This window comes from Panthera uncia (genome assembly GCF_023721935.1).
Source record: "Panthera uncia isolate 11264 chromosome B2 unlocalized genomic scaffold, Puncia_PCG_1.0 HiC_scaffold_24, whole genome shotgun sequence".
Taxonomy (NCBI): Eukaryota; Metazoa; Chordata; class Mammalia; order Carnivora; family Felidae; genus Panthera; species Panthera uncia.
Genome location: NW_026057580.1, coordinates 92,051,289 through 92,123,209, shown reverse-complemented (window position 1 = coordinate 92,123,209; position 71,921 = coordinate 92,051,289). Strand labels below are relative to the sequence as shown.

The 71,921-nt window shown below is 41.5% G+C and overlaps 1 protein-coding gene and 3 long non-coding RNA genes across 6 annotated transcripts; 3 read left to right on the top strand and 1 right to left on the bottom strand.

Moving 5' to 3' along the window:
* The first annotated feature begins 2,335 nt into the window (after positions 1-2,335).
* LOC125938946 (uncharacterized) lies at positions 2,336-5,749 on the top strand. Its single transcript, XR_007462868.1, has 3 exons — positions 2,336-2,505; positions 3,875-4,004; positions 5,498-5,749. It is a non-coding gene; the product is annotated as an uncharacterized LOC125938946 (long non-coding RNA).
* A 1,013-nt stretch (positions 5,750-6,762) lies between these two features.
* Positions 6,763-12,470, top strand: LOC125938945 (uncharacterized). The gene is made up of 4 exons (XR_007462867.1): positions 6,763-8,065; positions 9,115-9,311; positions 11,015-11,050; positions 12,183-12,470. It is a non-coding gene; the product is annotated as an uncharacterized LOC125938945 (long non-coding RNA).
* A 7,639-nt stretch (positions 12,471-20,109) lies between these two features.
* IL20RA (interleukin 20 receptor subunit alpha) lies at positions 20,110-56,204 on the top strand. Of its 3 annotated transcripts, XM_049654432.1 has the most exons (8): positions 20,272-20,344; positions 24,922-25,107; positions 41,313-41,448; positions 47,452-47,630; positions 49,076-49,251; positions 49,812-49,956; positions 52,957-53,096; positions 55,314-56,204. In XM_049654432.1, the coding sequence occupies exons 2-8, from the start codon at positions 25,083-25,085 to the stop codon at positions 56,106-56,108; spliced, it is 1,596 nt and encodes a 531-aa protein (XP_049510389.1). In that variant the 5' UTR covers positions 20,272-20,344; positions 24,922-25,082; the 3' UTR covers positions 56,109-56,204. The 3 variants fall into 3 exon arrangements, with proteins under 3 accessions (XP_049510391.1, XP_049510390.1, XP_049510389.1); XM_049654434.1 differs by lacking the exon at positions 24,922-25,107 and having other exon boundaries at positions 20,110-20,344; XM_049654433.1 differs by lacking the exons at positions 24,922-25,107; positions 49,076-49,251; positions 49,812-49,956 and having other exon boundaries at positions 20,146-20,344.
* Positions 56,205-61,324: 5,120 nt separating this feature from the next.
* LOC125938143 (uncharacterized) lies at positions 61,325-62,671 on the bottom strand. The gene is made up of 2 exons (XR_007462623.1): positions 62,404-62,671; positions 61,325-62,009 (listed from the first exon to the last, which is right to left on the bottom strand). It is a non-coding gene; the product is annotated as an uncharacterized LOC125938143 (long non-coding RNA).
* Between the last annotated feature and the right edge of the window lie 9,250 nt (positions 62,672-71,921).

Sequence of the window (71,921 nt, the reverse complement as noted above, 5' to 3'; positions counted from 1 at the left end):
TAGGAAAGGAGGAGGAAGTGAGGAGCGAAGAAGAGAAGAGAGGGATCGTTCTGAGGTTTGATGATCCCAGAGTGATCACAGATTTACACTATTTTGTCTGGTTCTTCCAGTGGCCCCATAGGTTAAGTGTATAATCTTTGGCGATGGATAGGAGATAACTAACCCACATAGGCATTAAGTCATGACATCACTTTCACATGCACGTGTGTTCTGATGATCAGTCTTTGCCATAGTAGAAAAAAATGATAATAGAATAACGGGAAAAATGTAGTTCTCACACTAAATGGATTCCATCCGGATTTTGTACCCAGATAGCCATGTGATCATATGAGATCAAGTGAAGAAAGGAACGGATGAGGGGAGTTGAAATTTAGTATTTTTATCTTGTTTGCATGCAACTAAGAAATGAATATTTGATCATCATGATTTTCACAGAAATCTCATTGTAGTCTTTTTTTTAAAACTTTTTTCAATGTTTATTCATTTTTGAGAGAGAGAGAGAGAGAGAGAGCACAAGCCATGAGCAGAGGAAGGGCAGAAAGAGAGGGAGGCACAGAATCCGAAGCAGGCTCCAGGCTCCAAGCTGTCAGCACAGAGCCCAATGCGGGGCTCAAACCCACAAACCGTGAGATCATGACCTGAGCCGAAGTCGGATGCTTGGCTGACTGAGCCACCCAGGCGCCCCTCATCAGCCGATTGAGCCATCCAGGCACCCCTCATTATAGTCTTAATAACCATGACATTCTTCAGGTCCTACCAACTCTTTGCTGGAGTATGCTGAGTTTTTCCTGTCAGTTACTTAGCTATCTAAGTAACTATCTGATAGTTATTTAGCTATCAAAGTGCATAAAAAATTAATATTTCATTATCAGAGGTAAAGGAAATAAAGAGAATCTGCTCATTCCGCTTCACATTTTTCCTTTCTTCCACTAAAACCATGCCTAGGTGACCCAATAGAGCTGCTGTAAATTTTTTCCCTGTGATTTAGCTAAATCTGCAAATGGAAATTAGGTAGACACCTTTGTAGAATACAAGGCAACAAGCATTTAAATATCACTAATTTACAGGCATGCTGCATGAGATCGTTGATACATTCTCATAAAAAAAAAAAAAAAAAAAAAAAAAAAAAAAAAAAAAAAAAAAAAAAACAAGAGGAGGAGAAAGAACTTTACGGTCCTAGTCTAATCAATTTGAAGCAAGAAAAAATCCCAAGTTAACATACTTTTTATTATTATGCTGGGCAGGGTGTACAAAAATAGTGCTGTTTCGACAAAACAAAAAGACTCAGGTATTCTCATATTTCTTTTCTGAGCCTAGATTTGAGCGGGGCCATTCTATCTGATTGTAATTCCTGTAGGTAAGCAGATGGTCAGGCAGCATACCAAGAATTATAATAATCTATGTGGGATGTTCCTAAGACATGAGTTAATGCTTTCAAACCCATAAAGCTTAGGATTTTATGGAGATGAACCACATTATAGACCCGCATGCAAGCATGTGCTCATCAGAATTACTTCAGCTGAATCAACAGCTCAGCTCATTTGCACCTCCTGACCTTCTGGAACTGACCTGTGAGATGCATCCTCAAACCAATTTCTTCCCTCCAAGGACTGAAATTAGATATAGAAAGGTACACATGACTAGCAGTGGTAATACGCATTCTCGAGTTCAGATTTCTTGAGCTAAAACAAATATGAGACAAGGTAAACCGCAACGCCCAAAGCAAGAGATTTTACATCGTAACCCACTGCCTCCGTGAGATTTCAAGGAGCACTACTGGAGATGACTAAGGAAAGAGATGGGTGGGAGAAGGGATGGAAAAACTTACAGTAGTAAACCGATCTGCACAGATTATACACAATTAATTGGAAACCAACTTTGGTGAAGTGAACGAAAGGCGGGGCTTGGAATCCTAAACTAAGCGTTAATCATGGCTCATACACTTACTAGTCAGTGGCCTTAAGAGGTTATTTAAGCTCTTTCTGCCTCAGTGTTCTCATCCTTAAAATGGGGATGATAATACCTGCCCCTTAGCATAGTTGTGAAATAATCTGTATAAAGTACCTGGTACACAGTACACAGTCAATTAGTGTATTTTACATTTCTTTCTCCTTATATGTTTCTTTTTAGTAATAATGGTTTCATTTTAAAATCTCACTGTTTTCAAAGCTCTTCTACATAGGTTTTCTTAACTGATCTCACAGCACTATCTGATATAAATATTAGCTCTTTTTCACATAAGAGAACACAGAGGTTCATTCTAGAACCCACACTAGATTCTGGTCACCAAGGCTACTTCTCATCCTGTGCTAATCCCACTAGACTGACTATTGGAATAACTGATGCATATGGAAACACAGCTAAAAATAGTGAACAGACTCTAAGATCACCATATAACGATCTAGGGGCACCCAGGTGGCTCAGTCGGTTGGGTGTCTGACTCTTGATTTTGGCTCAGGTCATGATCTCAGGATCATGGGATCATGTCACAGGATCAAGCCCCGGGTAGGTCTCCGCACTGAGTCTGGAGCCTGTTTAGATTCTCTCTCTCTCCCTCTGCCCCTCCTTTCTGCTTGCATGTGCTTTCTCTTTCTAAAAATGAAAAAGAAAAAATATATATAATGATCCAAAGTTTTTAAAAATATTAGGTCAATAGACAAAAGAATATCATGGCAATCCAGGTGATATACATTTCAATTTTCACTACGCAGTTGGGACTACAAGGGGCTAGAAATAAATATCCCATTCAGAATTATAGAATGCACGGTATAGGATTTAGCATGCTTCTGGAGAGCTGTGAAATCATTTAAAAATCCATTCCTGTTTGCGATTATTGTTTGCAGAAATCTGCAGATAATATACATACAAAAACGTATAAGGCAGATATTAAAAGTTCTTGCGAAGGCAAAGTTCATGTTAAATAGTAAGGATGCATCAGTTTTAGCAACTTAAAAACTAATGAAGTAATTCATCATATATTAAATATAATGATAAAATACCTTTTGTCACTTTTTGGCTAGTTTTCATCTTATTACTGCATCTAGCATATACACTACCACTAGAAGTTTTCATTTCAAAGTGAAATTTTAGAACACCTTTATGAAAATCTCAGAAATAAAATGGGGAAACAAAGAGGTAGTTAAGGGTCCAACAGAGTTTGGGAGAAAGCACTAATAAAGCTTAGTGTTTGAAAAGAGGACATACCTAGAGTACCCAGCTCTGTGTCTGGTATATAGAAAGCTTTCTAGTCAAGTTTTCCTTTTCTACCAGGGAAACTTGTGCTCTAAGTTCAAAACAATAAAAGGCAGAGATAATATGTGAACAAAGATGGACTCTAAAAGCAAAGAGAGTAACAAAGTAGGATCAGTTCAGGGAAACAGGTTTGTGTCTCACAGAGATGAAAGAGCCCATCAATGATTTCTTAAAGCCCCATGTGTGAAAAGCCTGGTTATGTTGCCGGAATGGACATTACACTGTACCAACCAGATCTACACTTCAGACTGAGATATTCCTTTTTCTGCTGCCAGAGGTGTTGGCTGTCATAGGTGTGTCCTTCCCAGGGAACTGTTCTTGGCTGAAAGAAGCTGCCTTACCCAAGTTTATGCTTCCCTCTGGAGCAGCTACCCCCCCCCCCCCCCCCCCCCAGTGACTCACGGAGGTAGAGTTACAAAGCCCAGCAGCCCCTTGCTTCAATTGCGACAACCGTCAAGGGCCCTCCCGGCTCCAGAGCCCCTGATGGGGCTGGCTGAAGCTTCTGTTACAACTACATCATACCTCAGCCCCACTTTACCCAGACTGCTTTCCTCAGTCCATCACCAGTGTTGATCCTTGGTGCATTCACCAATAAACAACCAACCATAAGTCTCCATTTCAGAGCTCTTTCCAGAGGACCCGACTAAAGACACTTGGTTACAGCAATGGTTTCCGGGAAGTAGACTCTGACATGGGATCTTGGAGATAGATTGTCCACTGGCCGGCTGGCAATGAGGACCCCACCAAGGGTGGTAAGTAGAAAACTGATACCCTGGTACATTGTATGGGTCAACCGTCAAAGGGTTCAGCAACGGTGAACTGGGATAGGATGACGGGAAAGGCAGTGCACGGGCTCAGGCATCTGAGAGGTGCAGTGGGCATCACGGTTATCAGGACTACGGAATAGGGGAAACCTGATTCATCGAGGGAGACAGACTTCATTGCAGAAGTGACTGGAGTTCAAGCCAACCCTAAGGGGTATGTGTGTGAGGGGGAAGATGGTTACAAAAGAGCCATCCAGACAAAGGAAATAGCATCTACAGAACCTTTGGTACAGAAACGTGCCTGGCACTGAGGGGAACTGAGAGTGGCCGATAAATCTCTAGAGAGTGGAAATGAAATAGGGGAAGAAAGGAACCAGATGAGGCTGGAGGCAAAGGCAGGGGCCAAGTCACAGCACAGCAGAGACTGTTGTTATCTTAAGAGTGATGATAAACCACTGAAGGGTTTGAAGCAAGAAAGCTACAAGCAGAGATTTGCCTTAAAAAAAGAAAAATCTCTTCTGCTATTTGTGAACCGACTGGAGAGAAAGAAAATGTACAGGAGGAAAGGTTGTCTGCACTGCTCAAGAACCCAAAGTCAATTTTGTGCAGGAACAGTAAGTGATCCCACATTGTGAAGAGGCCTGTGCAGTGAGTCCGTGCACTAATGAAGGTAGATGGAGTGGCCCATGCTGGGATGCGGTGATTCTCTCTAGAGCCTTCTTCACTCACGGAGCTGTCAAACCACCCTCTCGGGTGATGGGAAGGCCAACGCATCTCCACTTACTGGTTGACGTCAACAGAAACAACCTGGGCCATTTCCCTTTAGTTTAAGATTTTAATCTCTGTTTAGACACTAGAAGGTGGGCTCCACTGTTAACAGAGACTTAATGTCCTTTGTCACTGCTGTGTCCCCAGCTCTTAAAACAGTGCTCAGTCTTAGAAGGTGGTACTCAATAAATAGTTGTTGAAAAATTGAATAAGTGAGTTTTAAAGGAAATACTCCTAATGGGGGCGTAGCAAATGCCTATATTTATACCTTGATATGAAGGATAAATATGAGTATAGGCTTAAAGGGGCAGGAGGGAAGCAGTGGGTAAGAAGGCTGTAGCAACTTGCCTACTTTATTGTTTATATGTGGGGGTAAGCATGGGAGGCAAACAGGTAACGTCTTCGGTTGAACAGCTTAATGGGACTGGCTGAAGATACACTTTTGAGTCAAGCTGTAACCTCGAGCTGTTAAGTTCTTTCAAAGTGAGAGCAACTGTCGTGTTCTGACATAACCTACTCATTAAGCCCCACTTGTCATTTCCTGTTTTGTTTTGTTTTGTTTTAATGGAAGGATCTTAGAGTTATCTTCCAATGTAATCTAAACCAGTTGTGAAACCCAAATAACTCCTTGTCCTTGCTTCCAAGTCTGGGCCTGTAGAAGAGTCAGTCACTCTTGAATGAAAGATAAATGGCACTTCTGTTCCTCCTGGCAGCTGCGTTCCTGCTCCTGAGCCTGGCTGTAAGGCTGAGACCCGAGTGGAGAGCCGCCCTCGAGATCCCTCATGTCTTCTACACCTTTCTGTGCCCCTCAGAACCGAACATCAATTTTATGGAGGAACAGTAAGTGGTCCCATATTGAGGCAGCCTGCACAGGTGAGTCTGTGCCCTCTGTCACGGTTGTAAACTAACACATTACATATTCATGCACAGAGGGACTGGGGAGGACACCCCACTCCAGAGCGTGAGCGAACAGTGACATCCAGTGGCAAGCGGGGTGCATTTCTGACGTGCGTGCGGTGCACAAGAGGATGAGGCTCACTCTTCTCCCTAGATGCTCACTTCTGCTTTGTCCTTCCAACCTCGGAACCCTCCGAAACTCCAGGAAGATTCCCATTTCAGACCAACCGGGTTCTACCAATCATATTTATCTTTCCTCATCTCTGGGTTTTTCTTTCAGCATAATCATTCATCTCTCTCCAGAGTTGCAATGTTTTAAATTGCATCAAAAATTTAAGAGATGTTAATGTTCAACAGATGAGAAAATGTAAAATTCCAAAATTATATTTGTTCTTGGTTTTGAGACCAAGCTTTGTCATTCCTTCAACAGATGGTCATCATGCACCTACTAGGTGCCAAGCAGTGAGCAACAGAAGAATTCTTACCCTCTTGGAGGTTACATTCTTACCGGAGAAGACAAGACAGTAATATACATACATATATAGACATGTCAAGTCATCGTAAGTGCTGAAAGAAAGAAAGAAAGAAAGAAAGAAAGAAAGAGAAGGAGGGAGGGACGGAGGGAGGGAGGAAGGAAGGAAGGAAGGAAGAAAAGAAACAAGAGAAACAAGGTAAGAACATAGAATCTGACAAGGGGATTGGTGTTATTTGGCATGGTGATCATACAAGGTCTCTCTGAGCACATTTGAGCAACACCCTGAAATTAAGGGTCAGATAATGTGTATGTCAGAGGAGGAACATTCCAAACATAGAAAAAAAGCAAGTGATAAAAATAACTGTCATATGAAATCAAGATTCTAGAGAAAATTAAAAATGGGATCATCACGGGGCGCCTGGGTGGCTCAGTTGGCTAAGCATCTGACCTCAGCTCAGGTCATGATCTCCTGGTTCATGAGTTCAAGCCCCTCGTTGGGCTCTGTGCTGACAGTTCAGAGCCTGCTTGGGATTCTCTGTCTCCCTCTCTCTCTGCCCCTTCCCCACTCATGCTCTCTCTCTCTCAAGTATAAATAAATAAACATTAAAAAATTTTTTTCTAATGTTTATTTTTGAGAGAGGGAGAGAGAGAGTACAAGCTGGGGAGGGGCAGAGAGAGAGAGGAAGACACAGAATCTGAAGCAGGACCCAGGCTCTGAGCTGTCTGCACAGAGCCTGACTCGGGGCTGGAACTCACCAACCGTGAGATCATGACCTGAGACGAAGTCGGACGCTCAACCGACTGAGCCACGCAGGCACCCCATAAATAAACTTTTTAAAGAAAATGAGATCATCAGTATTGAAATAAAAATAATTATACAGGAAAGCAATTATACATGAACACCTAAGCTATGCGCCTAAACTCAACTTGCACACTTTAGACAGAAGAGTGCAAAAGTTAATTACAGGCGATCTTCGAATTAGGAATTCAGACCTAAAATAAAATAGTGCCCTATAATAACAAAATGCCACTACTTACAAACAGTTTATGTCAATGAAAAGGCGAACAGTCGGGAATGTAGACAGATACATGCTTCCTTAGGTTTCTTACCCAAGTGCACTCAACAGGAACAGGAACAATAGGCCACCCAGTGGTAGCTAAGGGCATTACCTCTGTCTCTCTGTCTCTCTGTATCTCTCTTTCTCACACACACACAATGCAGAAAGTTTCACAATTATCATGGTATATAATAAGGACACAATTTTGAGAAAGATAATTTATTCCTTTCCCTCTTTTTGAGGCGTGACTTACACATATCTTTAAGGGTTCAACTGGCTTAATTTTTACATATGTTACATACGCATAAATTTAACTACCACCCAGGTTAACCTATAAAACATTCCCAGCTCCTCAGAAGTCTCTCTTTTACCCTCCCTCTCACAACCCCCAAAAGGTAATCATTATTCTACCTGTCATTATGCATGTATTTAGTTTAGTCTGTTTTTTGAACTCATACATGAAATCACAGAGTATATATTCTTTTTACGTCTGACTTCTTTTGTTTAACATCACATCTGTCAGATTCACTCATATTGCTGTTTGTTGCAATAATCTGTTCTCATTGCTATTATTATTGCCAATATTGTTAGTATGCTAGTATTCTAGTATAGATATATACATATACGGTTGATATGTTCTACTGTTGGTAAACTTTTGGGTTATTTTTTAGTTGGGGTTATTATGAATAAATCTGTTACTAACATTTTCATACGTGTCTTTTGGCAAAAGTAAGCATTCATTTTTGTTGAGTACGTCTCCAGGATTAAAATCACTGATTCATAAACTGGGCCAGCTACATAATCTGCAGGGCTCAGTGCAAAATGAAAATGCAAGGCTTCTTGCTTAAAAGGTAAGGGGAAAGTCCCATCCGAGGTACTAAAACATAAAACTCTTTCCTCTTTTCCACGATCTCTCTCAACTTGTGTTCTTTTATTTGCCGTTTAATGTCACTTTAAGCAAAGAAAAATTAAAACGTTCAGATATTAGCATGGATTTCACCATTCCCCGTTATACTGTTCATTGGCAGTTTTAAATGCAAATGTAAAAGCATTTCATCTGTATGAGAATCACCGCAATTACACAGTTTGTATTTCGTAGCTGTACGTGCATATGGATCCCATTCTTAACAGAACACTGAAAATGCTGCATTGAACTAAATCAGATATATATATTTTTAAATTTACATCCAAGTTAGTTAACAAATAGTGCAATAATGATTTCAGGAGTAGATTCCAGTGATTCATCCCCTACATATAACACCCAGTGCTCATCCCAACAAGTGCCTTCCTTAATGCCCCTTGCCCATTTAGCCCATCCCCCTACTCACGAACCCTCCAGAAACTCTCAGTTTGTTATCTATATTATGTTTTGTCCCTGTTTTTATATTATTTTTGTTTTCCTTACCTTATGTTCTTCCATTTTGTGAATCAGATTTTTTTAATGTTTATTTATTTTCAAGCTAGAGAGAATGAGATAGAGCGTGAGCAAGGGAGGGGCAGAGAGAAGGGGAGACACAGAATCCAAAGCAGGCTCCAGGTTCTGAGCAGTCAGCACAGAACCTGACACTGGGGCTCGAACCCACGAACCATGACCTGAGCCGAAGTCAGAAGCTTAACCGACTGAGCCACTCAGGCACCTCCTAAATCAGATATTTTTATTTTGTTTCTTGGTATGTGCACATTATACCAACACTTCCTACCCTCCGCCTACTGGTGAGAAAGAAGGACTAAAAAGATAAAGAACTGTAGGTTGCCCTATCTTTTCCTTTCCTTCCATGTTCTTATTTCTAGCATATGTGTTTGGCTAATGCAGGGAAGTGACATCAGTAAGAAAGGATATGACAGGATTCTTTGGTTTTTCATGTTTCTGAAAACAGCACTGCCTTCTTTCTACATTCAGGGCAAGTTCTGGTTCTGGTGGAAACGAGGCTCCTTGGGGAAGTCAGCAGCACCCATACACCCTGTACTCCTTTGAGTGACCGCTCAGGCGTGGGCTGCGCAGAATTTGGTGCTCGCGGGCATGGTGTTATGCTGTAGGTGACTGAGGCAGCAAAGAACAATGGCAGACCCACAGGCTATAGCTACCTCCCTGCTCAGGTGCATGGTCCCTACTCGCGACAAGAATTCACTTACCAAAAACAAAGCAAAACAAAACACAAACAGACAAACAAAAACACATTTAAAGAGAAAATCATTCAGAATTTCAAGATGTGGCCAGCAGGGCATTAAACCATGCAATAGAGCTCTGCTGAGCTTCAGGCCCCGTGCGACTACACAGATCATCTATCCCTGAACCCGGTCCTTTTTAGAAGCAGTTTTGCTAAACAGTTTTCCAAGGTAGCTGTACCAATTTAACACTTCACCAACAATATATGAGAGTCCTGGTTGCTCTAACTTTTCACCAACACTGGGTATCATTTAACCATCATATTGGGAAGGTATTAGTATCCCTTTGCACTTTTAGTTTGTGTTGCCCTGATGACTGATGAGGCTGATGTTCAAAGGCCTGTTGTCATTTTACTCGCTTTTTTTTGTTAAAGTACCTGTTAAAACTTTTGCCCCTTTTTATATTGGGTAGTCTACCTTTTTCTCATCGGTCTGTAGGGGTTATTCATATTTTCTGCATTCTTTCCACATACGTATACGTTGCAAATATCTTCTGCTTCTCTTTCACTCTCTAACAGTATTTTTGATGAACAGCAGTTGTTAGTTTTAATGAATTCTAAGTTACTAATTTAGAGCTTTGCAGTAAGCTTTGATATCTTGGTGTAACTTGCCCAGTTTCATTCTTCTTCAGTATTATCTTGGTCTTTCCTTTTGAAATAAAAACTCTGCAATGAGCTATGTGCCAACCTAAAAAAGTCTTCAGATCTGAATTCCCTAAATTACCCAGCAGAGGGAACTATGCTACTACCAAGTAAAGCCAGACTACCTCTGGATTTGGACTAAAGCAAATTATTAGTGTTGTGCTTTGTCTTTCCATACCAGAAAAGAGGAGTCTTTGGTTTCTTTTAACATACTCTAGCTAATTAGCATTCCCAGCAGGTGCAACCACCGGCTGGACTTATTATACCAACAGTTGTTGCATTGAGAACTTTCTGGTGATCATAAATGCCAAGGTCATTCAATATTTTCAAGAATTTTCATCTTCTTTATTGCCACCATTCGTTATGGTACTGATGAACATAACTTCTGTGGGTGTTTATAAACCCTACCGGAAGCCATTGTTTCTTCTAGGACTAGTGTTCCATTTTCCACAGTAATTCTGAACCTCAGAATAGAAAAGAAATGACCAAAACAACATCACAAATCTCTTAGTGAAAAGTGTTCTTTGAAATTAAATGAAAATTGTTTAGTATCCAGAAATATATATACGTATATTCTGTATACATACATGTATATTATATATAATATGTATATGTATTATATATGTATATAATATATGTATCTGTATATATGAATATATGTATATGTATATATGTATATATATGTATATAATATGTATATGTATTATATATGTATACAGAATATATGTATATATAATATATATTCTATATAATATATATGATACATTATGCTACATATGGTGCAGATATAGTCTTACAATTTGTAGCTTGTCTCTTAACTCTCTTTCATTGCCTTTTGATGAGCAGAAATTCTTAATTTTAATGTAGTCAAACATCAATTTTTTTGTTTATAGTTAATGCTTTCTATGCTAAAGAAATGCTTTCCTCCTCTAAGTTGATATAGATACTCTACTATACTGTCTTCTAAAATCTTTTTTGGCTTTGCCTTCACAGCTCTTGGATTGGTTTGTTAGTGCTGCCGTCACAAAGGTGGGTTAAATGACATCAATTTATTATCTCTTGGTTCCAGAAGCTAGAAGTCTAAAATCAAGGTATCAGCAGGTTTGTTTCTTCTGAGAGGGGGAATGAGGGGGAATCTCTTCCAGGCATCTCCCCTAAACTTCTGGTGGTTTACTGGTAATCTCTGGTGTTCTATGGCTTGTAGATGCATGACCCCAATCTGTGCCTTTATGTTCATATGGCTTCTCCCTGTGTGCATGTTTGCATCCAAATTTCTCCTTTTTACAAGGACGCCAGTTATATTGGATTAAAGACACATCCTCCTCCCGTATGACCTCATCTGAACCTAACTAATTCACATCTGCAACAACCTTATTTCCAACTTAGTTCATTTTCTGAGAACTGGGGAGGGGACATCATTTAACCTATAACAGCTCTTTCTTTAATCCACCTCAAATTATTTTTGTAGGTGATGTGGCACAAGGTTAACAGATTAGGGTCATGTATCTACAAGCCATGGAACACCAAAGATTACCAGCAAACCACCAGAAGCTTAGGGGAGATGCCTGGAACAGATTCCCCCTTACACCCCCTCTCAGAAGAAACAAACCTGCTAACACCAATTTTCCCAGAACCATTCACCGAAAATCCCATTCTTTCCCCACTCATCTAAAATATTCTCTTTTATCAAATGTGTGTAAATGCTGGACTCCATAGACTGTTTCATTGATCCTTTATTCTACCACATGATCTTACTGTACCTTTATAATAGCTCTTCACACGTGAAAGGGGAAGTCCTCCCATCTGAACTTTTGGAAAGATGTCTTTATTAATTCTGGACCTTTGAGATTTGACATGAATTTTATAATCACCTTGTCAAGACTTTTATAATCACCTTTCACAAAAATCTGTTAAAATTTTCATTGGTATTGCATTGTATCTATGACCTAATTTTAACAGATATTGATTTCTCAACCCATAACCACAATCTACATTTCTCTGTCCAGAAAAATATCCTTCTATGTCACTCATTAGAATTTAATACATTCTACTAGTTGGTGTGTAGACATGCAATTGTTTTTTTGGAAATTGAATTCATGTCTAGAAACCCTGATAAACTCTCACATTAATATTTACCCATAGATATTTTTTCACTCTACAGGATACGTGGCCAGTACTCCTTAAGACCGCCATGGTCATGCAAAACACAGAAAAATTGAGAAAATATCACAGACCAGAGGAGACTGAGGAAACATGTCAACATGGTACCCTACATTGGATCCTGGAACAGCAATGGAAAGAAAATCAGAGAAATCCAAATACAGTCTGAAGTTTACTGAACAGTAATATGCCAGTGTGACTTGCTTAGTTTAGAAAATTTACTGTGGTAATGTAACTGGGTGAGAAGTATGCAAATTCCTTGTACTGCCTTTGCAAATTTTCTGTACAAAAGTCCATAAATAAAAACAAAAAAAAGTTTATTTTTTTTAATGTGGTATTCGTCTCAAAATAAACAAATAGACCAATGAGAAGAATAGAGATCCAGAAATAGACGCATACACATATGGTCAACAGATTTCCAAAAAAAAAAAGTGACCAAAGCAATTTCACGTGGACTGAAAATCTTTTCAACAAATAGAACAGAAATAAAGGACAGCTGCCTGAGATAAAGAATTAATCTCAGGGCGCCTGGGTGGCGCAGTCACTTGGGCGTCCGACTTCAGCCAGGTCACGATCTCGCGGTCTGTGTGTTCGAGCCCCGCGTCAGGCTCTGGGCTGATGGCTCAGAGCCTGGAGCCTGTTTCCGATTCTGTGTCTCCCTCTCTCTCTGCCCCTCCCCCGTTCATGCTCTGTCTCTCTCTGTCCCAAAAATAAATAAACGTTGAAAAAAAAATTTTTTTTTTAAAAATTAAAAAAAAAAGAATTAATCTCTACTTTTTCCTGATACAATCCATAAAAACTAACTTACAGTGTATTGTGGATTTAATTGTAAAAGGTAAAACTACAGAATTTCTAGAAAACATTTTCAACTTTGGAATACACAAAGATTTCTGAAGATGAGACACCAAAACACAACCATAAAGGAAAAGATTGAAAAAATAGCCTTTCTCAAAATTACAAATTTTGCTCTTGCAGACATGATTGTAAAAACTAAAAGGCAAGCCACGAACTGGGAGAAAATATTTGCAACATACATATCTGATATCCACAATACATAAAGGACTCTTACAGCCCAATAACAAGCAATAACCCAAAGGCCCATCAACAGAAGAATGGACAAATCAAATGTGGTAAATTCATATAACGGAATGTCAGGGAAACAGTGATCCATGAATATTTTCAACTTCTGGACAGTCTGTCTTCTTAAGCAAAGGAAAAAGGCACACCATAGAATGTCTCCTCTTCCTTGACTCATCTGCTCCTTACAATTGCAAGGGGGTTAGACCTGCAGCCATATGTTCTCATTCAGAAGATGATAAGACTTACCTCCTCCAGAGCCAAATGTTTGCGGTCCAAGGTAGGGACTTTCCCCTTTGCCTTCCTGAAAGAATCCATTTACTCTCCAAAGTATTTGTTAACCTTAGAGACAAAGAGTTTCTCTCCCTCTCTCAGAAAGACAGGACAGCAGCTAAGCAGTGTGTCGTCAATCTAAGCTTCCAGATTATAATAATATTGGGTTTCCTCTCCTGTAGTGCATGCACAGAACCCACCTAGCTCTCACCACGTCTCCCCAGAAGAGAGAGAGAGGAATGGAGCGAGGGAAGAGACACAGTTATTGCTGTAGGTAATACTAATAACTCTGATCTCTGCCCTGGAAACCTGGTATTTGCTTTTGGCATAAAAATGAACAGACATTAACAACTTATCACGGAACACTCCTAGCAATTAAAAACAAAACAAAACAAAACAAAACAAAACAAAACTACTCATACATGGGACAACATGAATGAATCTCAAAGACATTATGTTGAACAAAAAAAGCCAGACACAGAAGAATACATACTGTATGGTTCTCCTAATAACAAGGTCAAGAACAGTCAAAACTAATCAGATGGTAATGAGAGTCAAAACAGTGAGTTCCTGTTGGGAGGTATATGAGAAGCAGCAGGAGGGAATCTTCTGGAGTGCTGAAAATACTCTAGATTTTGATCTCTGGTTAGTAACATGGTTGTGCATGTATGAAAAGTAAAGATTAGTGTGCTTTAAGCACCTTATTTTATGTGTGTTATGATTTTAATTTTTAAAAAAAACTTTAAAAAACAAACCCTCATCCAGTTGTGGGAATTAACAAGTGATTCTAAAATTTCCATGGAAATACAAAGGGCAAAAAATAGGCAAGGTACTCAAATAAGAACAAAGTAGAGGGACTGAAAGGGAAAAAAATAAAATAATTAAAGTAGTGTAGGATTTGGCAAAATAATAGACAAAGAGACCAACTGAACAGAGTCTATAAACAGATGCATTAATGAATGACATTTAGTTTATGAAGAAGATGATGCTTTAGGGAAAGGATGATTTTTCAGTAAATGGTGCTGGGACAGTCAGACTCATATAAAAAATAAAATTTGAACCCCTAGTTTAAATCATATATAAAAATCAATTCGAGGCAGATCATAATTTTACATGTGAAAAATAAAACAATAAAGCTTTCAGAAAAGAACTCAGAAGAATATCTTCATGATCTTAGGGCAGAATAACATTTTTTAAACAGGACACAAAAAACAATGACCATAAGAGAAATCATTGGTAAATTATACCATATTACATTTAAGGACTTTTATTACTCTATTGAGAGAGTAAAAAAGCAAACCACAATAAGGGGAGAAATATTTATATAATATATAACTGCCAAAGGCTTAATATTCAGAATATGTAACAAATGTCTCCAAAAAAAAAAAAATAACATAAAAGAGATGATATAAAAAAATAGGTAAGAAACAGGAGCAGATCCTTGACACAGAGTATATCCAAAATGGCTAATAAACTTATGAAAAAGTTCTCAATGTCATTTGCTGCTGATGGCAGTGTAAATTGTTATAACCACTTTGGAAAACAGGCTTGGCATTATTTACTTAAGCAGAAATTATGTCTGTCTTATGATTTGGTAATTACACTTCTGGGTATGTACCTGCCAGAAATATGTACACGTAGGCAAGAGACACAAATAAGAATGTTCCAGAAAAAAAAATGTTCCAAGAAGCACTATTGCCAATAGCTGCAAACTGGAAACAATTTAAATGTCATCAAAATAAAATGCATAAATAAATTATAGTATAGTTACATAATGGATAACTTTATAGTGTTGCACTAAAGCTACAGGCAGTAACAGATAATTCTCAGCATAATGTTGAGTAAGAGAAGCCAGATACAATGGAATGCACACTGAATTATTTTGGGGAGAAGAGAAGGGGTAAGAGGACAGCCCATGTAGAGTTACCATTGTTCTATTTCTTGACTTGGGTGATGCTTACCAACGTATTCCCTTAGTGATAACTCATTGAACTGTAACATCTATCTTGGTGCATTTTTCTGTATGTGTATTATACTTAACAACTACAAAAAATCTTAATGCGTGGACCACTTCTCAAAAATTTTTTTGAAAGAATTGGAGGAAGATCTGATGAGATAGGATTCCATAAGATTTTAACTATTTGATATTATTTAGATTTGAGCAGACAGCATAATGTAAACATTGTCAGGGGTCCCAAATATCCACAGAGAACAGCAGAGTAGACTAAAAGGATTTCAGAAATCTCCTTAGTCCTGGATGCTTACTGTCTCCCCCGGACTCTCTCCTTTCCTCCTTTCCCCCCAAAATGGCCTGCCCTCTAACCTTCAGGTTTACTTTTGGATTCTTAGTACGTTCTGGACCTGCCCCTGGCCATACTTGAGTGTTCAAAAAACGGGCATCTGTTTCCATTCACAACGTAGTTTACAATATGGAAATCATACCAATGCTGCATTTTCCATAAATTAGTAAGTATACATCTTCGTATGTGTGTTATTTTGCAGTTCACCTGGTAAATGTATTTGCTTTATTTTCTTAAGTGCAGAGGCATATAAGGAAGTCATTACAAACACAGACTTTGAAATTAGATTAACCAGGCTTCAGATCCCAGTTCTGTCATTTATTAAGTGAACAACCTGTCCAAGCATGTTTCCTCATTTTGTGATTCAGGGTAATGTGACTAACTCATAGCATTGTTGTAAGGTGGTAAGTGTAAAATTCTTAGCATACTACCTAGCTCAAGGTAAGAATTCAATAACTTCACCTAATGGTGCTGATAGAGCTGATGATGTATCATCCCTGGAAACTATTTAGGAGTTCAACTGGAATAGAAAAAGCTTGTATTTTTGTTTGTGGTATTAGCACTAGGGTTGAGGGTGCAGGGTATTGATTTATAGCTGTGCTGATCAGAAAGCCTAAAATCCCGTACATCAGGCTCCACAAAATTAAGATCTCGGTAGGTGGTAAATCATGGCAAGAAGGATTGTCATCTAGATATTTCTCCAGAGAAGACACACAGGTGGCCAACAGACACATGAAGAGATGCTCAACATCATGCAACAGCAGAGAAATGCAAATCAAAACTACAGTGAGCTATCACCTCACACTGCCAGAGAGGCTAAAATCAAAAACACAGGAAGCAACAAGTGTTGGCGAGGACGTGGAGTAAAAGGAACCCTTGTGCACTGTTGGTGGGAATGCAAACTGGTGCAGCCACCGTGGAAGACAGTATGGAGCTTCCTCAAAAAAGTTAAAAATAGAACTACCCTACGATCCAGTAATCACACTACTGGGTATTTGTCCCCAAAATACAAAAACACTAATTCAAAGGGATACAAGCAGGGGCACCTGGGTGAGTCAGTCGATTAAGCGTCCGACTTCGGCTCAGGTCATGATCTCATGGTTCATGAGTTCAAGCCCCACATCAGGCTCTGTTCTGACAGCGCAGAGCCTGGAGCCTGCTTCTGATTCTGTGTGTCCCTCTCTCTCTGCCCCTCTCCTGCTTACGCTCTGTCTCTGTTTCTCTCGTGTGCTCTCTCTCTCAAAAATAAACATTAAAAAAATTGAATTAAAAAAAGTATACATGGGCCTCTATGTTTATTAGCATTATTTACAATAGCCAAATTATGGAAGCAGTCCAAGTGTCCACTGATAGATTAATGGATGAAAAAAATGTGGCATACACACACACACACACACACACACACACACACACACACTGGAATATTATTCAGCCATAAAAAAAAGAATGAAATCTTGCCATTTGCAACAACATGAATGGATCTAGAGGGTATAATGCTAAGCAAAATAAGTCAGTCAAAGACAAATGACATATGATTTCACCCATATGTGTAATTTAAGAAACAAGACAAATGAGTAAAGGAGAAAAGAAAGAGACAAACCAAGAAACAGACTCTTAACTATAGAGAACAAACTGATGGTTGCCAAAGGGGAGGTGGGGGGGGGGGGGGGGGGGGGGGGTGGGGATTAAAAGCACACCTACCATGATGAGCACTGAGTAATGCAATGAATTGTTGAATTACTATATTGTACACCTGAAACTAATATAACACTATATTAACTATACTGGGATTAAAATAAAAAACTTAATAAAAGAAATAAAGCACCAAAGGGAAAAAAAAAACCAGAAAGGTTGTAATCTTCATGCGTAGAAGAAAATACCAGTTTGGATGTGTTGAGTCATTTCAAAAATCATCTGAAGGATGTACTAGGATTTATTTTGACTGGGAAGATTTCGACTGGGAGGGTACTGGACGGTCTCTTCCTGATTTTCACAGGGTGGGTAAGAGGGTAAGAATTTGAAGGTACAAAGGAAACTCCCTAAGTTGAGTTCCAGGTCATGGGTAAAAACAAAAGGAGTCATGACTACACTCTTTAATTTAATGCATGGGAAACATCGACTGAACACTCAGCGATTTTTTAGGTCACACTCATCATACAAAAACCACAGGCATCAACTGAGTGGTGAATTTGATAACAGGTAGGAAGCCAGTGAGATTCTGACATGCTGCTAAGTGCAAAGGGGAACCTGAGAAGGGCCAGAGGGAAGGCAGATGTACAGAAGGCTGTTGGTTCACAAACAAAGAGTAGCCCACTTATGAGGGGGAAGGACCCCTACCCATTTCCACTTCCTAGTGGAGAAACAATGAAGTGTTACTGCTCAAGATAAGAAGGGAAGGGCTAGTACCTTTCTGCATTAGCCCCTTTAGGGCCACAAATGATTCATATTTGAACAGAAATGCATACAAGTCCTAAACCTTAGATACCAAAAATCATTTGGCCCAAAATACTTTTGTGGCAAATATATGTCACATTAACTCACAAGACTTAAAATAAGGATGAAGCTATACTAATATAATTTGTGGATAATAAGAACAACAGCAACTCACAACAATGCTGATGATGTCCTTACATGGAGTCCTTCCTAAAGTGTTCAGTCCTTCCTAAATCTTACTGAATCAGTAAGACCCAAGCCAGGAGATTAGAAACCATACCAGTTATTTTAACAGAAAAAAAAAACAAAAAAAAAAACAAAAAAACAAAAAACAAATGTGCTCTGTAGAATTGATGAAACAGATATTGGAGAACTGAAAATGTAAAAGGGGGGATTCTCAGACTGAGGCAGTGAAAGTAACTACAAAAGCAACTTCAGCACCCAGGGCAGAAAGAACAAAGGGAAGATGTGGGGGTTACATCCTGGAAAAGGAACCCCGGAAACTGGAGCTGTGGCTTCTGAGAATGGGCACCATCAGCCCATTGCTGGAATCTCTGTGGGGGCAGAACGAGGCTGATTCTGGGAGTGTGGAACCAGAAGCTCCTGCTGGGGTGAAGGGACATGGTGGGGCAGTGTGGACAAGAACAGCCAATAGGAAGCCCGGCCCCTTGGCTCCTCCCCTGGCTGCCAAGCATGCCTCCAGCGCCCTCTATTGGTGGAGCCTAAAGGACCTGGCTGACAAACGTTTATGTGGAGTCCCAGCTTCTGCACCACATGGCCGAAGTCCCAGCCAAAGGGACGATGTGACCTGGATTTTGTTAGCCTCTGTTTCCAAGTCTTTCGGGGAGAAGGAAGTAACATATTTAGAGAACTCTGAAAATCCTGGCCGACCTCTCACTTCCTCCCAGCAAAAAGACTTCTTTCTTTTCAATTACTTTAGATTCTTTTGTCTAGGATGGAGGTAGTTGATCTAAATTTAGGGATCTAATTTGGTACATCTGGGTACATCTCCCAGCCTTTACAACTTCCTCTTAAGGACCAGAGCTGAGACTGGCTCTCAGGTTTTCTTTATACTACTTCAACTATTTTAACGCATTCTTTTTTTTTTTTTTTTAATGTTTTATTTATTTATTTTCCAAGAGCGAGAGCAGGGGAAGGGTGGGGGTCGGGGTGCGGGTGCAGAGAGAGAATCCCAAGCAGGCCCCGCACTGTCAGCAGACTCCGCAGGGTGTTCCATGTCACCAACCCTGAGATCAGGACCTGAGTGAAACTCCAGATTGTGAGGCTTAACGGACTGAGCCATCCCCGGCGCCCCTGCACACGTTTCTTAATTTCAACCCCCCACCATCCCGTTATGAAGAGCCTGGAACCTAGAACCCGGCCTGTGTGGACATCTGCAGGCCACTGCTGACAAGCCTGGAGACTTCATTCAAGCAGATACGTCGTCCTTCCCTTTCCTCTTCTGTACAATGGGACAGTACCTAGTTGCGGGTGGTGGGGAATGCGTGAAATCAAATACAGTGCATGGCAGAGTGCCTGGCGGGATGTTGAGAGATGAACGTCCATCTCATTCTTCCGGTACTGAACTCCGACAGTTCACATTCAGAGGAGGGATGGTCAGGCCCGAACAGCAGAACCCCTCTTCCCTGCGCCGCCCTCTCTCTCCTCCCCGGAGTGAGGTCCTCCCTGCACCAGTGCCCTCGCTGGTTGGGGCCCTGGATGCTCGGTCAGGCTCTCGGCGCTGCGTGCCTGGGGACTGGAGATCGCGCTGGCGGCTGGGCTGGGGCGGGACGCGGGTGGGGCGCGGCCGCGGCACCGCCTCCCTGGGCGCCGGGCCACCGTGAGCGCCGCGCGCAGCCCGAGCGGTGGGTGCCGGGCGCCGACGGAGGCCGCGGCTCGAGGGGGCCGCGGGAGGCTGCGGGACGCCCGCGGGGATGTGACCCAGCTCCGCCGCCCATGTGGGCCCGCCGACCCCCGGCGAGGGCGGCGGCCAGAGGGGTCCAGGCGCCCGGGCGCGCGGCCCTGAGGCTGCTGCTGCCGCCGCTGCTGCTGTTCGCGGCCGCGCCGTCGGGATGCGCAGGTAGGTCGGTGGCGGCGGGGCCAGCCCCTTGCGGGACCCGGACGTTCCCGGGCCGGTTCCGTAGACGGCGCAGCGCCGACCGGCTCGTCCGCCGGCCGGGTGTCGCGCTGGCTCGGCCTGGGGGTCTGCGCCGCGAGCCCCCGGAGAAACTCGCCGCAGCCCGCCGCGCGCCTGCTTCTGAGTCAAGTTTGCAGGACCGAGCGTTTCACACTTTCCATTGCGCGGGTGGCAGGGAGGCGGAGGAAGTGTGACAGTGGTGGCTCTGAGTGGAACCCACAGCTCGGAGCCTGCACTGGGCGCCAGTGACCCCGCGCAGCGCCCTCGCCCGCACGGACCTGCCGCCCTTTAACAGGGGCCAACCCCGGGGCCGGCGGTGACCACGGCGCTTTATACCGGACTCCCCGGAAGGGTCTGATCGGAAAGAACAGGGTCTAGAAAGCGGCAGTGTTTCTAAAATAAGATCACTTCTCCTAAGCACGTCATTTTTTTTCCCGCTTTGTGGTTAGGACCTTGTACAGGTAAGTGCTCTTTGATGTTTCGGAAATCACAAAACTTCTATGGTTGACATAAGGTAACTGAAATGTGTTTTGCTGTGTTTTTAAGTTTAAATTCTACCAAGTGGGATCCAGTAAGCCAGGATGATTCATTAACCTGATTTCTTTCTTTCTTCTGCTTTTCTGATATATAAGAAAAAGATGTTTTTTTAAAGCAAGATATGTGGGATTTTTTTTTTTTTTTTGATTAAAACCAGCAAAGCTTCCCAGAATACTGTACTTTGTAGACGTGGTTCAGGCTTTTAACTTTTACTGTTAACCCAGAGCTGAACAACAGTGAATGCAGAAAGTTGTCCGTGAAAAGTGCAGTGTTCTTAGTAGTCAAAGAAAAAGTTATGTGCAATACAGTTATTATGGAAGCAACCCAAGTGTCCATGGTAGATGAATGGATAAAGGTGTGATGCACACATACATACACCACACATGGGAATATTACTCAGACATTAAAAAGAATAGGATCTAGGGGCTCCTGGGTGGGTCAGCAGGTTAAGCGTTGGACTTCAGCTCAGGTCCTAATCTTGTGGGTCACGAGTTCAAGTCCCTCATTGGGCTCTGTGCTGACAGCTCAGAGCCTGGAGCCTGCTTCTGATTCTGTGTCTCCCTCTCTCTCTGCCCCTCACCCACTTTTGCTCTCTCTCACTCTCTCTCATGCTCTCTCTCTCTCACACACACACACACTCAAAAAAAATGAAGAATTTTATTTATTTATTTTATTTCTCAAAAATAAATAAAAACATAGAAAATTTTAAAAAATAGGATCTTGCCCTTTGCAACAACATGAGTGGACCTAGAGAGTATTACACTAAGTGAAAGAAGTCAGGCAGAGAAAGACACATACCGTAGGATTTAACTATGTGTGGAATCTAAAAAATAAAACAAATGAGGAAACAAACGAAAAGCAGAAACAGACTCATAAATAGTGAGACCAAACTGATGGTTGCCAGAGGGAGGGGGGCTGGGAAATGGGCAAAATGGGTGAAGGGGAGGGGGAGATACAGTCTTCCAGTTATGGAATGAATACATCACAGGGATAAAAGGTACCACACAGGGAATAGAGTCAGTGGTATTATAATAACACTGTAGAGTGATAGCGGCTATACATGTGAGCATAACATAACTATAGACTTGTGGGGTCACTATGTCTACACCTGCAACTAATGTAACATTGTGTGTCAACTGCGCTTCAGTAAACATGCAAGAAGTTCAATACAGTTCCAAAACGTAATATTTTTCAACAACAGATTTTATACCCCCAAGCGTTTCTCGTCTAAATCCTAAATTTATCAAAAATTATGGTTATTTTTTAAAATTATGGTTAGTTTATTTTGTGTTTATAAATTTATTTATAATATATTATCATATGATTTTGTATTGTATCATTTTCTAGTTATTTCCTACATAGGCTCAACGGGATGAGACTGCTCCTGACTTACGCCAATATTGAGGCTCAAACTAACAGATAGGAATTTGTTTGTTTCTGTAATCAAAGACGGACATAAAGTGTGCTCCATAATTGGGTTGGGGACTTACAACAGAAGGCAGTAATATTCTCGGCTTGACAAAGCCCAGATGAAACTCTTCTCTGATCCACGAGACCCAGGTGCTATTTTCTTCTGGGTCCTCAGGTACCCTAAGGACCGCTGGAAAAAGCAGGTTAGAAGCTCCTTAGATACTATACCTACCTCTTAATAGCAAGTGACCTCTATCCTGATGGATCAATCACAATATCCACCAAACAATGTGAGCTTTCTAAGGGTTGGATGACATTGCCACTCTTGGGCAGGTGAATACTTTAAGTTTTTGAACTTTTTAGCACAAAAATTCATTCACCCAACTCAGGCTTTGGGTCAGACTGTATAATCCCAAACACTCAGAGTGAGAGAAAAAAACATCAACACTCTGGGAAAATAGTTATATTTAATTTCAGGTAAGCTTTTAATGGAATTCAGAACATCTGTGATGCAAGCGTGACACATGCTCAGTTTCACTCTCTAAACTCTCCAGGGACAGAAGTTTCACCAGGAAGTTTATTCCTGTACGTTTCAAACTCTGCCCTGGCAGCCATTCCCATACTTATTCTTTAGTGAACATAAAGAACTGTAGTCAGCATTATATAAAAAGCATTCAAAGCCAGTAAGAGAGAGCAGGAGAAAATAACTTCCCAAGGTCCCGTATCCCTTCTCCTCAAGCCCTTCGGGGGCATCCATTGCTGTAGAATGATTTGGGGTTTTGTTTTTTTTTTTTAATTTTTTAATGTTTATTTATTTTTGAGATAGTGGGTGAGCAGGGGAGAGGCCAAGAGAGAGAGACACAGAATCCAAAGCAAGCTCCAGGCTCCAAGCTGTCAACACAGAGCCTGACACGGGGCTCAAACCCATGAACCCGGAGATCATGACCTGAGCCACAGTTGGATGCTTAACCAACTGAGCCACCCAGGTGCCCTGATTGCTGTAGAATAATTCTGACCTCCCCCACAATGTTTTTTGTGGACCACTCCTCCCAGATTCTCAGCCTTACCTCACACCGCTTACTTACTGCTCTGCTGGCCTTTTTCCAGTTTCTAGAACAAAGCCAAACCACTTTTCATCTCAGAGAAATGAGATACTTGTAGTTCCCTCTGCTAGAGTGCTCCTACCCACTCTAGCCCCAGCTAACTGCTTGCTCACACTTGGCATCTCACCTCCAATATGCCTTCATCAAGGAGATCTCCCCAAAATCCCTGAAGAAAGAAAAAAATATGGAGTTTATTATGTCTGTGAACAAATGAGCCTAACTTTAGTTTTGGAGCTTTTGGATTACAGTCTAAATATTACTACTACGCCTATCTATGCTTATTAGACTAATATACTATAATTAGCACGGTGAAGGTATTTGTTGAAGTGTCTCTTCTCTGATATCAACACAGCAGCATTTGGGTATTCTGTTTCATGAGAAGTTATTTGTACACACACAGACGATTCCGGTGAACTAACAAAATTCCCTTCATTATTTTTTTTAGCTTTTCCTTTTGAAATAATTTGAGGCTTACAAAAAAAGTTCCAGAAACAGAAGGGTTTCCATAAATCCCTTACCCAGTTTCTCCCGAGTTTAGCATCTTACATAACCATTGTACAATGTTCGGAACCCGGACATTAACTTTGGTATAATACATTCACTGAACCGTAGACCATGCTCACGTTTCAACAATGTTTCCATTGAGGCTCTTTTTCTGTTCCAGAATCCCGCTTTACATTTAGCTGTCATTGTCCCCTTTGTGTCCTCCAATCTATAACAGTTCCTCATGCCCGTGACACTTTGGAGTGCCATCTTTTCCTTAACGTGTCCCTCCATTTGGGTTCATCGGATGTCTCTTCATGTTTAGAGTGAGGTTATTCCTCTGGAGCAAATTGTGTTGTCTTTCTCAGCGCGTCATAGCCAAGGATTTATGATATCAATGTCTTCTTGGTGGTGGTGTTGACCTTGATCACTTGGTTAAGGTGGTGTCTGCAGGGATTCTCACTGCAGTTACTGTTACGTTGGAGCAGACATGAGGTAATTTCTTGTATCTTTGCATGGCTTCCACACTTATCAGCTGAGGCTCATCCCCAGCCTGTCTGGAGAAAATCATGTGCCTCAGATCCAAGCATGTAGCTGTAGACATCATCAGCCTCAGTCTTCAAAATGTGTGCACCCAGTGCCTATAACTATGTATTGATCTTCCTGTAGAATAAATTCAAGAAAGGCAGTATTCACACTCCAGAGAATAAGTAAAGAGATTTGTTACCTCTGGCAGGTGGTGTGGTATAGGAACAAGGGGGTAGGGATGAGGGGGGAGTGACAGTTCTGAGTGTAACTTTTCGTATAGCTCTGGCTGTCAGAGCCATGGGTAGGACATACATTTTCCATTGAAACATAAACTCTGGACAAAGGAATAGGTAGATGGGATTATTAGTATTATAAAGTAAATACGTTAGCATAAGCATTTCAACATAAAACATTATGCTATTTTTATAACATTTTATTTTATTTATTTTTAATTTTAAGGTTTCTTTATTTTGAGAGAGAGAGCATGCACAAGCAGATGAGGGGCAGAGAGAAGGAGAGACAGAATCCCAAGCAGGCTCCACACCATCAGCACAGAGCCCAGTGTGGGGTTCAAACTCACAAACTATGAGATTGTGACCTGAGCTGAGATCAAGAGTCCGATGCTTAGCCAACTACGCCACCCAGGTGCCCCTATTTTAATATTTTAAATAAATAAAACTGCATATTTGTGTGTTGCCTTTGCTAGTGCTTGGCATAGTACTTTTCATAAAATACTACTCAGTAAATTTGCCTTTTTTGCTTAAAAGCACCTTTCGTTACATACATGTTATTTTTAAAATGATTTTCTATTTGCATCTTTTTCTTCTTTGCACAGCTTTACCAGGTATTACTGACATATTCACTTCCATGATTATTTTAAAAAAAGAAAAAGACATCTTAGAATCAGCTGCAGCTTAATGTAGCATGTATTTTAACGAGTCAAAGCATTTTATCCATCTTATTAACATAACACTCATGCTATGATTGTGATATTCTGACAGCACTGTTACTTGTTCTCGGTCCACATTTATGATTATCTGACACAAATGCTGATACCAGAAAAATGAATTAAATCACTATAACCAATTCCAGGATGTGTCAATTACTTATAAAATTGGAGGACAAGAAAACTTTAGGAAAAAATTGCTGGCTGGAGACATTAAAATTAAATCCTTCCTCTGCTTTAGCTTCAGAATTCCTTTGGGTATAGAAACCTGGGGGTGACAGGCCGTTCAAGTCCCATCCAGCTGCTTCTCCAGTGAATCTCCTTGGTGGCATTACTTCCAGGTCATTGCCTGTCTGCTATTTGAGTACCTGTCATTATGGGCAACTCACTGCATGGCACCCAAGACGGGATGTGCTGTCATCGCAGACTTCCTACCGTGAAAATGTTCTTCCATATAATGAGCTAAGTTCTTAATCTCTTTGACCTTCACCCATTCCTGGTGCTCGCTGTATGCTGCTAAGGCCATGCGGGACGAGCTGTGCAGGTAACAGGATGTAGCCATCTGTGTCTTCTTTCCTCTCCGCTAACCACCTTCCCCGTTATGTCATGCCAGCCTCTCTCTCCTGGTCTTTCTAGTATGTGTGTGTTCCAGTTTGTCTGCAAGCTCCCAGGCTGCCTCCGCGTAGATCGTGATGACATGGCTGGTCTACTATATTCAAAGCCCTACACCTGGCGTGTTTGTTCTTAAATAACTCAGCTTCAGGTTCTTGGTGAACACAGGGTTCCTGATGCCTATAAGGTGCCCTCGTTTTCTCTGTTCTCCTCTCCTAGGAGACACAGACTCTGACCCCTCATGTAAACTCAGACTTTCATATGAAGACAATCTCACTTTGCGAAAGTGGTTTCCTTTCTGTTGGCTTCTCAGAGTATAGAGGATGGAAATATGGCGTAACGTTTCATCTAGAGCTTGTGAGGTCTGTGATGGGGGTCTTTGGATACCTTTTCCCGGAGAAAATTTTTGCTGATTATCTATTCGACTCTGGTTCTGTTTTTTTGCCTGTGATGGTCACCGCGTTACACATTGAGCCACAAAACAGCTTCCACACAGATACACGCTGCTTTCCCAAATGCCAGCTTTACGTCCAGTCACAGAGAAAGAACATAATTTTTCATGTACAGATTTGTCAGTAAATTGTCCTTATACTTCCAGATTGTCAACATGTATACTATTCATTCAGCCTTCTCAAAGTTCCAGCCCATACAGTTACATTTGTATTTTGGTGATATGAGGGTTTTTTTGGTAACTGCGTCGTCCTAGTTAAAGCATTTGTTTCCATCATTTCCCCCATTTAAATTATCTCCTACGTCAGTCCCCTCATCTTTACTTTCTAGAGGTTCGGCAGCCCTTAAGGAATTTATCATTCTCTTCAATAAGCATCGTGTTCATTTTTGAGGAACGATAGAAGTGAGCAAATGACACCTCCTAGATTAGTTTTCTAAGGCCGCCATAACAAAATACTACCAATTGGTGGCCTAAAATAATGTAAATTTATTATCTCATGTTTCTGGAAGTTAGAAGTCTGAAATCAAGATATGGGCAGCTCTCCTTCTGAGAGCCGTGAGGGAACATCTGTTCCAGACCCCTCTCCTAGCCTCTGGTGGTTGCTGGCCATCTTTGGCCTTCCTTGGCTTGTTGAACATCCTTCCAATTCTCTGCCTTCATATGGCACTCTCCCTGTCTCTTCACATAATCTTCTCTCTTTGTGTCCAAACTTCCCCTTTTTATAAGGATGCCAGCCATATTGGATTAGGGCCGACCCTAATGACCTCTTTCTAACTGATCATCTCTACAAGGACCCTATACCTAATTACAGTTACTTTATGAGGTACTGGGGGTTAGGATTTCAGCATACTTCTTTTGGGAGGCACAATTGAATTCATACCCTCACAGGCTCACAGGGCAGTGAGCACAGGCTCATAGGGCAGGATCCATGAGCTTGGCTTCTAAGGTGGAGAAAAGCGACCTTTTCATCCCCATGCATCGGCTCTCCTCTTCAACATGGCCACTGCCGAAGGACAACTTTCCTGGGAGCGTCATGCCTGGAAGCCTCCCCTGAGAATGTTGAAGGCAGAGACGAGGTCTTCTCTTGTATGTTCCATAACATGAACATAAGAGAGAGCCACTATCTTGTAATATACACAAATGTTGAATTTTTATTTTGTAAACCTAAAACGAAGATAATGTTATAGGTCAATTATACCTCAATAAAAATAAAAAGGGAAAGCCATCAATAGGTATGTAATAAAGACAGTGAAGTTTAAATTTCTTCAGCAGAGGGGCTCACTCTCCTGAGATCTCTACCTCCGGCTTCTCTGAGGGGCACTTCAACTACAAAATCCTCACCCTTGATCCAACAAGGACCATTTTCATATTTCAGGTTAACTATCCATCTAATTCCAAGCCAGCCCTCCTCCTCCAATTTTGATTAAAATATATGTGTTTCAAAAGGCCCACTAAATTATCTACTAAATGCTCTACTTTGTTATTAAAAATTAGCTCCTAATTTCTAAGTGCAAAATAGAATATTGCATTCAGCTCAGGAGCAAATAACTTAGGGGGATAAGGTAGCTGAGGTGATCAGATTTAATGAAGAAGAATTACCTTAACAGCCCATGCATCCATTTGGAGTTTCCAGGAGTTAATATATAACTTAACACACTGTGATTTTTAAATAATTTTCTTTTGAACACTTGTTATTCATGCAATGTCATTCATTCATATATATCGGGAAGAGGTCTAGACACTGAGGTGAGCAAGAAAACAAGGTCTCTTTCTTCACAGAGCTTTCGGTCTCAGACAGGTAATCACATCAAGGTATAAATGCCAGGGGCATCTGGGTGGCTCAGTCTGTTAAGCATCCAACTCTCGGTTTTGGCGCAGGTCACGATCTTGAGGTTTGTGAGTTTGAGCCCTGCATCAGGCTCTGTGCTGACGGTGCAGAGCCTGCTGGGGATTCTCTCTCTCCCTCTCTCTCTGCCCCTCCTGTTCCCTCTCTCTTTCAAAATAAATAAATAAGCCTAAAGAAAATAAAGTATAAATGCCAGAATTGAGAAGACCAAGCTCTTTACAAGCACAGGGGTGCCTGGGTGGCTCAATGGGTTAAGCGTCTGACTCTTGATTTCGGCCTAGGCAGTGATCTCACGGTTTGTGAGTTCAAGCCCCTCTTCAGGCTCTGTGCCAACAGCATGGAGCCTGATTGGGATTCATTCTCTCTCTCTCTCTCTCTCTCTCTCTCTCTCTCTCCCTCTCTCTGTCTCTGTCTCTGTCTCTGTCTCTGTCTCTCTCTCAAAAAAAAAAAAACAACTTTAAAAAAAAAGCACAGAACAAGGTAACCAATTGAGTCTAGAAGTCAGGCAGGGCTTCCAATAAAAAGGGTCCTTTAAACTGAGATTTACAAGAGTTGCTGGTGTGTGTATATATACATACATATATATGTATGTATACATACATATGTATGTATACATACATATATATGTATGTATGTATACATACATATATATGTATGTATATGTGTACATAAAATTTTATATATATCAATTCACATTTGCCCTACTTGAGAAAAGATACATTAGAAAAGCAATGAGATTTCAAAGTAAATGTCTTAGTATGAACAAATACTTCAAACACTTTTAGGGGCCCTTGGGTGGCTGTGAGTTGGGCATCTGACTTTGGCTCAGGTCATGATCTCACAGTTCATGAGTTCAAGCCCCGCATCAGACTCTGTGCTGATGGCTCAGAGCCTGGAGACTGCTTCAAATTCTATATCTCCTGCTCTGTCTGCCTCCCCCACTCATGCTGTGTCTCTGTCTCTCTCAAAAATAAATAAACATTTAAAAAAAATTTTTTTTAATGCTTTTAGGAAAAACAAAATTCAATAAATAGTTCTAGGTAGGCTGGCATCCATATTATATAAAATAATATCATTCAATATAAATTAAGGTCTTTTTCATTTAAAATTTTAGCAGGAAAATACAGGCATATCTAATTTTATTGCACTTTGTAGATAGTCCAGTTTTTACAAATTGAAGATTTGTGTCAACCCTGTGTCGAGCAGGTAAGTCTATCAGTGCATTTTCCCAGCCACGTTTGTTCATTTTGTGTCTCTGTATCACATTTTGATAATTCTTGCAATATTTCAAGCTTTTCAGTTATTGTTATATTTCTTATAGTTCTCAGTGATCTGTGATCAGTGGTTGTGACTTGCTGAAAGCTTAGAGGATGGTTAGCATTTTTTAGCAATAAAATATTTTTAATTAAGTTGTGTACATTTCTATTTCTATTGAACACTTAATAGACAACAGTATAGTGTTAACATAACTTTTATATCCACTGGGAAACCAAAAAAGCTAAATCCTGCTCTAAGCATAGACAGTCTATAAATTACTAGATAGTTAATATTCTTTTTTCACACCTATAGTTCTTTCTTATATACTTTTCAGTTCTTTTTTTTTTTTTTTTTTTTTTTTTTTATAAAACTACACATCAACAAACAAGAAGTGGGCAGGAGTAGGAAGCTTCATAGCTGTAGGACGGCCTGACTTCAAGGTCATTGGCAACCTCAAGTCACTGTGGTCTGTGGGGCTCTTTGCAATACTGAATCAAACCACAAACAATTATCAAAAGGCACAATTGTTACAGCTGTGGTTTTGCAAGCTAGGGCTTCTGTCCTCGGTGCTATTTCCCACTTCCTTAATCAACACAGTCCTTTGAAGGCCCTGTTAGCTTTAGTGAGCAAAGGCAGTGTCTTAATTGATCCACTCAGTTGTTCATGGACAAGTTCCAAGGCCGTGAGTGCAACAGTGCCTTTGATTCTTCCTTGTGCGTGGACTCTTCGTGGTTGCTCTGCTTTTCTCATCACCAGTGTTCTTTTTTTTTTTTTTACATCTTGTGGCCGTTAAGGACCTAAAAGAGCTGATCTTCAGTGTGGCCTAAGCAGCACGTGCAACGTCTGTTCATTTTATTGCATATAGTTACACAACTTCAAGGCGTAATTCAACCCTACTCTAGTCATTCTCGAAAATATCAAAGCATCTACCTGTCACTAGAGAGGAGAGCTAGCCTAGTGAAAAAAATTTACCTGATTGTTTTTGATGGCTACTGTCTGCTTCCATCCTTGTCTTGTTCAGCAGGAAAATCTGAGATCGCAATTGCGACCACACTCATCAACCTCATTTCCCTCAAAATTCCAGTCTACAGTGAACAGAAGCAAATACTAATAACTACTTCCAAATTTCCACTAATTATTTTTGAAACTCTCTTACTTTTTACATGTTTTTCCCCCATTTTTAGGTTGGTGATTTTCCCTCTGAAAATTTCAAGTGATGAAGGTATTGACAAAAGAATGGCTTCTGTGAGAATATAAAGAAATACTAGTTGTGAAAATGATTTGAACAATAAAGTCGATGATAGTTAATGAATACCTGCTGATTCAACTTGGAATTCCCAGTAGCTATTCTTTCTAATACCTTAGTGGTCCCAAATGGTTTGCCTTTGACTCTGTTCTTACTTTCATTTCCTTTCTGAGGCAAGTTATCAATAGTATAGACTCCAACCCACATTTGAATCTACCTTACTTTTCCAGATACTATGATGTTCATCATTACAAATCCAGCTACTTTAGAGAGATCACAAAATGTGGAGAAAATCAAGTTCCTGTCCTTAAAAGGCTGATTTCTAAAAACGAAAGGAAGACATTTATATGAGAGATGATATAAGGTAGTGTGACTGGTTTTCTAACAGCAGGGCTGACATATTCAAGTTAATGGTGTCTTCAAAATAGGCATTTTAGAAGGCAATGTACAAAATATCTCACAACAATGTATTTCGTAAGCTCCTCTTTTCAGAGTTCCGGGTAGAGCCTGCATACTTTGGTCAGAATAACCCATTAAGTGGCAAACCTTCATCTTGGAGATGGGATTTAATTTTCAAATGCATTCCAAGCCATTTCCAACAAACTTGGGTAATCAAGATGAGAAGTCAGGTTATGGTTTTGCAAAAACAAGGTGTGATTATAAAAAAAAAAAAATGAGATGGAAATATTTGTATGTTTTTAAGTTGCCTTTGAAAACAATTATAGCTGAAAGGAAGTGTGCCCTAAATGCCACGAGCTGAGCAGTGCCCTAGCAATAATTATAAACCCTCCCACAGGAACTACATGGAAGATGCACACTGTCTTTGATGGGTCAACTCCAATCTCCTTATTTTAGGAAGTCATCTCGACCTTAAAGGCCTCCTTGCTATCGAGAACCGACAGCAATAGTCAAAAACATGTTTAAGCACATAAATTTATTTACTGAGGTGTGGCTATAAAGAAATAACACCGCTTTTTCTGTATGACTTATGCATCACTCATCCACATAAATGTTCACATACCTGGCAGGGAAAGCATATATTGATGGATCATGTCCCAGATTCAGATCCTATCTGCTCCTTGAGAGCAGGGCCTTCTGTGTGTTTCCCTCCTCTACTGCCCTAGCGCCTGTCAGCACTCTTTCTAGCACACGGTAGGTACCTAGTAAACATGTTGAATGAATGATATGACTATGTACAGTTCCACCAGGAAAAGCTTCAATGAAGAAGAGATACTTGGGTTTTCCTCATTGGATTTCTTATATCTCTCCTTAGAAGCAATCATCTATGACATGCAAAATCTATAATGATCATACAATCCCTTCTTCCTGCAACTGTGTTCTCAGGATCATTTCTGAAAGGCAGTAGGCAAGTGGCCTACTATAGGAGCCCAGTCATGGTCAGAACACTTGAACTCAACCAAGGATCCCTCCAAATGGCTGAATAACCATGGACAAATCATTCAGCCTCTCTGGGGCTCTGTCTATTCATCTGTAAAGTGAGAATAGTTAACTATCGAGGACAACACTGAGCTAATAATGATTGAGCTCTTTCTTTGTGCCGGGCACTGTTCCAAGAGGTCTATGGAAAGAATCTTATTTTTTTTTTAGCGTTTATTTATTTTTGAGAAAGAGAGACAGAATGTGAGCAGGGAGGGGCAGAGAGAGAGGGAGACACAGAATCTGAAGCAGGCTCCAGGCTCTGAGCTGTCAGCACAGAGCCCGACCTGGGGTTTGAACTTATGAACCGTGAGATCATGCCCTGAGCTGAAGTCGGACGCTTAACTGACTGAGCCAACCAGGCGCCCTGGAAAGAATCTTATTTAATCATCCCATCAAACCTATGAAGCAGATAGTATTATTTTGTTTTATAAAGAGGAAATTGAGGTGCAGACATAAATAACTAACGTGGGGATGCACGACTGGTAAGTGGTAGAGAAGGGAGTGGACCCCAGTGTAGCTCTAGAACTCTTGCCCTTAGAACTTCTCTCTGACCAACTCACATAATCAATTACTAGAAGCCAGAGAGAGAGGGCCAGCGACCACCCTATATAATGTACACTATTATTAGAGAGAAAAGTGAGGGAGCACACACATCTGGCAGAGAGTGGGCAAAGATACAGTAGAGAAATAACAGTGGAGATGGTGGTTAAGGGAAAATCATCAAGTTTACAGGAACTAATGTTAACACCAAACCATGCTCTTGCCTTTATAGACAGCTGCATATCTTTTCTTAGGTACATAGTTCCTGACTCACATTTTAAGGGCTGTTGTTAGATGACTGATTTTTAAGAACACTTGATATATAATTAAGGAGGGGAAGAGAGAGGAGTTAACAATTTTCAGGAGAGATGATTTACAACTTGAGACAAAAGAAAATCTGCTTTTCCTTTCGGCATGGTGACGTTAGAACAATATGTAAGGGATTGCATCAATGCATAAAAGCAGCAATGCTGTTTGGCTCTCACTTGGTGTGTTCAGGATGAGTTATTTACAGCTTTTGCTTCCCGAAATTAGTTAATCACCCTCTGGTGCTTTTTCTTACCTCTTTTAACCTCACTCCCCACAGAAAGGATAGATACAAACATGTTAAGGTATTTTCCTATTTCAAAAGATACAATAGGTAGCAGCCACTTGTCATGCATGGGCTACTGTTCCTTCATTCAAAAGGATCTGTTGAAGGGCTTCTGAGTGGCTCGGTCAGTTAAACATCCGACTTGGGCTCAGCATGATCTCACGGTCCGTGAGTTCGAGCCCCGCGTCAGGCTCTGCGCTGACAGCTCAGAGCCTGGAGCCTGCTTCGGATTCTGTGTCTCCCCCTCTCTCTGCCCCTCCCCTGCTCTCTTGCTCTCGCTCTCTCTCAAAAATAAAGCTAAACATTAAGAAAAATCGTCTGTGGAGTGTCTGCTGCTGGTGATGATTCCCTGGGTACAATGTAGGTTTACCAAGGCGGTTTCAAGGTACCACCACCAAGATTTGGCAGTTCAGGGTGTTCCATCCCCATTCAGTGCACATGTGCTTCTGGGTCCTGCCCCGTCTCCAGGATTTATGTGAGTCCCACCAGCCCCTGCTTAGTTCAGTTCAAAAACATTCATTCACCAGGCACTGGGGCTACGAAGACTGTAAGTCATGGAGTCCAGTGTCCAACAGCTCAGAGCGTGGTGATTCCTTCGCCCTGCTCCAGCTTCAGAAGGAGAGAGGGGACTGGGAACTGGAGACTGTCTCTGGGCAAGGCTGGGCCGGGTGTCCTCTGTGCTGAGGTCCCCTAGTTAGTCATAGGCTTGAGAAACTTGAATGGCCCCAAAGGGGAACCCACCAGAGGTGGATGCCTTTGACTGTTGAGCCTCTTACAGCCTGGTTGTTTGCCTCACTGCTGAATGAACATACAGTCTATGATAGGAAAGTCATAATGCCTCAGCCCCCAAAGACAGAGGTTTGGGTAACCCTGAGCCTGAGTACCCTGACCCTTCGTGAGTTCGCTCTGAAAACCTCCCCACTTTTGGTGGGTGTTCATCAGGCACTAATTTATGCATAGGCTTTTCCCACAGTGCAGCAAAATGGAAATATCTTTTACTGTCAGGCATATAGTTAAAACTGCAGCATTCTTGCAGGGATGTAGTATTAGCTTTGAGGCCACTAGAAAATGTTACATACCACTGCGCTACACCTGAGACCTGTATCTATACAAGGTATTGGAAAACTCCGTGTGCCAGTCCAACAGCTTTATGATTTAGGATGTGAAATGGACGGAATGTCAGGGAATCGGACCTGTACTTACAGGCCATAAATCTATGTGGAAAAAAAATGCTTTTGTCACCCATAAGCTGGCACATGACTCCTGATATTAATGTGGGTGTGACATATTTTCACTTCAGTGTTGAATAAATTATCTTATCAGTACTGGCAGAGTAGAAAAATGACTTATGGCAATTTAAATGCTTACTCAGGGGTGTCTTCTTTATGTTTTCCAAACTTGAAACAAACATAGTACCTAAAACCTTCACAAAGATTTTAAAACCCCAAAAAAACACTAGTTATCGATCATTTTCATTAAAGTGTGCCATTTCTTCTTTAAAAAATGCTGATTCTAGGGGCTCCTGGGTGGCTCTGTCGGTTAAGCATCCGACTTCGGCTCAGGTCATGATCTCGCAGTTCATGGGTTCGAGCCCCGCGTCGGGCTCTGGGCTGACAGCTCAGAGCCTGGAGCCTGCTTTGGATTCTATGTCTCCCTCTCTGTCTGCCCCTCCCCCGCTCATGCTCTGTCTCTCTCTCTCAATAATAAATAAATGTTAAAAAAAAATTTTAATGCTACTTCTATTCTATTCTATTCTATTCTATTCTATTCTATTCTATACTTTGCATCATCAAAACAGATAAAAGGCAAGTATTCCTTGATAAATCCTCATTTGTTAACTTAGCTTTCATAACATAGTAATGCTGTTGCTGATGAGACTCTTGTAGCTCTGCTTCATCAGGAGGTCCTGTTGTTTCTACTTTGAAAACAGGGCTGCGAGCTGCCCCCTCCCCCCCCATCTCCATATCTACAGCCAGCATCTGGGGGCAAGCCCATCCTTCCTCACTAAGACTGCTGTAATGATGGTCTTGCTGGTCTCTCCAGTTCTGTTCTTGCCCCCATCAGATCTTTTTTCCCCCCAGTAATGAAGTAATCTATTTGAAAGGTAAATAGGCTCAGGGCATCCCCGACTGAAAAGGCTTTAATGCTTTCCCACTGAATTTCAAATGTAATCCAGACTCCTTCCCAGGGCTCGCAGAGATGGGGACTCTAGCCCCTTTGTACTTCAGTTTCATCTTGGCCACTCTCCTCTTCCTCACTTTTTTCCCAAACACACCGGTCTTTTTCTTTTTAGTGTTTATTTATTTATTTTTGAGAGACTATGAGCAGGGGGAGAGGCAAAAAGAAAGAGACACGGAAGATCCCAAGCAGGGTTGCGCTGTCAGTGCAGAGCCCGTCGCGGGGCTCAAACTCACGAACCATGAGATCAGTAGCTTAACCGACTGAGCTACTCAGGCGCCCCTCAAACACACTGGTCTTTCGATCTCGGTCCAAGGAGCTGTCTTTTGGGATGACATTTTTCCTATCTCAGGGACCTTTGCCTGCCCTCCCAGCCCAAGCTGGCTCCTAAGACCCTATCTGAGTAGGTTCTGTGACCCACTGCTCCAACCTTGTTCCCTTTCATAGCCTGATCACCAAATTTATGAGTACATGTTTGTTCATTCGGCGACGAGTACATTGTTAACATTGTCCCTCTTCTTTCTAGTCTGGGAACTCTAGTCAGGAGCACATCTGTATTCACCACGAGATATCTACATAGTAGCCCCTGTATTCATTTCCTGGGGCTTCCTTAACAGAGTACCGTAGCATGGGTGGCTTAAAACGTTTATTCTTACGGTTCTGGAGGTAGAATTACAAAACCAAGGTGTTGGCAGGGTTGTGCTCCCTCAGAAGCCTCTAGAGGACATTGCTTCTTTGCTTCTTTCAACTCCTGGTAGTCCCAGGCGTTGCTTGGCTGGTAGAGCATCACTCCAGTCCTCCATTTGCAAAGAGCGTTCTCCCTGTGTCGCTGTGTCTTCATATGCTCTTGTAAGGACACCAGTCATATTGGATTAGGAGACCTCTCTACTCCAGTATGATCTCATCTTAACTACTTAACTGCTTAAGTTAACTACTTAACTACTAAGGACTTCAGTATATCTTTTTTGGGGAGAACACAATTCAACTTGTAATAGCACCTAACAAATATTAGTTGAATGAATAAATAAAATGACGACTGAACCGAAATTTCTCATCAGTATAAGGGGGATTGACTACAGTGTATTCTGTATAGGAGACAAAGAGCTAAAGCCCAAGGCCAAAGGAAGATACACATATTTCTACATCTTTAAGTGTTACTGTGGTTTCAAATTGATAGACGGGATGTACTCAACAACTAAAAAGACACCAGAATAGACTCAAACACAGCCTTCTAAAAATCTGTTTTTCTGGTCACCATCGTTGTCCGGGGATTGTGTCAAAGCAGAAATAGAGTTCCTGGGGCGCCTGGGTGGCTCAGTCGGTTAAGCATCCGACTTTGGCTCAGGTCATGATATTCTTGTTCATGAGTTCAAGCCCTGTGTCGGGCTCTGTGCTGACAGCTCAGAGCCTGGAGCCGGCTTCGGATTCTGTGTCTCCCTCTCTCTCGGCCCCTACCCCACTTTCACACTGTCTCTCTCTCTCTCTCTCTCTCTCTCGCAAAAATAAATAAACATTAAAAAAATAGAATTCCTATTTGCATTCTGCAGGATCAGATATGGGCAGAAATAAAAGGAAATACTCTGAAAGGAAAAGGAACAGGGTTTCCTACTACAAGGTGTGGTGGGACCTAAAGAAATTTACTGACCACGTAAATATCAAATATTTATTAAAACTTAAATTATTTTATATATGAACATAAGATAATATGTGTTTTCTCATCAGTCTTCTCTTTGTTTAAATTCAGATAAGGATTAATTTGCAAAGAGGTAGCAGGTGAGTGAGGGGGTTAAGAGTAGGGGTTCTAAACCCAACTCCTCCACTTACTAGCTAGGTGAACTTGCACAACTTAATTTCTCTGTGCCTCAGTTTCCTCATCTGTATTATGGAGATGATAATAAGGGTACCTTCCATAGAGCTATTATGAGAATTGGATGATTTGGTTGTACAAAGCACATAGAATTGTGTCGGCTACATGGTAAGGATTCAATAAATGTTAGCTACTATTTTCATTATATGCTAGCCATTTGCTCACTTCAACTAAATACTATGGCATATAAAGGCTTTCATATTTATTATATTTTTTAGTCTTATGCAGAGCCACCTGGGTCACTCAGTCGGTTGAGTGCCCGACTTTGGCTCAGGTCATGATCTCACGGTTCATGGGTCCGAGCCCCGGGTCAGGCTCTATGCTGACAGCTCAGAGCCTGGAGCCTGCTTCAGATTCTGTGTCTCCCTCTCTCCCTGCTCCTCTCCTGCTCACACTCTGTCTCTCTCTCTCTCAAAAATAAACATTAAAAAATTTTTAAAGTCTTATGCAAATTGAGTTTTATTCACATACTATATCTACTATTAAAATAAAATCTCTTAGCCTGTCATGAATGGATCTCACTATCAACATAATTGTTAATCGTGCCTAAAGACCTCTCCTTACAACTCTTCTTTGCGGAAAGGTCAAACCTCACCATAGCAAGAAATATCTGTTTCCATTGATCAAAGATAACTCATTAAAATTCCATAATTAACAAATATTATAAATGATACAGGTAAATAAATCACTATCAACCCTCCCCCCACAACTGATAAATATCCATTTCTGGAAATAAAGGCAGACAGTCAAGATGTTAAGAAAGATGATTACATGGCTTAATTTACTCTGATAAAAAATGGTTCAGAAACTTGCAGACCATGTCATAACAAGGAATATTTTGTGTCCCGGTGTGACAGAGATGGGGGGTATACCAGAACGTGACCTCCTTTTTCATGCTTTGTTTCCCCCATGACAGTGACCGAGAAAATTAAGTTACATTAATTGGAATGAACAATCCATTTTTTTTATTCCAGCTTATTTCTTAAAAACTTTTAAAGTAGGTCTTAGAAATCTTGAGAATTCTGTCAATTGTTTATTTTCACTTCAGGATGAACAACTGAACATGACTCAGCCGGTTGTGTCCAACTTCGGTTCAGGGCATGATCTCACGGTTCATGAGTTTGAGCCCCACGTCAGGCTCTGTGCTGAGCCTGCTTCGCATTCTGTGTCTCCCTCTCTCTCTGCCCCTCCCCTGTTTGCACTCTGTGTGTGTGTCTCTCTGTCAAAAATAAATAAGCATTAAAAAAAAAAACTTAAAAATAAATTTAAAAATAAAGATGAACAGAAATCAGTGTTGTTGAAGATAAAGATTTGTATAGATTAAACACGGAGACATGTGCCTAGACTATAATATCTAGTATAACTTGTGTTTTATATCTCCAAACTCAAGTTGCCACAAACCAAATACTGTAGTTTCTTATCAGTTAGTTCTGTGAAGTCACGTTTTGGTAATATTTTCCATCTGTGATATTATAACACACGGTCTATTTTAATTTTAGTTCTTACAAGATGCTAACCACTCTTCACATGTATGTGTCATATAAACATATAGAACTACAGGTTTTAGATCTGAAAAGACCCTTTGGAGCTTTTTATGTTAAAAGTGTTCCTCACTTCTGAAGGGTTGAAAAGTACTATATTTCCTGGTACTGCCTCTCCATGTTCTCTGTTTCATCCTCCAAAATCTGATTAAAAATCAGAACCTATTGATAGCACAGAGCAGTACGAAATCACTGATAATTATTCACGGCCTATAATCTCCAGGAAAAAAAAAAAAGCCAATACCAGTTGAAACACAGTGGTTCCAAAGAGTTAAAAGGTTAGAAATCAAAGACGACATTGAGTAGGCTGTGTTTTTTGAGATCCTCTCTACTCCTACCAGACTCAAACCCACACAGTAATCAGCTGATAGGGCTTCTCTTTGAGTATTTAACTTTCTTCTTAAAAATAAAACAGATATTTTAAAAAATGATCAGGGTTAAAAGTAGGAGCCATTGTGCATATATGTGTATATAGCATATGCACATACACCCAAACACGTACTCAACCACCTATATTTTGGTTACTCTGCTATACGTTTAAAGAGCTTATTTTGGCTTAGAAACCGGGTTCTATGACAAAATTTAACTCTGAAGAATTTTTTTTCCTTTTCATTTGGTTTGTGGAGTTATAATATGTTGCATAGTCCTAATCTTAACCAATGATTACCCTCAGGATAAAGCTAATTTCCTTCTCCAAATTAGTCCCAGCAAATTTACACAAGAATTGTGAGACTTTAGCTAAGAATTGACCAGTCTTCGGTGAGTAGGCTAACTTTCATTTCCTAAGGTTGGATTGAAGGGTCAAAATTTGTTACTCTCCAAGTTCCATGACTAAAATGTGTATTTCTAATAAGATATGTTGTTTATAAAATCTGACTGTTTATTACCCAGGACTTTGTGATCTCTTCAATATCTTATTTTATTGAATTTTTAAAATTTGTTTATTTATTTTGAGAGAGTGAGAGAGAACGAGAGAGAGCGAGAGAGTGCATACAAACGGGAGGGGCAGAGAAAGAGAGGGAGACGGAGAATCCCAAGCAGGTTCTGCAGGGTCAGTGCGGAGCCCAGCTCGAAGCTCAATCTCTCGAAACGTGAGGTCATGATCTGAGTCGAAATCAAGACTCAGACGCTTAACTTACTGAGCCACCCAGGAGCCTCTCCAATATTTTAAATTAATATTTCGATTCTTACCTGTTACCAGTGATCTTTTTAATTTATTTTAATTCCAGGATCATCCTCGTTTTATTTGTCCTATGGAAGACTATCCTTTTATAAGAAACTACCCTCCACTTGCCTTTCGTCCTTTTCTAACTTGTTGGGAGTGACTCAATTCTTTATAATTTCTCTACAAAGAACTTCTAAAGGGAATCCTCTAGCATAGTTTTCGTTTTTTTTTTTTTTTTTTTTTTTTTTTGAGACAGAGAGAGACAGAGCATGAACGAGGGAGGGTCAGAGAGAGGGAGACACAGAATCGGAAACAGGCTCCAGGCTCTGAGCTGTCAGCACAGAGCCCGATGCGGGGCTCGAACCCACGGACTGCGAGATCATGACCTGAGCCGAAGTCGGACACTTAACTGACTGAGCCACCCAGGCGCCCCTAGCATAGTTTTCTTAGAGCACAGTTATGTGAAAATACCAGCATTTAATTAAATGCATTGTCTTCTTTCACTGCTTTATTTTCTAATTATGGCTTTATTCCATACTTCAGCAAAGCTGCCCCTAACGCCAACCTCCAAAACTCAAACCTGTCAGGGCCATCCATCCTAAGTTTTCTTTCTGTATCTAACAAATGAATTGTTTCAGTTATCTGCTGGTGCACAACAAACCACCGCAAAATTCAGTAGTTTAAAACAATCAGTTTATTATTTCTCACAAATCTGAGGGTTAACTGGTTCTTTTGCTGGTCTTATTTGGAGTCTCTCATGCAGCTTCAGTCTATGGCAGATGGGGCTAGAACGTCCGTGGTGGCTTCCTTCTGGCCCCCTGGTTGGAAAGGTGGGCCCAGCTGGGACCACTGAATGCTTCCCTCTTTGTTGGCCTCGTCATGTGATTTCTCCAGCAGAGTAGCCCAGCTTTTTACATGGCAGCTCAGGACGTTCCAAAGGGCAAAGGTAGAAGCTGCCAGACCTTCTTAAGCCTCAGTCCTGGACTTATTTCCGTCACGTTCTGTTGGTTGAAGTGAGCCATGGGGTCAGCTCAGGTTTGGGAGGAAATACACAGGACACGGGTCCCAGAAGGTGTGGCTTGTGGGGGCCATGTCTGAAGACCATCTACTACAGGGACTTTGTTTTCTTTTTTCTCCATTAAGACCTCAGTTCTTCTCTCCTTTTGCAGTTCCCTGCGTCTCTGGTGGTTTACCTAAGCCTACGAATATCACCTTCTTTTCCATAAACATGAGGAACATCCTACAGTGGAGTCCGCCAGAGGGTCTACAAGAAGCTGAACTTACTTACACTGTGCAGTATTTCATGTAAGTTAGTTCTTTTCCTTTTTGATAGTTTATACACATAAGACTCAGACACCTATTAATTGTGCAAAGATAAACCGTCTGTTGTATTAAGTAAGCATTTGGAAAAAAGAAAAGTTTTAGATATTTCATACTAAATTCTCTTGGGACGTTCTGCTAGATTAAATTAGGTAAACACTTCTTTGGGGCGCCTGGGTGCCTCAGTCGGTTGAGCGTCCGACTTCGGCTCAGGTCATGATCTCGCAGTCTGTGAGTTCGAGCCCCGCGCCGGGCTCTGTGCTGACAGCTCACAGCCTGGAGCCCGCTTCGGATTCTGCATCTCCCTCTCTCGCTGCCCCTCCCCCGCTCATGCTCTGTCTCTCTCTCTCTGTGAAAAATTAATAAACATTAAAAAAAAATTTTAAATAAAGAAAAACACTTCTTTGTGGAGACAGAAGCATTGGGTGCTTAGGCGAGGGAAAGTTACTTAAATGGAGGAAAGAAGTTGGTCAAAATGTTATTCTGCAGCTGAGCAAACAAGGAAATCCATCATCTCTGAAATGTCTAAACTTACGGTTACTGACAGACAATTTTAAGTGACACTGAGTGCAGAATTCTGTGCCACTAGCTCTTCCTATTAAAAATAGTAGTGCGACGGACATTTTCACATTGTATCCCTCCCTCAAAAGTCATTGAAAGCGAGAAAGAATGCAAAACAGATAGACTATGTCCATCTTCAAAGAAACAGAGGAAATGGCCAAACCCCAAGCCATAAACTATGAAGGATATAAGCCAAATACTGTGAAATCTGAAGGAAAACAACCACAGACACTGACAGTGTCTAATCTTCTTGAACTTCAACAGTAGAAGATAATTTTATACAAGAATCAATGTCATAGTACTAAGAGGCTTACCTAACAGTCTTAGGATGTGGAATCTAAGGATTTCCACCACCAGAAATTGAGGAAGTGTCCCCACGAGCCCCAGTTAGTGCCACAGAATGTCAGAGACAGAGGAGCTGAAAGGGATTCAAATGACATATCCACTGTATAGGCCCAGTCACCCTAGTGAGGTGGGTGCAGGAGGGAGGGGAGGTGACGATGGCTGGGAGGCAGCCTAGGGGGACCATGACTTACTGATGTGCCATGGGGCACATCAGCCTCCTGTAATTCCAAAACTTGAGGGTGAGCAGGCTCTCCAGCAAAGGGAATGATCTGATTTAGAGAACAGGTGTCTGACTTCCCACACTCCTATACCCATTCACTTAATATTCAGTAAATAGCTGGCCCTGTTCAAAGAGTAATAGTCCCACAGAACCTGGCACAGCATTTCTCCATAATTATTGGCAAAGGAGAAAGACAAAAAGAAGGAAGAGGAGGAGGAGGAAGAGAAGAGGGAGACAGAGAGGGAGAGGGAGAGGGAGAGGGAGATGACAACAGTGAAAAGTTCCTGAAAAGCTTTCTTATGGAAAAAGGAGAAAAATTCAGACAAATAAGTGTTCATAGTTTGAATCATACATAACATGATCTCTAATGGTAAGTCAGAAAGGAAGGAAGGAAGGAAGGAAGGAAGGAAGGAAGGAAGGAAGAAGATAGAGAAAGGGAAGGAGGGAGGGAAGAAGGAAGGAAGGAAGAGAGGGAGGGAGGAAGGAAGGAGGATAGAGAAAGGGAGGGAGGGAGGAAAAAGGAAGGAAGGGGAGGGAAGGGAAGGGAAGGGAAGGGAAGGGAAGGGAGAAGGGAAAGGAGGAAGGAAAAAGCAAACAGTCAAAGAAGAGATTCTAAAACAAAAGGAAGATTTTTTTTTTTTAAGGCAAGTGGGCAGAACTTAGGGAAAAGATGGAAAATAAAAATGTTACAGAGATGAAAAACCTATAGCTAACTGATAGGAATAATTGAAAAGTGATAATTACTGTCTGGAATTACACATCATAAATGCATGCTCTGTCTAGGAAAATGTAATAAAAGCATTGGAAGACATATCCTGGTGAGGTTATTGAACTTTAAGAAAATGAAGTACTTTATGATGATCATAGCAAGAGCGGGACTCAAGTGGGACGGAACAGGGGGAGTGGGGTGATTTCCGTCTGGCAAAACTCGACAGAAGACAGCGATACATCTTCTAAGGGAGAAATAGATGTGATCTGGGATTCTTGTCAAGTTCACCAGATGTATTTTCAAGCAAGTGAGAGATCTCAGGATGGGACTCCCTTGAGACCTTCTTGAGGGGGAGGAAACCACTCACTAAAGATGATATCTGTCCGACAGAAATAAAGATGAACCTGGATGAAGAATTTGGTACTGACAACATTATTTGTCACTGTGAAAAGACTGGTAAACACACCAAAACCATCTGAGTGAAGAGCTAAGACTAAACAGTGATGGGAAATGTGCTTATGGAACTTTAGGAGGTAGGGGAAAACTTTAAATGTACAGACTTTCATAGCAGGAAGCCATTAAATGTGATCTAAACTGAAAATATTTCATCATCTTAATAACTAAACTCCCAATATTTTTCATAAACTATTTTCTTATTTTAAAATATCTTTTAGGAACTAGTGTCTTTTGTGGTGATGAAACACATGAACCACAGCAATTCCTTTACTTTCGCTTCAATTTTTTTCTATTCAAGTTCAAATCAAGTTAAATTTACAGCTTTGATTAAAACGATATGCGTGGTATAATCTAGTTATTGCCTCTGTGTGCAGTCATATAATCATTCCCATGTGTATAGAGAAGCATGAGACATCCAGAATCAGGTATGCCAACTGCTTTTGGCCTAATAGGTTTTAGGGTGATTTCTTTCTCTCTCTTGATTATATTTTTCTGATTGAGTTAAAAAATATCACATTTGAAAAAAAAAAAAAAGCCATTTTTGTCTTTGAAAAAAAAAAAATCCTGGCCACTAAAGGCAGTGAAATATTTCAGCTGCTATTCACAATGACCTCATTTATCCAGAATCTCACTTTCATGTTCAAGGAGTTTCTCTGGAAGCTGGTGTTTTAGGAAAGAAGACATCATTCTGCAAAGAGAAATGGCTCTTGACTATGCCCTGGCCTCCTTTTCTATTAGGTGGAGCAAAGAGCTTGCTCTGTCCTTTACATGTTCCTTTGATTCAGAAAAGGATAACGAGAAAAGAGGCAGAGTCATCACTGCTCTGGGAGAGCAAATAGTTTAGATGGTACAACTTTCAGAAGTGAGTATTTTAAAAGACACTTGCCATGTTAGAGGCCTTACATGCCTGTGCACGTGTGAGATGACAGGAATACAGAGTAGCATATGTCACCGACAAGGCTCCCAAGCGCAGCAGCACGGTCAACAGTCCGTGGTCTGTAGCTAGGCTATGAACCTACCCAGGTATCCTTGGGCAAGTTACATATGCTTTTACCCTTTGGAGTGAAGCTTGTTTCCAAGTAAAAGATGAAATTTTAACAAAAGTTTAAGTTATATCTGCCAAAAGAATTTAATGCCGAAAAAACACCGTGTAGTTCTAAAAGCACGAGCTTTGGCATTAGGGAAGAGTGGTTCAAATCCCAGATACGGCTGTTATTAGTCATATGAATTTGTCTCCATGGGCCTCAGTTTCCTCATCTGTACAAGAGGGTGAAAATAATGGCACCTACCTGCTAGGGTCGTTAGGATAATTAAATGAGATAAAGCATGCAAATCCTAAAGCATGGGTCCCAGCACTTAATAAGCACTTACTGCCATTACCAGAAACCAGTCAGAGACCACTGAGGGCTCCAGAGGACTTTCTGCCCTGCAAAAACATCATTATTGGAGTACTCATTGAATAGTTGAGGTCTATCAGTTTGTAAGACTTACAAAGCATACTGTCCAGAATCCGGGAAAGAGTATTTTCTCCTCCACCCACCTCTGTCATGGGAAGTTGCCCTGCCCTTGGCAGAATAAGGAAGTTTGAGGAGAGAGCATCAAATCAGTGATGGCAGTATTTTTCAAACCACACATAAGTCAAGACTTGTTGATGGACCATGAAATCAATTTTGAGGGATATGACTAGCATTATTTTTTAATAGAAGGGACTGGAATGGCGTGAACAGGATTGGAGTGGAAAATAACGGAATTCATGGCATGTAGTCAAGTTTAAATATTATCTTATAAAACCTTTGTTTTTAGTATGTTAAATATATGTATGTTTATGGGAGCCGGGTCCCAGTGTAAAATTTTTTTTTTAATATTTCTTTATTTATTTTCAGAAAGTGAGAGAGAGAGAAAGAGTGTGCACCTGCAGGGGAGGGGCAGAGAGAGAGGGAGAGAGAGAATCCCAAGCAGGCTCCGCGCTGTCAGCACAGGGCCGGACGCAGGACACAATCCCATGAGCTGTGAGATCATGACCTGAGCTGAAATCAAGAGTCGGATGTTTAACCGACTGAGCCACCCAGGTGCCCCATAAAACAGATTTCTTTTTGTGGCTCACAGCCACAAAAAGTTTTGAAAGCCCTTAGGCAATGATAACCACTTGATGGAGAAGTTGGTCAACAGGATCTTACCTGTATTTCTAGTGCCTTCTGGAATGTATGGTACTTTATGAAACAGGAGACATTTGCTTTCACGAATCTGTTGCCATATTCTGAAAAGAGAGGATACCCTTAAACTTTGTCAACGCTTAATAAAGTTGACATTTCCTTGTTCTCAAGACATACTCTTGTCTTGACTTCTGTGATCTCTCTTTCTCCTTCTGCCTCTTTAGCTGCTATTTCCAACTGTACTTTGTATCCAACCTTTAAACCCTGATGAGCCTGGAACTTTATCCTAGGCTTTGCTTTGTCTCCATGATAATTTCATTTGCGCCTATGCCTTCAATGAGCAGTTTTGTGCCATTGGTTTCAAAATCACCGCCTCCCACTCCCACCCCTTTGCTGAGCCCCAGGGCCTACTGGGCATCTGCACCTGGATGGCTTTCACATACCTGAAGTTCAACATGGCAGAAACACAACTTGTTACCTTTCCTTCCTCCCATCCGTCCTCCCCATTTCCCAAACCCATTCTTTGGCGTTGCTTATCTTGGCAAACATGACCACTGTCCCAGACGGAAAAGAAACATCATCCTGAACATCGTTATCTCCCTCATCTCTCACCTGCTCACCTCAGTTACCAAGTCTTGGCTCCCAACATTTCTTCCTTTTGTCCTGTCATTTCTTCTGCCACCACTGTCCTTGTCCAAGCCACCTACATCTTCCACCTGGACCACTGCAGTATCCTCTCAGCTGCTCCCCAGGCTGCCACTCCTAACCCACTGCGTTCTCCATGCTACACCAGTTAGCTTTCTAGAACCCCAACACACCTGCATGAATCCCTTCATTGCCTCCCATGCAACCCGGTCTCTCTCACTGGCTCATCCGGCGTCACTTAATCTCTCTATCCCTCAGTCTCCCCCACCTGAAAAGCTCTAAAAGTATTTCCCCCTCCCTCCTTGCTATGGGTTTTGTGTTTTCAACAAAGGAAAGGAGAAATAATATAAACAGCCTGGTCACTGTCGTCATCATCACTGTAATTACTGTGGCATACACTTCTACCTAGTGAATCTTCCCTAGAACCCTTGATAGCAAGTAGATTTTTAAGTTTTATGAGAATGTCAAGGTAATTTTTCTTCCAAGAAAAAAAAAATGACTAATTTTTCTTAAAACAACCCATCAAATTGACCTTTGTAGGCATGGCAGACTAAAACCTTACGTGGATAATTACTAGAAGAATTGATCACACAATACGTAGAATTTTTACTGTAGCCCAAGAATAATAATAAAATACATGCTTTCAAAATGTATGATCCACATTATAATTCACAGAAAAGAAAGGTGTTTGCAGAAACTCTGACTCATGTTCCTGACAGCTCATGAAAAAAATTGCCAGCAGCAAACGTGGATTCCTTTTTATCTCAATGACAGGCACATTTGTTGTTCTGCAGAGAAGGCCTTAACTTCCATTCAGTTTTGCATAAGGACTGTTTTTTTTTTCTCTATTGTAAAGCACAGAGGGCACCTCGTTATTAATTCAGTTTCTTTCTCAGCAGATATGGGCAAAAAAAATGGCTGAATAAATCCGAATGTAGAAATATCAATAGGACCTGCTGTGATCTCTCTGTGGAAACTTCCGATTATGAACATCAATATTATGCCAAAGTTAAGGCCATTTGGGAAACGAATTGTTCCAAATGGGCAGAAACCGGACGATTCTATCCATTCTTAGAGAGTAAGTAACACAATTGTCTATAAACACGTATAATATCAAGTTCATCTGACCGTCGAGTATACAGTCTTAGACTCATGGACAGCCTCACCAGAGACCAGTGCTCTGCATGGCTCTGTTCTCATTCTGTCCCTCAGCTCCAAGAATGACCAGCCCAAGGGGCTTCATCTCACTGGATCGCAGTTTCATCTTTAGAGTGAGAAGTTTGGTTGAGTCATCCCTAGGATCTCTCCCAGGTCCAAAATTAACACTAGATGCCAATATTATCCAAGTTCAATTTTGTTTGGTTATTTAGTGGGGACTATGAAATTTGAGGAACTGACAGATTTTTTTTTAAATTGCTGTGGGTTTATAAACCATGGCGTTAAGTCCACAAGATTGATTCACGGTGCTCTGATTGCCAAACTAAGTCTCTTTTTGTTAGACACTTGGTAGTGTGATGATGTAATTTGTAGGTGTAACTCAGAATTAAGGCAGCATCATCCTGATATTTGCTTTTAAAATTTTCCCATCTCCTATTCTGTGGCTGACTCAAGTGTAGAGGACCCACTCAGAGCTGACATCATGAAATTTATAAGTGCCCCTCGAGACCTGGGGCCAGAGCCCGTCCTCTGGTGTCCTTCTAGATCAGAAGTCAGCAAACTATGCCCTCAGACCAAATGAAGCACTACCACCTCTCCAGTTTTCTACAGACCAAGAGCTTAGAATGATTTTTACATTTATATAAGTAATAATTGCAACAAAGATCACATGGCTTGTAAAGCCTAAAACATTTCCTGTGTGGACCTTTGTGGTAAAAGTTTGAGAATCTCTGTTATAGGTCATTCCAATCACATCTTCAAAGGTCTTTTTTAAAGTTTATTTATTTATTTTGAGAGAGAAAGAGAGAGAGAGAGGAGAGAGAATGGGCGGGGGAGGGGCAGAGGGAGAGGGAGAGAGAGAATCCCAAGCAGGCTCCCCGCTGTCAGTGCTGAGCCTGATAGAGGGCTCTGTCTCACAAACTATGAGATCATGACCTGAGCCAAAATCAAGACATCAACTGACTGAGCCCCCCGGGTGCTTCTTCAGAGGTCTTTTAATAGTGGTTCATTCCTCCATGTCTGATTTTCATCACTTACACTTCGTATTAATGCAATTTATCACCAACTTTTCATTTGATGTCATAGGACTGTCGTAAACACTTTTATTTCTATTTTCCATCTGTTTACCCATGTGACTAGGAACTAGGTAAATACAACACTTGAATGTTCTGTTTTAATATTGTGTCAGGGTGTGTGAAAGGATCGTTTTAAGATGTAGCATAACTTGGGCCCACCTTAGAGCATTCTGAGGCATCTCAACTAAGAGGTGGGCTGTAGGGCTTTCATCCCCGTAGGATTATATTGTAGTTTTATCCACGGTGATTTCTACCTCTGAACATGATCATTCCCTCTCCCCTCCCCTTTAAGCACAAATTGGCCCGCCAGAAGTTGCTTTATCTACAGATGAGAAATCCATTTCTATTGTTCTGACGGCTCCAGAGAAGTGGAAGAGAAATCCAGAAGAAAGTTCTATTTCCATGCAACAAATTTACTCTAACCTGAAGTACAACGTGTCCGTATATAATGCTAAGTCTAATAGAACGGTAAGCCTGGAATGGGGACATATCATCGGCATTCCTTTTTGCAGCTAGTGCTGGAACAGGCATCCTGACGCATGTGAACCTGAGAAGATACGATATTCAAAAGAGATGCCATACAAGAAGCAGTTGAAGCCAATATGTAGAAAACTCGAGAACTTCCTTCAGATTTCCCTTACAGAGTCTCTGTTAATGGGATCTGATGTTGCTATTAGATGGAGAACCACTGTCCACGTCACTTTGATGGAGAGCTTTTACTTGCATAACACCTGTCGGTCACATTCCACGCAAGAAAAAAGATGTCAGCAAGAACATGGGACAAGGCAGATTAAGAAATCCATCCATGTGTTATTATTTAGAATTGTTCCCAGAATGGGTCCATTTCCTGATCATGCTCTGCCGAGCTCAAGGAAAGGGATGTTTTAAAACTGTTGCGGAAGAAAAGCTTGTAGTGATTACAAAGGATTTAGGGGTATCTTAGCGTTTTACTTCCTTCTAGAGCTATCTGCCTGGGATGGTGCTGGGATTCTGTGGCACTAACTGCTGTTTGCAATCCTCTGCCCTAGTGGTCCCAGTGTGTGACCAACCGCACGCTGGTGCTCAGCTGGCTGGAGCCAGACACCCTGTACTGCGTGCGTGTGGAGACCTTTGTCCCAGGGCCCCCTCGCCTTGCTCAGCCTTCTGAGAAGCAGTGTGTCCGTACTCAGAAAGGTAAGCTTAAAAAAATCTCAGCTGGTCTGCGAAGGAGATCTGATCAAAGTAGGAGAAGGATGGCAGTTCTAAACAAGATTTTGACAAACCCATGTCTACCAGAAACAAGTTGAGGCAGAGGCAGAAACAACCATCACCAGAAATGCGTGGAGCAGCCTGGAATTGAAACTTGGCCATTGAACTTGGCCAACGTGAAGGGTGTGTTTGCTCCCCCTGGGGAACTCTCAGCACCCGTCCCTTGGTGTCCAATGCCAACAAGCCTCTTCCGTGGGAAAATAACAATTGAGAATTTTTACGCACGTCTATTCTTTTTTAATTGTAATCACTTTTGTCAATAGAAGTTCTGTGGTCTTCAACATCAAATTGCACTGCTAGAAACAAAACATTATCCTAGAAACACTTGAAGACAGCAGTTGTTGCTCTCCCTCGGGAATGCAAATGACAGGCTCTGCAAGTTGTATTCAGATGTCACTCACTGGCTGCAGGAGGGTCTGGGGTCAGCAGATCAGCAGTTACTCCCCTGCCATTGCCTCTCTCTCCTTCCTCTTGTCTTCTCCTCATGTTTTCTGAACTTGCCTGAAGATTCTCATTCCCGTTAGGAGACACAGAGTTCAGAGCGTGGTGTTTGTCTACTTGTTCCTCCCCACAGTTGTGAGGACCTTGAACTCAAAGCCTGAACGTTGAAAATAAACCCTCAAGTTTACCCTCATCGAATGGCTCTTCACCCATTATTCTTCCATTTCCTCCTTCCAAACATGCTGGTCTACGACAAGTGCCACACCTCTTCCCCCAACCCGGTCCCATCGCCAGCTCTGGGATCACAATGGTGACAGGAGCCCCATTTCCATCCTCCCTCCCACCACCCGCATTGCAAGATGAAACTGTCCCAAGGAATAAAAAGGGGATTTTGTGAGTACATATCAAAAGTGAAAGGCTTTATTTTTGAATCTCTATCCTTACCATACCTTCCCCTTTAAAACGAAGGGGGCTCTGCCGTGTGGCCAATAAAACGGAAATGCTAAGCAAGCAAAAGGCAAAACAAAGCAGAGTGAAGAGATCATCTTTGTATTTGGAAAAAGTGCTCCGTTTACGAAGAGCTTGATCAGTGGCCAGGAGGTAGGGATGCATTTCCAGTGGAGATCGTTTGAGCACTTGGCAGATTGAGAGCAGCTCCAAGTACAGCTTCAATTAAATCCTTCCCGGGAACAGGTGGAACCACCTGTCTCACTAGTCTGAGAAAGGTCACAAAATAAGGAGGCATCATTTCAGGTTCCGACCTTTCCATGGAATCCCAGCCATACTACCTCTTTGGGGACTGTTCTTTGAAAAATATTTCTGCTCTCCACAGTTCCCCAATCCCTAAAATATAGACACATTTTATTTGTTTTTTTGTGGCAAACATGTGCTGTTACATACTAAGTGCCATCCGTCAATGTCGTCATGGCGGTTTTCAATTAGGGCAAGTTCAGTCCCAAGACCAGAGGTTGTATTAAGAGGGCTAGACTGAATTGTAGTCTGATGTAGGGGCACGTAACGCTTGGCTACCTGAACATCTGTGCTGTGCTGTTGGCATCTTTCTATGTGGAACCTGAGGACAGATGTGCTCGTCAGGAATTGTTTGGGGTGGAAGAGCCTGCATTTGGACACCTGGTCCTGGACTTTTCCCACTGGCTATTGTCAACCACCCTCATTGTCCATGACACTTCTATTTCCAATCTTTAACTAGGTATTTAACTGGATTGTGACTTTGCTACTTTGTCTCAGGCCTAGGCATCAAGAGTATCCAAACATCTGTATAGATTAGAGAGCTCCCATGACACTCTGATTTTATTAATCAGAACCCATCTCTCTTTCTCTCTTTCTCTCATATATATATATATATATATATATATATATATATGGAGAGATTTACTTTAGGGAGTTGGCTCACATGATTGTAGAGGCAGATAAGCTCAAAATATGTTGGGCAATCCAGCAGGCTGGATATCCAAGAAAGAGTTGATGTTATAGTTCTTGTCTGAAGGTAATCTGCTGGCAGAATTCTCTCTTTCTTGAGGTGGTCACTACTTTTTCTATTAAAGCCTTCAACTGATTGGATAAGGCCCACCCACATTATAAAGATTTCATCTTTACATTAATCTGCTTTACTCAAGTCTATTAATTTAAATGCTAATATCACAGAAACATCTAGAATATCGCACCAAAGAGCTGGGTACCATGGATTAGCCAAATGGGGACAGAAAAATATCCATCACAACTTCTAGTATCCTACAGGAGTGCAACAAATATAAGTTAGTCACAGTAAGCCCTATTCACAACTGTATAGTCTGATTGATGGTGGGCCAGGATTGCTTTCTCAAAAGCTGTTCACCAGGTCTTTCCAGTCCCCTATGGACTTTCATCCATCATGAACCGACAGTGCAACAGGACCTGGAAAGGAGTTACTGCCATCCTCACACACACCAGCTCAGCCACCTCCCTACACACATCCCAAGCTCCCTACCCAGAAAGTCTAGCCAACCCGCTCGAGGATGGTTCTATTAATAACACACAAGGTGATGCCATACATTCCTGTCTTCTGCTGAGTCTATGGAAAAGATTGAGTCCAATGAGTACATGGAAAAGTGGGGCAGCTTAATGGGATCCTATCAAGAGGGTTTCGTGGGTTGGCTTAAAGTGTATGAGTTGTCTGAATGTTAGACACACTTAGCTTCAGATATATAAGACCCAGCATCAATCTCATAGCCAGACATAAAATGTTGGAATGTCTGCTGATGGGGTTGTTAAGGCATCCGTAAGTCCAGAGGATTCCCTAAGACCAGCTATTGTCAAAGAGTAAGAATTCCGAAACCCCTTATCACATTTAGTTTAAGCTTCTCAATTAATAAATAAGACTGGATTCCTAAATGTAAGTAACCGGCCCAAAGCCTCATGACATTGCCAGTGTTTTCCCACCATACCGCATTGCAACTATCTATCCCTCTTCTTTTTTTTTTACAGATCAAACATCAGCATTGAAGGTTAAAATCATCTTCTGGTATGTTTTGCCCATATCTGTTGCCGTGTTTATTTTTTGTGTGATGGGCTACTCCATGTACAGATATATCCATGTCGGCAAAGAGAAACACCCAGCAAATTTGGTGAGTGCTCAGTGTGGCAGGAGTCATTATAACCACTCACTTTCAGCAGAGTAGAAAATGAGGCTCTAGAACAGACACATTCCTTTTATAAGCAGGGTGAGTTTAAAGAGTTAATTAATTAAAAAAGAAACACTTTGGCACTAGGTTAACTCACTAACATAACGAAAGAGAAAGATTCCTCAGCTTTGACAAAGATTTTAGGTTTAATGAGCAGATTAGACCAGGTCTTGAGGTACACAAATAAATTGAGTCACGATCTATGCCCTTCCAGACGTTCAAGTTCAGTTGAGGACTCGAATTTCAAAATGGTATGTGAAGGTTAAGATGAAAGCAGGCACTGAGGACTCTGGGGACACAGGCAGGGCACTGAACCCCACGTTGGGGTCCAGGAGAAGCTTTATGCCCTGCCTTGGTTATGAAAGGGGAGTAAGAGGGCACCTACTGCTGGCAGAGAAACCAGCAGGGACCAACGTGAGCAGATGTTTGGAAAACCACATGATCTTGCTGAACCATACAGTTGCTGATGAGGAGCTACAGAAGTGAAAGTGGAGAGGGGGTGTTAGGGCCAGGGGACAGGAGAATCGGGATGTTATTCTAAGGGGCTTCGATTTTACATTCTGTTGGCAAGGAGAAATCTCTGTGGGGTTTTGAGTAGGAACCTTCATGGTCAATATCGGGTTTTAGATCCAACTGGATGGTGGGTCTCAGACAGCTTTGGAGGGAGTAAGACTAGAAACAAGGAGAGCAGCTAGGAGACTGTGGCAGTTGTCCAGGGGAGCCAAGGGGAGAGTCTAAAAGAGGAGAGTGGGATGCAGGGCCAGAGACAGGCATGGAGTGGAAAACATAGGAGGAAAATGGCCAGGACCATCATTCACAGCAAGGAGAGCAAGAAAATAGAAGAAGAAGGAGTAAACCTTATGCTTCTGGACTGCGCACTGAAGGGCTCTGAAGGGCTGGGCATATTTCAATGATAAAATGGGTTCTTTGCCTGTTATTAAAATATATGTTCACATATGCACAATGCATCCATGTACGCAATGCAAGCTGTTAGTTTGGCATTTCAACGTTTCTATTATTCTGCCTGCTTTTAGGCTTTAGAGTTAGCTTCCTAATGGCACAGGGAGACCTTTCCTGGGAGGATAATTCATAAGAGAATTGATCACAAGTGGCTTTCTGGAACCAAAATTTTGTAAAGGAATGAGGCTGAATGTCGTATTTTGTCTTTTTTTTTTTAAGAGAGAGAGAGAGAGAGAGAGCGTGCTTGCATTCAAGCGAGTCGGGGAGGGGCAGAGGGAGAGAGGTGGGGGGACCTTAAGCAGGCTCCAAGCTCAGTGCAGAGCCCAACATGGGGCTCAATCCCACAACCCTGGGATCATGACCTGAGCCGAAATCAAGAGTTGGACGCTCAACCCACTGAGCCACCCAGGCGCCCCTGAATGTCATATTTTATAGTGTTGAATGGAATCACTTCATGGGGTGGACAATGAGGATTGTCACATAATTCATGACTTGCCATCTAAACAGTCACCTTCCACATAGCCCCAGCACAATTTTAACCTCAAACCAGTTTCCCTGACACAATTTAGAGCTTCTCTATCTGCCATAAACAGGCAGATGAATTTCCCTTTTTGGCCTCATTATACTGTGATTAGAGTGGTATCCGGGGAATGAGTAAAACCATCCCTACTCATGTGCGTATTTCTTTTTTTACATGCAGTTTTCATGCCCGCCCACATCTCATGTCCGGAGTATATCCAACACAGGGCTGGTAACCTGGGGAACCATAGCTAACTAAGAAATACGTCATCACCCATAATTAACAAAGCAGTTTCAAAACTGGCTCACTCGGTCCTCACCACTTCTCACGTGGCAGAAATCCAGATTTTACAGAATTAACAACTGAGACTCAAGAAATTAAATAATTCCCCTGAACTTCCTCAGCCAGGGAGGGAAGGGCACTGTCTCACCCTGATCCTTGGGTCGGATAAACACTCACCCAGGGAACCACTTTTCACTTCCAATGCCTTTTTCGTGTCTTGGGTCTCTTGCCTCCATGAATGAGGCTTTCTGTTTATTCCAAGAATAGCTTTCACTTCCATGAGTGGGTAAGAATAGGTCTTTAAAACTATCTGATGACAGTATAAGTTCTACTTAACAGCTGTTTTTCATGTCTTTCTCAAGTGAAAAGGTGAAAACCATTCTCTTCTCTCTTTATAGATTTTGATTTATGGAAATGAATTTGACAAAAGATTCTTTGTACCTGCTGAAAAAATTGTGATTAATTTTATCACCCTCAATATTTTGGAGGATTCTAAAATTTCTCATAAGGATATGAGACACGTAGTGGAAAAAAGCGACGCTGGGTCGGACGGGGATGAGCCCAGCGGGGACCAGAGGCCGCGTCAGGTGGAAACGGAGGTGAAACACTTAGGGTATGCTTCACATCTGGTGGACATTTCCTGCGACTCTGGGGAAAGCACCCAGGGCACTTCCCTAACCCAGCAAGGGTCACCAGGCAGAGCAATACCCTCCGAGAAGGCAGTTGTTGAATACGAATATGATGTAAGAGCTGCCGACGTTTGTGTGGGGCCTGGCGGCCCTGAGCTCAATTTGCAGGAGAAGGTGTCCCTACAAGGAACATTCTTTGAGCAAGAGGCTGCTTTGGCAGATGTGAGCCCCCAGGCACCACTGTATTCGTATGCCCCTCAGCTCCGAGACCTGGACCAGTTGCTGCAGGAGCACGTGGGCACAGAAGAGGAGCGAGAGGAAGAGCCGTCGACCACACTGGTGGATTGGGACCCTCGGACCGGCAGGCTGTGCATACCGTCCTTCCCTAGCTTTGAACATGGCTCAGAGGGAGGCAAGCAGCCTGAGTCCAAGGAGCTCGTGGAGGAGGGCCTTTTGTCTAGACTGTATGAGGAGCAGGCTCCAGACAAGCCGTCGGAAGACAACGAAACCGACCTCCTGAAATTTATGGAGGAATGGGGACTCTATGTGCAGATGGAAGACTGACACCCAAACTTCCCTTTGCCACACCCCTGCTGTTACAAGGCACATGGGTGCAAACGTATAAGGGACTGAAAAATAAAGTATGCGGGATAAAAGAAATGTGACTCAGATTTGTCAGTGAGAAGTACTTATTTCTTCTCTGCTCTCACAGGACTGGTTTCATCCTGCCTCATAAGGGAGTTGGGTCATGCATGGGGGTCTCATAGATATGGGGGGGGGCCGGTATCTGGAATGCAGTGGCCGGCTCATTTTTTGCGTGCATTCAAAAATGTTTGCCAAATCGGATAAAGAATTCCCGCAGGTGAGTGTGCTATGTATGGCCTCTCTGTCTATTGTTGTGTAACAAGCCTACTTCTGCAATTATTTTTCTGGGCACTTGACAAGCATATAGCACTGTAGAAAAATATCTCATGAAGACCATTCATTTTAGAAATATTACTCTTCTTTTAGAATTTGGATTATTGTCAGAGCGAGGAAGTACTGAAAACATACAAATACCACTAAGTTGGTGGTCAGTTGGTCACATTTAAGGACACCAACCCCCTGTTCAGTCGTAATAATCCGAGTTCAGAGTGAGCAAATCAGGCACAGACCTTGAAATTACACGCTTTTGGCTACTTTAAGTGGCCATATTCATATTTAGTGAGAACTTCTGGAGTGTAAAGATAAATTGTTATTATGATTTTGTAGTCAGAAAATGTCCTCTCAGTAACTTAATAGGCACTTTTTAGTAGGGGACTAACCTGAAAGAAAATGCCACCTTTTGTGATAGAACAGTACATTTATTTCTAGAAATGTGCCTTTTCTCTTTTTCTTTTTTTTTCTTTTTCTTTTTCTTTTTTTTTTTTAATCAGGTTTCACATCTAGTGCAGAGCCCAGCGCAGGGCTTGAACTCATGACCCTGAGATTACGACCTGAGTTGAGGTCAAGAGTTGAGCACTTAACCAATTAAGTCACCCAGGTGCCCTTGGAAATGTGCCCTTAAAAAGATATTTACGTAGTCTATAAATTGAAACATGTTTAGCAGCTGAAACACTACGTTACTATTATAATATGAAATATTCTATCTGAATGAGCAATGCCTCAAACGTTCCTTGGAGTATGTATGAATGAATATCCCCTATCTACATAATTTTAAAATCAATAAACAAACAAAGATATACAAAAGAAAGAAGTTAAATAAATATGTAGGGGAGAACGTATTAAAATTTGACACAATTTACTGTAAGAAAAATAAAATATACTATAAAACACTACCAACCTAGTTAATTTCCAGTAACCAGTTTCCTCTCCTTTACCATTCACCTAGAAAATTAAACTCTGCAGCCAATGCATTAAAATACGACAGAATCTATGAAGTTGAACCATATAAAATCATAGACATTTGACAGTTTTTGACCTGCAGGAACAGCAATATCATATTATTTTACCTTAATAAATATTTGTTTTAATAATGAACTCCTAATCCACTGATGCTCTCGCAGGAAAACAGGTATCATCCATATTTGCCTCTTTATATTTTTGGCACAGGCAGACAACCCTGGGAGGAGAGATGAATTCTGGAGTCGTGGTCTTTTGAGATTGTCCACAAATCCGAACAGTTTCTGAGCTCATGATTTAATTTAGACCATAATCCTATTAACTAGAGTGTCCTGTTCCTCTCAACCCCTGTAGACATGATTCTGCTGGTTTTGAAGACCAAATTTCTAACACTAACTGTAAAAGAGGTTCAGGAGTAGGAAAGAACGAGTCGTTATTAAAAGCAGAAAGAGAACAAAGTGATTGATGATGGATTGGCTTATTGGTTTTATTCACAAAAGATTTATTTGAGTACCTGCTGTGTCCTACAGTGTCCTCGTCTATGAAATCAGGATAACAACTCCCTTAGGGCTGTTTTGAGATGAAAAGAGGGGACCATAAAAGCACCTAGAACAGTGTCTGGTGTGTGGGGAGCACTGTGTACTTACTGTTAACTGCCAGAACGTGTGCTCGGCTCCAGAAAGACAGGCCATTTAGACATGACTGTTTCAACTCCAAGGCAGAGTTTGCCTCACCCTGTTTTTCTTACCTAAAAATACAATCATTAACTTGCTCCCTCCTTTATGCCTTCAGAGTAAAATCGTCAGTGGTTTTATAAAAGGGAATCTAATTCTGAGTAGCGTTTACATCATCTCTTGCCATCCTAAGCGTGTCAGAAGTAGTGAGCATTTTAAAAATTTTGTTGTTTCTACCTCTTCCACATTGGGTAGGTTTTTCTCGTGAAAACAATTAGCGGCTCTATTTCTGCACGCCATAAATTCTAAATTGGGTGAATGAAAATACATCTACAAAGTGAGTGAAATCTAGTGCCACATCATATGTATGGGAAGGAAGGACGTGAAGAGGGACACTTACCCCTCAGCCGACAACATGGGAAAGATCTGGTGCTCCCGGGCTGAGCTCAACTCAAGGAAATTAATGCAGAGAAAAACTAGTTGTACAGCCCAGAGCGCAAGTCTGTCCAGCATGGTAAATCTAATGAGAACATTGAAGAAAGGGCTCCATCAGCGTGAATCGGTACACCCAGATCACAAATCAAATTCTTTCTGGCCCACACATTACCACCCTCCTGTCTGGAGATGAATTTTTGCAGAGGAATTCTTGGAAGAACTGTTTTTCTCTATTTTCTTTGTGGTTCCCTTCATGAAATCTTCCATAAATCTTCTAGCTTTATGTCTTTTTTTTTTCTTTTTTTCCAAAGACCTTGCTCCAAAGCATGTGCCCATAATTTTTTACCAAAGAGTGCCATGGTGAAAGGTATTTTAATGGTAGTTCTTATTTTTCACTATAGAAGATAAATACACATATTCAGTGTGCAGTCACTAGAAATAAAGGGGAGAAGGATAAAAGTTACCTATGATCTACCATCCCAGGTCTAACTGCTGTAAACACATTAAGGTAGAGAAATGACGCTCACCTGGGAATGATTTCACCCCCCAGGGGACATTTCGCAATGGCTGGAGACATGTTTGATCCTCAGGACTCAGGGGAAAGGTGCTGTTAATGTCAGGGGCAGGGGAGAGGCCAGGAATACTGCTAACCTTCCTCCCATGCACAGGGGAGTCGCCCGGAACAGAGAGTTCCCTTGTACAAAATGTCAATAGTGCCTAGGTTGATAAATCTTGGCGTAGAATTTTCCAGATACTCTCCATGTTTATAGGTATATGCTTTTCCCAAAAAGAGGGATCATATTGAACTCTTTTATAACTTGCTCTTTTCACTCAAAAAATATAACAATCTTATTTTAACTATGCTTGGATTAACTTTATGAAGCATCAGTCTTAATCAAACTAGAAACTGTTGAAATGGCAGATTGTGAACTCTTTTTTCTAAATTTAACGCTTTAAAATTGTTTTAGTCAAACAGCAACCAAAAATTGGAGATGTTAAGAGCAAAGTGCCGTGAGTCCTTTAGAGATAACTGAACCTTTCCAAAATGTCATTTCCTGAAAATCACTACCTCTGCAGAGCGGCTGGTTGATTATTAGGTGGTCATTTATCTGCCCTTTGAGGTATTGGCCTCCTCTGTGCTTGGCTCCTACTACTCTCCTCCTGAAGTCTTCAGGACCTTCGGTGAAAGTGGTTGAAGACAACCTTGCTTGCACTATTAAGCCTGGATAAACACTCATGTTTCTCACTGATATTTCTCCAGTCTCCTTTACCTGTAGAAGCTGTGAGATTTCTTTCTTGCTTTGCTAGTTTTAGTCTGTAACAGATTTTCCAGTTGATTTTCCTTTCTGAATGCCAGTAAAGATGCCAGGTTAAGGTTCATATTGCTACATCCGAGGCTTCAGAAAGAGGTGAGGGCTGTTGCATTATGTTGTCTTTGTGCAGGTAGAGGGAGGCTCCTTCTGTCCTCACGAATGACTGTCCGTGTTTCTATCTAAGACCTGTCTCTGACTCTTTGCTAAATTTGGAAGCAAATGAGGTATTTTCTCCCTTACTTCCTCAGCAGATTTCTTTTGATTTCTCAACCTGTTATTCTCTGGATTAGGTCGTACTTGGAGGCTTCCCACCAACTCAGAAGACGTACATATGGCTCATGTTTATGTTTTCATACGCAGGCCATTGAGATAATGAACACTGATGGGAATAAATACCATCCACCATTTGCCTGCCACTGAAACTGATATCTGTGGGACATATAAATTAGCCACAGGTCTTCAAAGCCTCATACAGTTAAGATAGTTTACATAGTAATCCTTCTTTTTGTGAAGTACATCCTTCCCCATTCTGAAATTGATTCAAAATGCAGATACTTCAGGATATTAGATGTTGTGGCGGGGGGGGGGGGGGGGGGGGGGAAACAATGGGAATTTTAATCCCAACCCCCAAAAGGGAGGCACGGGATCTTTACTAAATTCGTTGACTTAGTGCTTCTAAAAGAATTTGCTAACAAAATTGACTAACAATTGACCCATCTTACTAACAATTTGACTAACAAAGATACACGTGAACAAATGAAAACAAAACAAAACAAAACCCTAGAATTTTTCAAATTACCTGAGTGATTGATTAGCACAAGGATCAGGATGTTGTACTGACTAGGATAGACTCTATAGCTAAGAAGCTCGGTCCAAAGTCCAGCCCTGTCTCTTCTCAGGCTTCTTACCTCAGGCAGGTTACTTAACCTCTTTGGACCAAACTCCCTCATCTGTGAAATGGGGATAATAATTATACCTACCACATAGGGTTGTGGAAGGTTTAAATAAATCAATACATTGAAAGTGCTTGGAACAGTGCCTGACACAAAAATAAGTGCTTGATAAATGTCAGCAATGGACAGAGCGCCAGGAGACATAGGCAAAAATTTGCATAGAAGTATTATTCATTGAAGAAAAAAAAAAGAAACCTTGAAGAAACACTAATATTTATCATCAGGATAAAGCAATGAAAATGAATCAAGTATACCTATGCATGAAACATGAATGATTCTCACAAACATGTTGAACAAAAACAGTGATTCCTAGGGGCGCCTGGGTGGCTCAGTCGGTTAAGCAGCCGACTTTGGCTCAGGTCATGATCTCGCGGTCGGTGGGTTCGAGCCCCGCGTCGGGCTCTGTGCTGACAGCTCAGAGCCTGGAGCCTGTTTCAGATTCTGTGTCTCCCTCTTTCTCTGACCCTCCCCTGTTCATTCTCTCTGTCTCAAAAATAAATAAATGTTAAAAAAAAAAATTTAAAAAAAAAAACAGTGATTCCTAGAAGACTATACAGAGGATAAATCCATCTACATAAAGTCCCAAAACTTACAAAATTAAACACTATTCATATATATGTGGTAAAAAGTATATAAAGAAAGGCAAAGACGGGGCGTGCCTGGCTGGCTCAGCAGGGAAAGCCTGCGACTCTTGATCTCAGGGAGGGGAGTTCAAGCCCCAGGTTGGGGTAGGGCTTAAAAAAAAGAAAGGAAGGAAGGAAGGGAGGATGGAAAGAAGAAAGAAAAGAAAAGAAAGGCAAGGAAATGATTAACATGGAAGTACAGGACCGCAGTTCCCCCGCGGACTGGGGGTGCACATGGGGCTCGCAGAGCTTTGGTAGAATTGGTTCAATGTTCTCTTTAAACATGGGAAGAAACTGGGTATTTCTTCGGTAATTCTCCTTTAAACTGAGTATATGTGTTCCACAAACACTAATGTATGAATATTTCGTTTAAAAAAAAAAAAAAAAAAAACAGAGCCCCAGAGTTCCTGAATTTTGTGCATTCTCATGGGTTCCATAATCAGTGTCAGCTTTGTGCCATTGGTCCAGGCATTTGCAATCTGAGAGCTGTTAGACGTCATCCTTGGAAGTCAGAAACAAGTACACGTACGGTCATATTCTGTTTACAAAGCTTCTCAGTATCCAACGTTTTGATTATGTCCAAAATCTGAAACCAGAAATTAACAGTTCGTTAATTGGGTGTGCACAGTGAAGGGCATGCGTGGAAAACCTTGGCTTTGCTGAGAACTGCCATTATTCAAAGAGTGAATACCAGAGCCCTGGCAGAAAAATGAGGACACCAGCCTCACGCAAACTTTAGAAATCCAAGCGCCTTCTTCTACTCACTGGGAATCATGAGTTAATAAGTAATAAAATCTCGGACAGGCAGGCAGTCAAGCAGTCACTCTGACAAAAATCACATAGTGTAAACAAATCCCTTCCTTCTGTAGCAGCTAATAGTTGATCTCTGTTAACTGATTTTAGCGTGCAAGAAAGAAGGTTAGGATTTTTAAATGCTCTGCCCTTACACTTGAGCTAACTCCTTTCTGTGATAAGCTTACCTTGGTTACAAATGTTTAGTGATCATTAGCAAATAGAGTGTGTTTGCTTTTCCTAAGTCCCATATTTCCTGCCAGCTTGTTGCCACCAGCTTCCAAAGTGAGAGATTTGTGAAGTTACAGACTGTTTGTTGTTGTTGTTGTTGGTTTCCCGTAATCTTCAAACCCAGTGCAGGGCTTGAACTCTCCACCCTGAGGTCATGAGTCAGAGGCTCAACAACACCTGTAAGTGGAACACCTTTAATTCAGGCATAATGATAAACTTTAAACATTTAACTTTACTCCCCGCCAAAATTTAACAGAAGTACAATAAAGACATTTGTTGATCTTTCTTCTTAGAAACCTCCATCATTTAAACCCTCAAAATTCTGGAACATATGTTCATTCCGAGCATCGTATTTTAACAAAGGCTTTAACCAACAGAAAACATCTCAAAGAGGGTCTAGTAGGCAGGACATAAGGGGAAGGGTGGGGGGAATCCAGAACTTAGTGAAGCCTAGATTGCTGCCATATGCAAAGGACCTCCTATGAATGAGGACATTAGACATGCATTTGTGGCTTCAGAGAATGGAATTAAAACACCTATCTGGGAGTTGCTACAAGTTAGAACTCAGTTCACTGCTTTCCATAATTAATGGGCAGCTCTTAATTCTTGACCAGATGAAGCACTAAGTTCCCTGTTACAGGAAACGTTCCAACACAGGCTCGTTGCTGCTAAGACTTCTGCAGAGGGAATTCCTCCATGGAACTAAGGGTTTGGAAGAGATGGTCTCTAAGGTCTCTTCCACCTTCCAATTATCTACTATGAAAAAACAATATTTAGAATCATCTTTATTTGCCCCATTTCTTTTCTCCTTTTTCTTCCAAGTAGTTCACTAGCTAGTAACTCATTCTTTTCCAAAAATCACCATACACCTGCCTTTTTTGTGTAGCTAAGGGGAACCAAGCTTTCCTTCAATGTGATACATAGGAGCTTAGAAATTCTCAGCCAGACAGACGGTTCTGAGCCTTCACTTTTCCCCCAAATTAGGTTGAGCCTAGAAATGTCATCTTTTTTTAATTTTCCCTTTTCACTGCTCTCCTGCTTAGCAAGTCTCTTTCATTATTTTTTTTTCCTTAGGTTTTTGGGTTGTCAGAAGATTATTGTACACAAACAAGGCTCAGAAGGCAACTTGTTTCTGTAAATCTCTTTCTGACTTCTGGACGAGGACTGGATATTACTAGGACAAATATATATCCGTGAAGTCCAAATAAGTGATCAAGAAAGAGCAATTCACATTTTGAAGACATTGTCTATATGACCCTTCAAGCTGAATAAATATTATCTGTTCTCATCCCAGTTATCCAGAAAACCCCAAGGCCATTAACATTGGAATGGAGTTTCTGTGCTGGAAATATCACAGTGAGCTGTGAAGTATAATTCAGCCTGTATTTCATGTCTTACTGCACTCGACATCTCAGATATGCCTAAATCTAAAAATTATATTACATTTGACCCTTGGACAACACAGGTCTGTACTGTATGAGTCCATTTAGATTCGTATTTTTTTCAGTAAATAGAGTACAGTAGTGTAAATGTATTTTCCTTGTGATATTAATAACATTTTCTTTCCTCTAGCTTACTTTGTTGTAAGAATACAGTATACAACACATAGAACATACAAAATATGTGTTCATCAACTGCTTATGTTATTGGTAAGGCCTCTAATCAACGGTAGGCTATTAGCAGTTACATTTTGGGAGGATCAAAAGTTGTACTTGGATTTTCGACTGTGCAGGGAGCTGGTGCCCCAACACTTGCGTTGTTCAAGGGTTAACTGTATTGTGCTTTTCCAACAGATAGAAGAAATGAACACGGAATGAGAGGTGGGAGGGAAGGGCACATCTGCAAACACCCAGCACCTTGCACAGGGAGCAGCACTGAGCTCAAATTCGTGATGAACAAATGCTTTGAGAAACATAAACGGAGATACAGGCATTTAAGCGCGTGCTGTACTTACTTGGGAAAGAAATGTGAATAACTAAAACTATTCTCGGGGGCCCCTCAGTGGCTCAGTCAGTTGAGTGTCCGACTCTTGATTTCAGCTCAGGTCATGATCTCATGGGTTTGTGGGGCTGAGCCCTCAGTGGACTCCGTGCTGATGGTGTGGAGCCTGCTTGGGATTCTCTCTCCTCCTCTCTCTCTCTCTGCCCTTTCCCACAGGCACATGCTCTCTCTCTTTCTCTCTCTTGCTCTGTCACTCTCTCTCAAAATAAACAAAATTAAAAATAAATAATGAAATAAAAAAATTAGAAAATTAAATAAATAAAATAAAAATATTCTCATATGTTATATATTAGTTGACTTCTAGAATACAAACTCCATGAAGGCAGGGATTTTTTTAATGCAAGGATATTTATTTATTTACTTACTTTTTACTGATAGGCTTCCAGCACCTACAACCGTGTCTATCATATAATAGTTGCTCAATAAATATTTCCTGATGGGACATATGAATCTTAAGAATTATATGAATTAGTGGGGCGCCTGGGTGGCTCAGTCGGTTAAGCATCCGACTTCGGCTCAGGTCATGATCATCCAGTTCGTGAGTTTGAGCCCCGTGTCGGGCTCTGTGCTGACAGCTCAGAGCCTGGAGCCTGCTTCAGATTCTGTGTCTCCCTCTCTCTCTGCCCCTCCCCTGCTCATGCTCTGTCTCTCTCTGTCACAAAAATAAATAAACATTAAAAAAAAATTTTTTTAAAGAATTATATGAATTAGTGCCCAAAAAAGACCCATTCAAATATCTCAACAGATCTTTGATCAAGACATAAAGGTGATCAATGGAGAAAGGATAATATATTCAACAAATGGCATTGAAATAATTAGATATTTGTATGCAAAAAAAAAAAAAAGATTCTAGACAGAAATCTTCACAAAAATTAAAATGGATCATGGACCTAACTTTAAAAATGCAAAACTATAAAACTTCCGGAAGAAAACATTGAATAGGTGATCTTGGGTTTAGCAATAAGCTTTTAGTTATAACACGAATGGCACAATACAGAAAGGAGTTCTTGGCTGAGGGAAGGGCAAGTGCTAAGTCTCTGAGATGTACAAACACTTGCACTTGGAAGGAAAGGTCAAAAAGAAGGCAGCCAGGGTGTAGTGAACTTGGAGGGGCCTGGAAGGAGATGAGGGCGGGGGCAGGTAAAGACCAGGAGCCTTGCGGTGGCCGTAAGGAGTTTGGGGAACATTTTAATGACAGTGGGAAGCCGCTAGAGAGTTTTATGCAGGAGAGTGACATGATTTGATGCAACCAATAAATGCCAATTGACTGAATCTGGATGACTGCGTGATGCTGAATAAGGGGCACCTTTACTTTAAAAGAGAGAGCATGGAAGGAGAAAGTGAGTTGTTTGGGTTTTAGAGGGGAGGGGCTGCTTTTTTTTTATTTTGTATTTGTTTTTGTTTTGCTAGGATTTTGGAGTAAAGCATGAGTTTAGTCTGGGGAATACTAACTTTAAGATACCTGCACATATGGAGATGCCAAGGTGGTGGTCGGGAGTATATGTTGAAGAATTGGGGGAAAGGCTAGAACTCAAGAATTAACCCTTCTCACAAATGAGAATGAGGGGAAGAATTGGCTGAGGAGGTGTGTGGGCTGCAAAGGGAAACCAAGGATAGAATCTTGGGAAATGCGGGCACTTAGAGAGAGCAGAGGGGGACACCTGGGTGGCAAGAGTCAGTTAAGCATCTGACTCTTGGTTTCAGCTCAGGTTATGATCTCACGGTCCGTGGGTTCGAGCCACACACAGGCTCCACACTGGCAGCACGGAGCCTGCTTGGGATTCTCTCTCTCCCTCTCTCTCTCTCTGCCCTTCCCTCGTTCATACTCTTTCTCTCTCTCTCTCTTTTCAAAAATAAGTAAACTTAAAAGAAATAGCAGAGGAACAATGTTGAGAGACAGGAGGCAACAGAGAAATTTTAACTATAACTTTGACCAAGCTCCATATAATCTCTAGCAAAGGTATAAAAAACCCAAAATGAGACATTTCTGGAGATAAATCAACTAAAATGAAGAATCAAGGTCAAGGAACTAATATGAAGAATCCAGTAGAGGCAGTACTATCTTCTGTGTTGGCACAATCAGGTCCCATTGAAAGGGGACAAGTTAAGGCCATGAGGGGAGTATGATCAAAAAGAAAATTAGGGTCCATTTATCCTACAAAAATACTTGAGCAAATGCACAAGAATGTAGCAACAAGATGTTCATTTACCATAGCAAATATTTTTAAATAATTTGAATCTCCAACAATAAGAGATTAATTAAATTAGTTGTATTACATCCATACAAGACAAAACTGGGCAGCCGTTAGAATAGACACATGTTCATGTTAAACAGGAAAATATTAAAACATGATGAAAAGCATCACATTTTTACAAATATACATGGACATCCTTATAAATATATATTTATAAATACATATAAGCGCATAGTTTTTCTTTCTGCTTACATGCTTCTTCATTTTCATCATGGACATGTATTACTTGTGACACTTTAAAAAGAAAAGTGTGGAAATTTTATTATGAGCACATTTACTTTCTCTGTTATCAGCACCACCCTCAGGAACAGAGAGGCCTGTAGGCTATTGAATTTTAAAGACCAAAGCCTCATAGAAAAAGTAATTAGGATGGAATGATGAAAATTAAATTAATGGTATCTTTCCACTCATGTTATGAGTACAGGCACAGTATATAAGATCAGACAGGAACAGTCAAAAACGTATTTGTGTTTGAAATAAGGGAATAAAACCAGATGAATACTGCTGAAGGTGAGTAGTTTCCTGATCTGTGGACTAGCCTAAAACTAGGAAATAGTAGAGTCTATGACCATAGAATTATGATAGCTCTTCAACTCAGTCACGAAAAAGAAGCATTTACAACCTTGTGAACCCTTATGCTTTAAATTATTTAAAACAACAACAACAACAAAGTAAGAGTGCCTGGGTGGCTCAGTCTGTTAAGCATGGGACTCTTGATCTCAGGACCATGAGTTCAAGCTCTGTGTTGGGCTAAAAGCTGGGCATAAAGCCTAAAAAAAAAAAAAAAAAAAAAAAAAAAAGCCCACAAGGATCAAAGTAAACTCTAGTTGTCAGTGGGATGAATTTTCTGAGTATTTTAATGCTCAGTATTCTAATAGAACGATGCTCACTTACAAAAGCCATGTTTGGTTTGTACAGAATCTGAAATAAGAATATACAACTGCATAAGCCAGTGTCCTGCCCTTCAAGAAGTCTGCCTGTTAAATACCACTTGAGGCTAGGTGGTAGATATGATAGAAACGAATTATTAAAGTTACAAAGTTTATGAGGATTTAGTAAAGACCCCACATATCTGATGGGGGTAGTTGGTAAACATAAATCTCTCTGCGTTGAGTCTGTATTTCCAAAGGAGGTATAGAAGGCAGCGCCCAAGAATTAAACTTGGAGACCCCTTCTCTTCCCCCGGCCACATTTCAGAGAAGCCCAGAATTTCCCTCAGAATGCATAAACTCAGCACGTGGTTGACAGAGAAGGCTCTGGGGTTTGGTTCATACACTGCCCTCAATTCCAGAACTGCCCACGCGGCCTTCACATCCATGGGAGACGGCCTCCCCTCTGCCCACTAGAGTCCCGCTCAGCTCTGGGGTCTGAATTCTGGAAACGTCAGAGCCTCCCGCTGAGGGAGTGGGAAAGAACCAGAAGGAGCAGCCTCTACCGCCTGCCCTTCCCTCTGCTCCCCGGAGTCTGTGATCAGCTTCAAGGGAGGTGGGTGGCTGAGTGCAGGAAGAGGGGTGGAGGGAGGCAGCTCACAGCAATTATGTCTTCCGTGAACTGCCGCAGGCAAAGCCACTGACATTTGTATCCAAAAATGGCTCGTTCTGATCCCACGGGCTTCCCAGAGGAAAGCCTGTCATGTCTTCATCACCCTCCGCTAAGGGCAAGGATGGTTCCTAACAGGAGAGTGCGTGAGCAGTGACCGCGGCCTCGCATTCAGAAATGGAATGGGGTTAGTCACTAGGCCCGGGGCTGCCCACCCGTATCCTGCCGCCCCCCACCCACCTCCTCTGCCTGCCTATTTCCAGGCCACACCTGCTTCCAGGGCTGGCTTTGGGCCGACCACATCTTCTCCCAGTTGCCTGCCCCCTGGCTGGGGTGACGAGCGCCCTGTCCCTCCATGGCCTCCCTCTGCCCCACCCCGGGAGCTAGGCTGTGCACCTTTTCCTTGGTGGCTCCCCTCCAGCTAAATGCATCCAGAATGATCTCCCCACAAAGAGGTGGCGGGAGTGGGAAAGGCTCACCTCCAAGGAGGCTGTCCAGGCAACTCGCCAGTAACACTGAGCAACTTTCAGGCTTGCAGAAAATCATGGCTGCTTTAGGAAGATTCAAAAGAAATTTTTCAAAACATGCCTTCTGCAACCAAGAGACACAAAACTGGACTGAGAACACCCACTGCCCAGTGTGGTTTTCGTTTAAATACCAGTGCCCTTGAGGCACGATGCTCATCCAACCACAGATTTTATAATGACAACATCTATGTAAATGCACACATTTGGCATCTGATAGCATGTTATATTCCATAGGCACGGGTGAGCATTCTTGGGAGTGTTTTTGGAAGCTGGGTTCCCTTGTGCGATTTGATTCTTGTTTTATTTTGTTTTTGTTCCTGCTTCAAAGCCAACTGAGATTTTATAGCTGATTTTTTCAGACATATCAGCCGTGACTCACAGCTATTTGATAAAGGATAAAATGCTTCTATTTCTCAAGCTTAGCTTTCAAAATTAAACATTCAAATGAAAAAATAACATTGCTTCAGTAGATGTCAGTGATTAAACTCATGAAAACAGTTCTTTTCAGAGAAGAATTTCTCTGAAATTTCTTCCCTTCATCCTAATCTGACCCAATTCTGAGCTTCTCTTTTAAGTGCATCTTGACTTCATTGTTTCCAAAGTTGCCTCTCAGAGATGAGCTTCTTTTCTGAACAGAAACCCCTGGGGAGACTTCTAGGGGTAAGGAAGGTTCCAGGGGACCTTTTGGTCTCTGAGGTCGGCTGAATGAGGCCTCCTTTCTTTTAGGGAATGACAGGCTTCTGCACACCCATCCCTAAACCTGTAAGCATACAGTGCCTGTGAGTACACAAGGCCACCCCCAGTTCCCTGAGGTGCCATGGCCTGCCCCCCTCTGTACCCCACAGTGTCAGCGTCAGGGAGCCAACTAGTGTCCGAGATTTTTGTAAAAGCCTCGGGAAACCTGAGGAGATGGAAAGGCTGCTTGTCAGGATCTTCAGAAGATCTGATCCAACGAGACAACATGGACCTTTCCATTCCCTTAAGAAAAATTCTGTTTGAAAGAGAAGAAATATGTCTGAAGCCAATAGCTATCTGCTCAAGGACAAAAGACCTCTATAAATTTCCTCAGTCTTGTCTGACTCCCTCAAGGGAGATGATTAGAAAAGGTCAAAGTGATTTTAATTGGTTTCTATAAGTCAAATAAATAAATTACCATTAAGCATCCACCATATTTGGGCACTGGGGATACAAGGATAAATGGCGTGTGCCCTGCCCTCAAGGAACTTACAAGGACTTCTCTGCATACCGTTCATTTAGAATGGGGTGTTTTATTCCCCAACAGAAAAAAATCACTGCTAAATGGATTTCACACTTCTCTGACCTTTTGCCAGTGACTCCCAAGTCTTCTTTTATTTAATTTTTTTTTATTTTTTTTAATGTTTATTTATTTTTGAGACAGAGGGAGACAGAACATGAGTTGGGGAGGGGCATAGAGAGAGGGAGACACAGAATCTGAAACAGGCTCCGGGCTCTGAGCTGTCAGCACAGAGCCCAATGCCGGGCTCGAACCCACGAACCGTGACATCGTGACCCGAGCCAAAGCCGGATGCTTAACCGACTGAGCCACCCAGGCGCCCCTCCCAAGTCTTCTTTTAAAATGTCAGCCCTAATAAGAGGAGGCCCCCTAGAGAGACTGGAGCAGCCAGAAATCTGAGAGACATCCCTGACGTTTCCTTCTCCCTCATCCCTCAGATCCAACCAGTCATCCTGACCTGGAAAGTCTACCTTCTTGATCTTTCACATCGTACACATTTCTGCATTTCCACTGCTGCTGTCTTAATTAGGGCTTCATCGCGTCGTGCCTGTAATATTTTAAACGCATTCTGGCCCGTCACCCAGGCTTCAGTTCCATCTAGCACTTAACCATTCTCCATACTGTATCATCACTGCCTTTTTATTTGTCAACCTTTCTGCTAGATTATCAACCCTTGCGGGCAGGCGCCGAGATTCCAATCTCTGAATCCTGGGCACCTAGCGTAGCAAAAGGCTAATAACAGGCATTATTAAATACGTGCTCATTAAATATATGCAAGAATGGTAAGTCAAATATGTGTGTACTGAATGTCTCCACACGACACATTTTACAGTTTCTCCTTTTCAGTTTCCTCTCTGATGTCAATAAACACTTTGTGTTTGGGCAGCATATCTGCCTTTCGTTCACTCATTTCTTCTCCCCTAAAAAATTGTTTTAATCTGCTGTGGTCTGCCAAACCAGACCGTCAAAGTTATTTAGAATCGTATAAAGTAAGGTGAAAAGCCTCTGCCTGGGTCCCTCTTCTGCAATTAAAGCAAATGAGCTTCAGTGCACTGATTTTGCAAGAGCTGTCTCAACACTTCGGGGAACTTTGTTCCATCGCTGTGTTCCAGATTGTAGGGGCTGTACATAAGCCTGAATTCCAAGTAACTAAGGTGCTGCTATATTCAAATATTTTGTAATCAGTGATTTTAATTTGTCCTTTTATTTCAACATTATCTTTCAAGTTTGCTTCTGGAAATGTATAGAAAATTTTTAATGTTTATTTATTTTGAGAGAATGTGCACAAGCAGGGAAGGGGCAGAGGGAGAGGGAAACAGAGTACCCCAAGCAGGCTCCACCCTGTCAGCACAGAGCCCCACGCGGGACTCAATCCCACAAACCGTGAGCTCATGACCTGAGCTAAGATGAAGAGTTGACACTTCACCAACTGAGCCACCCAGGTGCCCTGTGATTTTACTACATCTTTTAAATGATAAATATGAATCTTGCCAGAAAATGTTATTAAAATTTATCTCACTGGAAAATATTTTATGTTGCTACCTTTATTTATACATTTTCTGTTTAATTTTTTTACACACAGTTTAATGTTAAATGAGTTAGCAAAAAAATCCATGTTAAATAAATTTAGAGGATCCTCAACTAACAATGCATGGACATTGCATTATTCTGTTGAAAATCTCCACCTAATTCTATTCTTTTTTTTTAATTTGTTTTTTTTTTTTTAATGTTTATTTATCTAGGGAGAACATGAGCAGGGGAGGGGCAGAGAGAGAGGGAGACACAGACTCTGAAGCAGGCTCCAGGCTCTGAGTTGTCAGCACAGAGCCTAACATGGGGCTCAAACTCACAAACTGGGAGATCATGACCTGAGTGCAAGGCCGATGCTTAACCAATGG

Bases quoted from the DNA above. Each gene is read 5' to 3' on its own strand.
- IL20RA (XM_049654434.1), top strand. From the start codon at position 20,221: ATGTGGGCCCGCCGACCCCCGGCGAGGGCGGCGGCCAGAGGGGTCCAG. The intron at 20,345-41,312 runs GTAGGTCGGTGG...CTCCTTTTGCAG, and splicing joins CGCGCCGTCGGGATGCGCAG to TTCCCTGCGTCTCTGGTGGT. The intron at 53,097-55,313 runs GTGAGTGCTCAG...CTCTCTTTATAG, and splicing joins AGAAACACCCAGCAAATTTG to ATTTTGATTTATGGAAATGA.